General features: G+C 43.9%; 1 protein-coding gene across 3 annotated transcripts; it reads right to left on the bottom strand.

Annotated features, from left to right (window-relative positions):
- Window positions 1-3,745: 3,745 nt before the first annotated feature.
- Window positions 3,746-36,185, bottom strand: LOC147635215 (peptidyl-prolyl cis-trans isomerase ppi1-like). Of its 3 annotated transcripts, none has more exons than XM_086802429.1 (6): window positions 35,844-36,185; window positions 5,111-5,152; window positions 4,920-5,005; window positions 4,469-4,606; window positions 4,211-4,361; window positions 3,746-4,129 (listed from the first exon to the last, which is right to left on the bottom strand). In XM_086802429.1, the coding sequence occupies exons 1-6, from the start codon at window positions 36,093-36,095 to the stop codon at window positions 4,043-4,045; spliced, it is 756 nt and encodes a 251-aa protein (XP_086658555.1). In that variant the 5' UTR covers window positions 36,096-36,185; the 3' UTR covers window positions 3,746-4,042. The 3 variants fall into 3 exon arrangements, with proteins under 3 accessions (XP_086658555.1, XP_086658556.1, XP_086658557.1); XM_086802430.1 differs by having other exon boundaries at window positions 35,870-36,177; XM_086802431.1 differs by lacking the exon at window positions 5,111-5,152 and having other exon boundaries at window positions 35,870-36,178.
- Between the last annotated feature and the right edge of the window lie 19,616 nt (window positions 36,186-55,801).

The following is a 55,801-nucleotide window of genomic DNA, read 5'->3' on the forward strand; positions in this document are numbered from 1 at the left end:
CTAGGCCTCCTCTACATCTCCCATGAAGGAATCTCTGAGAGATATGACCTCCACGAGCTGCTAGAGCTCCTCCACTGCCAAGGGGTTGAGCTCCACAAGTGAAGAGATAAGGAAAATGAGGCAAAAAGTGACCTAATCTACACCACAAGAGTCCTAATCAACCTAGGCTCTAGATACCATGATGAGAAAGCGTGGTGCTCATGCTAGATCAAGTGTGTGGAGGAAAAGAACTCACAAAGTACAAGAACAATATCTTGCTTATTAAGTTGTTTATGCATACAACTAGGCCTTGCTCAATACAAAATGCCTCATAGCTCCACCTTTAAATAGGTGAGCTAGTGGACCTTAAGTCCATTCACACTCACACCCTTCTCTTTCCCTTCTACATAACCTTAGTCCCTTAATAATCATTACTTGCTTGCTGCATCTATATGTCTGTTGCTTTCTTGATCTCCACTCTAACCCATGGGTGATCATTGCCATATAGGTATGGATCACATTAAAATTCTAGCTAAGGTATATCTCTAGGATACCATCATGGATGGATGTCATCAAGATATTTATTTGGTGGACACATACATGGTGTGGTAAAAAGGGTTATGGTAATAAGAACAAAGAATAAAAAATAGTATACTCTATAGGTAGAATTTAAATGGAAACATAAACATATAGCACATATATTTAATCAAAATAAGACCTTTTAGTTAGCAAAACAAGGCATAATCTCATTGTTTTATTTCCTTATTTGTTTGCATGTGCATGTACGTCTGCACGTGCACATGCATGTGTGTGTGTGTGTGTGTGTGTGTGTGCGCGCGCGCGCGCGGTGATATTTACATGGACTCTGTGTGACTTAAATATATTTAGATATGATTTGGCTTTAAACATGTTGTTATGTATGCCTAATATACATGTATGTATACTTGTAAGAAAACATTTCAAGGTTGATATACATGTATGTATACTTGCAAGAAAATAGTTCAATCAATGGTACCAAAGTCATGAGAGAACTCGTGAAAACGGAGTGTATTTATGTTTTACAGCTTTACAAAGATGAGGTTATAGATGGTGATAAGAAACTAATGCATGAGGGCATGACTAAACTCTTGGATGAGTATAAAGAGGTATTTCAAATGCCCAAAAGTTTTCCACCAAAGAGATATGTTGATCATGGTATTAAGCTTGAGGCGATCAACAAACGCCCATATAGGATCTTTAAGGTGGAAAAAGATGAAATTGCAAGAAGGCAAGTCAAAGAACTCTTGGATACAAGATGGATTGAAGCAAGTCAATCACCATTTGTGTCACTTGTACTCCCGGCAGGAAGAACGACGAGACATTCTATATGTGCATTGACTATCCTGATCTCAAACAAGCTCGTCATATAATTATTCCCATGTTCCCTTCATAGAAGCCTTGACCTTCTAGCACCCTTGTTGAGATCCAACGTGGCTGCTAGAGGAATTGGGGTTTGGGGCTACCACTTGACTCGTTGGCTCAGGGGGTTGTTGTGCGGAGAGCAAGTTTTTTGGAACCTAGATAGAAGGGTTTCCCTTGTAGAAGCCTTTAACTTCTAGCATCTTTTTGTATGGGGATCTACCAGGCTCAGTTTGTGGTTACATCTCTTTTTGCTTGAGGCTCCTACTTGACATACTTCTACTCATAGATCAACTTTTGGCTAAACGATTGGTTGTGCATTGTACTTTCTTTTTTGTCTAGCTAGGGTACTCTTGGGTATCTACTCTTTCTTGGTGACCTTCCTAAAGGTTTGTAAATGTTGATATTTGGGGTTGGTCTCCATCTCTATCGATGAGGTTTTGGATCTCCAAACGACACATCGAGACGAGAGAAGTGTTGAGTATTAAGGATTAGCATAGGTGATGGCCTGTAAGACGAGGCTTAAAGTTTTGAAAAGTCTGGGATATCCTCATCCACTAAAGATATGTTAATCATCCCATGGGCAAGCTCGAGTGTCACAGTTCTTCTTCACCTTAGCGACCACAATCCATCCCCTTTCGACGATGCACTCTTTCATTGTACCTATATGAGGGTCACATAAAACTTGCAAGATCTCTCTCTCTCTCTCATGACTTGGAGTTATTAAACATTAAATTGTTCTTGTGGTAAAGAATTCACCTTGTGAGTGTTATACATATGTATCTCATTTCCATAACGAACATTTGGTAGTCATTATCCTAGATATGAAAGTGCTCTCACTCTCGTTTTCTAATGAAGCGACCAACAAGTGTAAGGGTAAACACACTTTTTTGTGAAACTGCACACACACACAAACCCTAGAACCTACATAAACATAAATACTCTTTGCAATACTTTTTTTTATTTGTTTGTTTTGCACTATTCCCATTTCCTTATTACATATCCAAAATAGAAATGATTTGAGTTAGATACACATTCTTACTTGTATATTTTTGTATACATGTGTTTGCATTGTTATATAAGTGAATAAAGATTTAAGCTTGTAAAATTAATTATATTCTTTAAGTAAATTACTTTCAATGTATTAATTTAATAATTAATATAGCTATATTGATAGTATCACACTATACTAAATCACATCAAATACAGGTAACATGTCACATAATTATTATAATGGAGCTTTTTATACTGTGTATTATGAAGTATAAGATATGATCATTTAGTAATTATAACATATATTATGAATTTTAAAGTAAAAGCTATTAAATTTGCAATAAATATGGAAAAAATTCTCTACTTTGAAGATAAAACTAACCACTTCACAAACACGCACAATGCACAGTGAGAAGATGCCCTTTGGTATGTTGTAATACCTTACTAGTTAATGTTTTTTTACTTTGTGAGCTTGCCAAATGTGAAAGTATTTATGCTATGGAGGATTCAATTAATCAACTTGATCAATCTCTACAGCTGACTTCTAATTTGATGCTTTTTTACTTATATAAAACAAGTTGATGTTATTCTTGTGTCATGATAACCTTTATTTAACATCAAAAATGGGTTTTTATTGAAGTACTTGCTACTTAAAATGTTTTGCTTTATACACACACACATATATCTACATAACCAACCATTCTTTGTAGGTCACAATTGTTTAACCTAGACGTCGTTCAAAGCAAATAATAATAATAGGCATGCATACTATTCTCTTATGTCGACACAAGCAACCTCTTCCCATTTTTTATCCTTGACCTCCTCAGCTCCCTTTGAATCAAATGAGAATCCATTGGTTTTATGTAGAAATATTCAAAGAGAATATTGTAGAAACACTGCTCTACATGAGCTTTGTGGTGGATAGAGATGATTTATGTACACTCCAATATAACGTATAAAGCGGTGGTGTGGGAGTGTCACAGTGGTACTTCTTGTGGGAGCCCTTGCTTGAAGTTCCACCTCCACTAAAATAAAGTTTCTCTGGGGAAGCCTTCATGTATGAGCACAAGAAGAGAAGGCGAAAGAGCATGAATCCACCTCACATTCCAATTGTGAGCATGAATCCACCTTACATTCCAATTGTGAGTGAAATTGTTATCAATAAGCTACTCCTTATCGTCATGATCACAATAGTTATGCTTTGTATTATCTCTTGACAATTTGAATTGATGAATCCCACCCGACATCGCACGGGCCGGGATCTATCTGTACCCAGCCTAACGACCTCTTTCAACTAAGAAGTCCATATGTTCATTCACGTTCTTGTCCCTTTCACTAATCAAATTCCAATGTGAACTTCATGTTTTTAAAAAAATGCTTCACAATTCAAATCATTCAAAAATTGCAAATCCTTTAATTACAAAACCATTTTGCACACATTACCTATCTCATCATCAAGCCGTGCACGATGTACCTGAAGAATGAGAGACAAGGAACTTTGCACCCTCAATCACTTGCTCCCCACCAATTCACCCCCCTCACACGAGGTGCAAAGTAAAGCCTTGAAAGTCTCAAACTGAACGGATACCCTTACAATGCTTCAAATGGTTAGCTATTGATATAAATGGGCACCATTTTATGAAACGTCTATCTGCCTGGCCACCTTTAAGGTTCAAAGCTCATCGACAATGGACACACTCTTAATGATAACTGGAGATTTTGGCTTGTCCATGGCATCAGTCTCCACACTCTCGATTTCCTTCACAAGAAATGTTGAAACATTAATAAAGTCCATACATTGTAAAACTCAAAAGGAAAGAGAGTATAGTGAAACATGTACCTTGACGACATTGTGTCCTTCGACCACACGCCCAAAAACCGTATGTTTATTGTCGAGGTGAGGAGTAGCTACAGTGGTGATGAAAAATTGGGCACCGTTTGTGTTGGGACCTCGGTTGGCCATTGAAAGTGAGAAAGGCTCATGTTTCAAGCTGTGCAGTGTACATGAATGGTTAACAACATAGCATTTGAAAAAACGTTGATATAGCTATATGCCTTGTTTTGAGCAAACAACCAACATATCATATTCACTATATACCTTGGGTCAAACTCATCTTCAAATGTGCCACCCCAAATGGACTCTCCACCTGTTCCATCACCTAGAGGATCACCACCTTGAATCATGAAATTCTTTATTACACGGTGAAAGACCACCCCATTGTAGTAACCAGTCTTGCTGCAGACAAAATTTATCGAAAGATTGAAAAGGACTGCATATATCTGTCTGCATGTGCATGTGCATGTGTACATATATGTATGTACATATGCATGCATGCATGTGGGCATGTGTGTATGTATGAATAATGTATGTATGTATGCATCAGATGTAGATAATTATATTTATATCTATATTTACATATTTGAGATGTGTGAAATGTCTATCAATTTTTTCCTGTGGTTGTGTTGTGTGTTATGTATGAACACACGCACAGATGGATGTATCTATATTTATATTTATATATTTTAGACAGGTTGAAAAGCTTCCTGACCTGTGGGTCACAAAATTTTCCACCGTCTTAGGAGTCTTATCACTAAACAGCTCCAAACGTATCAGCCCCCTTGTTGTATTGAGTACCTGGAAGAGCACCCACTCATCAATACATGCCCACTATGGAGGAGTAATTATCATAACCTTGAGCCACTATCAATCAAGTTATAAACTAATAACAGAGCTTATTACAGCAGACTGTGAGGACCCCCTCAAATTGAAGTGGTTTGATTCCTGCACAAACACAAAAATTGCATTTGTAAGTGGAATGTGAAGAACAGCCAATTTATTTTAAAAAAAAACACACAATCTAAGATATCTAACTCTTGATAATCTCTGATATACATTTTTTTTTGTGAGACCTATATTAAATACTTAGTTACAAACGTTCAGTGGGTGTAGGTTGGCCGTATTCCAACCTGGGTTCCTGCCAGGGGAGTCCAATCCCTCTACCAGCACACACACATGGACTAAAATCTATGACATACTCAGACATGCATTACTTTCTTATTTAGTGTATTCGTATTGCTGATGCATTCATAGAGTATAGACATCAACAAAGTTCAAACTTCCAAGAAAAAGAAGCATGGGTCAAAACAATGTTACTTTCACAAATGCCGATGGCGGCTCAGGATATGGCAACTCCTCTCCCTTCTAGGAACTTGGAGGGGTATTTGGCATAGTTGCATAAAACAGCAACAGAAACGGAAACGGTTAATATCTGTTAATAGATATGTCCAAAAACGGGCAGGAAACAACATTATGGAGTATACATGAAAGGTAAAATCATAAAATTAAGTAGGACTGAGGGAAAAGTTAAGAAAAATAGAGGAGATACATGGGGTGCATCATAATTGGAGAAGGTATGAGGAACTTTGAGAAAAAAAAACGAGGGGAAAAAATTGCAGGGAAAATCTTGTGAGGAGTTTAGAAAACAAGAAATGAAAACAGTTACTTGACAAAAACGGCATTTTTGCATTTTTGGCTAGGAAACAACAGTTTCCCAATGCTATGGTGATTGGCATGCCAATAGAACTAAACGAATTTGTGTCAATATGTCCGTTGCCACGAAAGTCCCCTCAATAATAAGCCCTTCCATACGTGTGTTAGACATCATCTCCTTGTTGCTGGCTTCCTGTTTGGTGTCCTTTTTAGCCTTTAGGGCTGACCATGTTAGCTAGAGGGGCTGGTCACCCTCACACCATTTACCCATATTTATTCCCCATTTTATGGAGTCTTGGGCACTTTTTCCCCTAGTTGTGAGCTGGTCGGCTGCCTACTTCTGGGCATATATATAGCCGGTATACCCTCACTCCTTTTTCATTGCTTAGCATTGTTTGTTGCAGTCCCTCACATACGAGGTCTTCTCCCCTCTTGCTTGGGACATGTATTCTTGGTTGATGATATTGAGAGTAGGTTTACACCTGTGTTTCCTCTCCATCTTTCTCTCACTCTCTCTCTCATTTGTTTCCACTTTCCCTTTTTTTTTGCTATACATTCTATCATGGTATCAAAGCGTCGGTGAAGAACAGTGTTGGATGCTCCCTCCTCTCTCCTGTGTTTCCACTTTCCCTCCTTCTGCTGTGCATTCTACCATGGTATCAAAGCGCCAGTGATTTGCAGCATTGGATGCTCCCTCTCTCCCTCCTGCGTTTTTCCGTTTTCAGCAAGGTGGACAAATCTGCGTTTTTTTTCTCTCAAGTTGCTACTGGTCGCCTGCCTCTTTGAGGCGCTTCTCCATTGCAGCCCATGGTCATCCATAGTCGGTTTGACCTCCTGAGAGTTCCCCCTCACCTATTTTCTGCTATGTTTTCAAGGCTGCAGCATCTAGAGTGTGAGGGCAAAAGGACGGAAGGACCAGATATAGGAGGGATCGGAGTAAAACCACACAGTATGAAATATGTGAGTGAATATATATAAAAGGGTGAGTGCAGATATGTACAAGAGCCTCATATGAGAGGTGACTCTTGAGCAGAAAGAAGACCAGTGCTGAAGCAGAGAAGACGTCGGAGCTAAAGCACGGTTGATGACGAAGCTCGCATCGATGTGAGGCAAAGCACTCCAAGGTGATAGTGGCAGCGGAAAAAGGTAACGTCGATGACGATGATGGTGGTGCAATCTCTGATGACACGGGTGCTGCATACCTGAAGCAGAGAGGGCTAACGTCCCGAGTGGTGCAAGCTCTCGTGACACGGGTGCTGCCGTCCCGAAGTGTAGCAGAGAGGGCTGCTGTCCCAAGGGCTGTGGCAAAACGCACAAGATATGCTGAAGGTAAGCACGGATGTGAGCCCTGATGTATGCGCTGATGTAAGGCTGAGATAAACGCTGATATAAGCCTTGACATAAGCCTGATGTAAGCGCAGATGTGGACTGATGTATAGCACTGATGTATGCTGCAGCAAAACGCAGATGACTGCTGAAGCAAAGCGCTGAGGTCTGCTGAACCAAAATGCAGATGTAAGCTGATGTATAAACGCTGATGTATACTCTGAAGTAGAGCGCTAACATATGTAGAAGTAAAACGCAGATGTGGAACAGAAGAAAGCCTAATGTAAGCGCCAAGAACAGCCTGATGTAAGGCTGATGTAAGCCCTGCAGAAGGCTGTCAGAATATGCAGCGGAGATGAAGACAAGATCTGAAAACACTAGAGCAAGTGCACAGCAGAAAAACGCAGAAATGAAGAGAGAGAGAGAGAGAGAGAGAGAGAGAGAGAGAAGCGTATAACTCTGCTATATACACGAGAAAATCCCGGATACAAGATATGAAGTGTGGGGGGGCAAGGGGCCATTTTATATGGCCCCATATGACTAGTCGGCCTGCTGAAAAACAGCCGACTGCCCTCTGAATGTACTCGACCAGCAGCACTCTAGTCGGCTGCTATAAACCCTGTCGGCCAGCACCAACTGAGTCGGCCAGCTCCTAACAGTCACGTTGGATACCACACAGAGGCAGGCGAGCAGTCGACAGCCCTCCACACAACAGAAAAAAAATGGGAAAAATAGGGAAAAAATATGGAGAGGGGAAACATGAGAAAACACCTAAATCGGGCGGGCACATCCACAACCGAGGCCCTGGTGTAAATATACAAACAAGAGACGACTGCTAACACCCCGTCTCAGCTTTTGGATGTGGAACCAACCCCAGGGAGCTGGAGTGCCGCCGGAGCATAGCCTGAGGTAGAGACTTTGTGAAGGGGTCCGCCGCATTGTCCTCCGTCGAACAATAAAGAAGCAAGATGTCACCAGCCAAGATCTTCTCACGAACAAAGTGATATTGCATCTCTATGTGCTTGGTCTGGGCATGGAAGACCGGGTTCTGAGCAATAGCTATACAGCTCTGGTTATCGCACTGGATGATTGTGGGCTCCTTCTGTGGAAACCCAATCTCGCCAAGTAACCTCCGCAACCACACAACCTCGCAAGCAGCCCGGTACTCTGCCTCTGTCGATGACAAGGCAATAGTTGGCTGCCTCTTACTGCTCTATGAAACCGCTCCTGAGCCGAGGGAAAAACTGTAGCATGATGTGGATCTCCTCGTGTCTGGATCTCCTCCCCAATCTGAGTCACTCCATCCTTGGAGTCTGACTCCATCCATCAATCCCCCTCCTGTGTAAAAGAGTCTAAGATCCTTCGTACCCTGTAGATACCACAAGATCCGCAATGCTGCGTCCCAATGAGACTTCAACGGCGTCTGCATGAATGAGCTCAATAGCCCCACAGAAAAGCTCAAGTCCAATCTGGTGTTTAGCAACCAGATCAATGAACCAACCAGCTTCCGGTACAGAGAGGCATCAACTGGCTCACAAGGATCATTCACTGTCAGCTTCGTGTTCGGGTCCATCGACGACATAATAGGTTTGCATTTCTCCATCCCAAAGGCCTCAAGCAACTCCTGCACATACCGCTACTGAGAGACAAAGAACTCCCTCTGGGTCTGCCAGATCTCCAATCCCAAGAAGAAGTGGAGTAAGCCTAAGTCGGTCATCTCAAACTCCTTTGACAAGGCAACCTTCGTCACTCTAATGTGCTCCACATGACCGCTAGTGAGAATGAGATCATCAACATAAAGGATGATTAACGTGACCATGCCGCCTTCCCGAAAGAGAGATAGATTGGGATCTACAACCGATCTCTGAAATCCAGTCCAGAGAAAGAAGGAATCAATCTTCTGATTCCAAGCCTTGGAAGGAGCCTGTTTAAGACCATACAAGGCCTTCCTTAACTTGTATACCATCCCTTCTGATCCTGGAACCTCAAAGCCTGGAGGCTACTCAACATACACCTCCTCCTGCAGGTCACCATTAAGGAACGCAAATTTGACATCCATCTGATATACGGGCCACCGCTGAGAAGAAGCAAGGGCAAGAACGGTCCAAATCGTAGTCATCCTCGCTGTCGGTGCAAAGGTATCCTCATAGTTGATGCCTGGCCACTGAGCATAACCCTTAGCCACAAGTATGGCTTTGTGTTTGTCCACCAACCCATCTGACCCATACTTGGTCTTAAAGACCGTTGACACCAATGACTGATTGTTTCAACGGCCTCGGTACCAACTCCCAAATGTTGTTCTTCTCAATGGCATCCAGTTCCACCTGCATGGCTTTCCTCCAAGTATCCTGTGCAAGGGCTTCCTTGACGGAAGTGGACTCTTTGTCCCGCATGATACGAGACATCAAAGCATAGTTTACCTGTAAAAGCTCCGCTGAATGACTTTTATCACAAACTCTGTGCGATCTTCGAGGTCCGTCCTCTGGGGTCCATTCGGAGGGAAGCTCCATGACACCCGACTCCCAAAGGGTGTCCACTAACCACCTGGGTACTCGAACAGAACGTGGAGCCTCTTGCTGCTGCGGGGACTCATCTCCAGCTGCGGGCTCAACCTCCTGAACTCACTGAGGGTGTCCAGCTAGAACAATAGACTGGGAATCATCATCAGAATCCTCTGCGTCTCCAAGAAGTGGTGGCTCATCAATAGTGGAAACCCGAACATGCTCATCAAAGACCACATCCCTGCTGACAACAATCTCGTTCCTCTCTGGATCATATAACCTGTATCCCTTGGAAAGAGACTTATATCCCACAAAGACAAGCTTTTGGGACTTTGAGTCGAGCTTCCCCCTCTGCTTCTTCGGAATGTGAACATACGCATCGCTCCCAAACACACGGAAATGGGAGACATCAGGTTTCCTGCCAAAATATGCCTCAAAGGGAGTCATGTTCGGTACTGAAGTCGTCAAAGACCAATTGAGGATATGGACAGCCGTAGCCAAAGCCTCTCCCCAAAGTGGACGAGGAAGATCACGATACTCCAGCATCGTCCTCGCCATCTCCACCATAGTCCTGTTCTTACGTTCAACTACTCCACTCTGACGGCGAACCTGTATTGGAACTCCCTCTTGATGCCATGTTCCGCACAAAATCTCACGAAAGCATTGGAAGAAAATTCTCCTCCTTTGTCAGCCCGAAAAGTCTTCACCTGCAAGCTAGACTCTTTCTCCACCATTACATGCCACTCCTTGAACCGAGCAAAAGCTTGGTCCCTCTGTGAAAGGAAATAAACCCATGTGAATCTAAAACAATCATCAACAAGCAACATGAAGTACAAAGAACCTCCCATGGATGCTGTCTGCATAGGTCCACACAAGTCAATGTGTACCAACTCCAATGGTTTCGAAGCCCGCCTGGAAGCCTGCTTCAAAAAAGATTCCCTATGCTGAATACAACGAATGCAAACTGCAACATCCTTGCCTGCTGCCAACATCAACCACCATCTGGTCCCGGAAAGCTCGCCTCAACTCATCCACATTTAAGTTGCCCAACCCAAAGTGCCACAAGTCACCAACCTGAGAACCTGTCAAAGAGAAGAGTGCGAAGAGTTTGTATATATCATTCTCCATGCCGCCTTCCCAAACAACCTAGTGTCAAATCCCCCTAGGATCTCCTCGTAGAACGCTCCTGGTACAAGACTCGAAACCTGCAAACAAACCAAACAAACATGACGGGGGTGTAGGCTTGACTCACCTCCCAACCTTGACAGCCGTGGGCAAGCCCACAAGTCTTGGCTGTCCCCACTGAGCCACGAGCTAAGCTAACTAGATGGACGTACCGACCAATCTCTACCTCGTGACGTCCCATACCGCCACGAAGCTACCCTCGCGGGCCTCGAGACTGCTGCGGACCTCGGCTGCATGAAGCAGGTGCACGTCTGCACTAGATCCAGGCTCCTGACCATAGAGCTCTCACAAAGACACGCGAGACTCTATATGACTAATGACTAACCTTGGCCACCCTTTTATAGACTCTTGGTCGGTCATCGGGCGTCCACACTTGGACGCCCGCCCATCCATACTTGGGTGCCCGCCCATTAGTCTATCCCTAACTCAGCTCGCCAATCACCCTGCCTAGCTCCAAGCTTCCCCAAACCTCAAAGCTAGTCTTGTGTGCGTGTAGCACACGGTAGATACACACTGTGCACATGACATCATAGTAGCAACGGAACGGGAACGGGAACGGAACGAAAGCACCACCAGGGGAACGGGAACGAGAAAGAGGGGGAACGGGAACGAGGGGGAACGGAAACAGGGAACGACCTAGATAATTCCTAGAAATGACGATAAATCTTAACATACAATGCACATTTATATAACCAAATCAGAGACACACTAAAGTCTAGTGCACCATAATTTGCATGGCTAGATACTAATACTGAACAGATCTCACAAGTCAAAATAAATTAGCCCACATCATACATGACATAAGTGACAAAAAGCACAAAATGTGGCCCACATGGCACAGCCTAGATAAAAGAAACAATCCAAGTCCAAAGTCCAAGCCTCAAGGTGACATGCACATTGCAAATAGTAAGGAGATATCATGCATGGCTACTGCCAGTGATGCCATCAAGGAGACTATCATCTATGTCATCCAAGAAAGCCATATCATCAAGACCAACATCTGCAGCATCCAAATCTTCAATCCCATCCTGACCAGGATCTGCAAGTCCATGTGTCTCCTCATCATCCGAGGACTCCTCATCAAGCAATATAAACTTCTCTGGTTTGGGAGATGCCATATCACCAAGCAAGCGCAAATTAGCACTTACAAAAATCAAGTCATTGACTTGTTTTGTCCCAAATTTGTTCCTCTTCTTGGATGCAACATGGCCGAACACACTCCATAGCTGCTCAATCGGAGAGGAGCTTGCACCTTGAGACAAGATCCTTACTGCCAATGATTGAAGCTGTGTGTACGAGCCCCATAATCCTCCCACCATAAAGCAGCCCCTATCTTAAACCTATCTCTCTGAGCATCAGCCGATCCAAACCTTCCCAACTTGCTGCGATAAAATCCAAGTTGGTCTTTCACCAACCTTCGTTTATCTGCATCACGAACCTGTCTAGAAAGCACTGTCTCCCAACCATCCATCACCTCATCATCGGCCTCTTGTCCACATCCTTGGAACTCGGGATCCAAGACATACGCTGCAGCATGCATAGGAGAATGATAACCATTCCATCGTGCTTCACATAATTCTCGAACCTCTGCATATTTCTCATCAGACAAGCCCATTTCCCCTATTTTCTCGATCATTCGGTCAGCCCCCTCATAAACCTTGCCAATGCATGGCTCCCGTCCATCTGCAATCCGCATCAAGCGCATGATCGGCTTCATCATAGCATTGATAGTATTGACTTCATCCCAAAATGTGAAGTCTTGTATGGTTCTTGCAACCTCTATGCCGGCTCTTGAGCGAGAAAGTGCCCATCCCATCCACTCATTGCATACAACCAACTGCTTCAAAGGCAATTGCACTTTGGATAACCTCTTCATCATGAGAAAGTTATAACCAAAGCGTGTCTCTGAGTACTTCAAGAGATCCTTTTTGGCCGATCTCTTGCGGAATTCATTCAAAATAAACTGATGGTTTTGAATGAAGCTTATTATCTCCTTGCCTTTTTGAATGTGTGGATCAACCCATGGCAAGCTGCCAACATCCTTCAATAAGTTGCTCAAACAATGAGCAAAGCATGGACTGAATGTGATATGCGGATACCTGTCTTCAAGCTTAAGACCAGCTGCTCTATTTGTTGCCTCACCATCAGCTAAGAACTGAATAACATTCTCTGGTCCAACTTTCTCAATACCTTCGGCCCACTCTTCCACAAGCTGATCTGCAGTTTTTCCAGTCCCAGAAGCATCATGTGAGGAAATGAATTGCATTCTTCCTCGAGAATAAGCAACCATGCCATGAATGGACCTTTTTCGAGTGTCACTCCAACCATCTGCAATAAGTGACACACCATTCTTTGCCCAACTTTCATGCACAGACTCTAAAGCACATTCAATTGCAGCTTTCTCCTTTTGCAACAAGGTGGTGCGTATGGTCTCATATGAAGGAGGCTTGTATGTTGGGCCATACCGTGCAATCTCCTCGACCATTTCAATGAAATATGGAGACCTGGCAACATTGAATGCTACATGATCATGATAAAAGAACCTTGCAACAGCTGCATCTACCCTCTCTTTCTTGCAGGGATCCCAAGCTGCTCCCAAGGTTTGCTGCTTGCCGGAACTTGCACCCATAGACTGCGAATCTTGGGAAAATGCAAAGCTCCCAAGTCCTCCATATTGTTGTCCATCTCCCAAGTGTACATCTTCCCCTTGTCTACTGAAGTAAGATGCATCAACTGCCGGTTTCTTTCGTGCACATGCTTTCTCCTCTTCACTTGGGTACTTTGCCAAAAGCTCTCTACGCATTTCAGGTGTTGTCCCTGGGCATTTGTTCACTTGTGCTTTTTCATTGTTCACATGGCATAGATGTGCTCTCACACGGTTTGCTCCTCCTAACTTCTCTTTGTTACATTGCTTGCATTTCCATCGTGTTGCACCTCCCTTAGATGAATACCTTTCTAGCCTTTCAACCTCGTCCCACCAAGTAGCATTCGAAGCTGATCGCTTTGAACCCGAGTAAGCCATGATGTCTGCAAATTCGGGCAAAAAGTTGAATAGGCTTTCAAAGTTAACCATTCCAGAGAAATGAGTCCTTTTTTTTCTTCTGTTTAATGGGGAGAGACTGTGCACTGTGCAGTGTGCAGTCCAGATTGTGATTCACCATAGGTAATTTTTAAAACACCAAAAGTTCAAAGTTCAAACAAAAAAAGAGAGAGAGAAGAAAGAGAAAAGCTTCTTGCTGCCTTGCCTTTTAGATGACTGTAGTCTGCACAGTGCAAGGGCTGGGGGCCTGGCTGCCAGTGGCTGGGGCGACTGTACTATGCAGGCAGCAGTACAGAATGTCAGGACTCAGAACAGCTACTGTACGGGCAGGACAATACGGGCGCTGCTGTACGGGCAGGACAGTACGGGCGCTGGCGGCTGTACTCGTGGAGTCGTGGACAGCAACGACGTGAACTCCGAAAAGCGACGGGCGACGGGCGGCGTACGGACTTGTGCGAATTTGCGAAAAGCGCCTAGCGCAACTTGCAAGGCTTACGGGCTTCATTTTTTTAAAAAAATCCACGTCATCTGCACGTTCCCACATGGGGGAACGGCAGGCTAGCGTTCCCTGGCCCGTTCCACCTAGCGTTCCACCAACGTTCCCTGCCGTTCCTCCTTTTTTCGACCACCTCCACGTTCCACCATGCGTTTCCAGCATTCCACTGATCCACGCGATGGGGGAACGCGTTCCACCGTTCCCAATGGGGGGAAACGGGGTTCCCCTGCTACTATGCATGACATACTCCCCTTCCTCTAAGAGCTGACTCCTGAGCTCACTAAAAAGCCAGGGTAATCTCTCTGAAGAGTAGTCAATGTCTCGTGTATTTCATTAATGATAATGTCCTGTGTACCCAGGGTGTCTAGCAGAAGAGGCATCGTGACACTCCTTAAGGATCTTGGACCTAATGTCCGGAATATGTGGTACACAAATTTTGTCATTACGGAATAGTAAACCATTCTGAATCATCCACTGGCCTCCTGCAGCCTGAATGGTAGGCTACTTAGTCATCGAGTCTTGGTCAATCAATGAGCTCCCGTCCTGGACCTTCTGCCAAAATGGACCAAAATAACTATCAGTCCTGCAAAGCCCTCTCAATGACTGAAATAAGTCAGTAGAAATCTCGGTGAACAACAAAGTATTCATCTCTCTAATTCGACTAAGTGCATCTGCAACACTATTCATGGACCCTTTTCTATAACGAATCTCAAAATCAAAATCTTGCATTAATTCAGCCCATCGAGCTTTCCTTCCTCTCAAATCATCGGCATCACACACATACTTGATTGATTGATGATGATCAGTCAATACCACAGCCATATAAATAATGCTCCAAACCTTGAAGGATTGGCTAACGAGTTTGAGTGTCGTTTAGCTTTTTACTTTCAAAAGCAATAGGTCTACCATCTTGAAATAGAGCCACCCCGATGGCATAGTCACTGGCCTCAATTTCAAGAACATAAGGCCGACTAGGATCAGGTAATGCTAAGATAGGTGCTTCCTTGACTTTATCTTTCAAAAGTCTAAAGGCCATATCCAGATCGTTATTCCAAGTAATAGGTTGATTTGACTTACATCCACGACCTTTCAACAAGTCGATCATCGGTAGTGTGAGCTGAGAGTACTCCCACACAGATTTCCAAAGAAAAACAACAAAACCGAGAAAAGAACGAAGTTGTTTCACTATTCGCGGTATAGGCCAGGCCAGAACCTTCTAAACTCGGTCATAGTCAATGCTCAATCCATCTCTAGTGATCTTGTGTCCCAAGTAAATGATGTCTGTGTAACTTGTAGCAGCGGTGCCCGGGGGACTAGGGCCTTTGACACACTTGTTGATACCATCAATGCATATTAAAACACTTAAACATGGCCACAGCCTTAACACATATCCATCATCACTTTGCATAAAACATAAAGCAGGACAAAACATCCACAAATGCTGAAAATGGAGCTTGCACGTGTGACACCGCATAGAGGCCGGAATGGGCCGACCCCCCCCCCTTGGAGTATTTTATTACCCAAGGAGAATAATATCATGTACAAGCTTTGAGGGCCTTACTCTCCCCACGGGAGATGCCGGATTATCCCTATACAAATGCCATAGCACAGCCCAACACAAGGCTACCAAGCCGGAACATAGGCTGTAGAAATGCCGAGCCATCAATGTAATCCATATACCTCCGTGTGGGTACTGATTCTTCCCCAAAAACCACGGGTCTTCATGCAATAGAGCTAGTACAGCAAGTACAACTCTCCATTCAGCCGGTACAGCAGGTACAATGGCTGGTACAGCAAGTACAATGGCTGGTACAATCGGTACGGTGGCTGGTACAGCCGGTACGATGGCTGGTACAGCAGGTACAACAAGTACAAAAGCTAGTACAACCGGTACAATGGGTGGTACAGCAAGTACAAAAGCTAGTACAGCCAGTACAAGGGCTGGTACAGCAGGTACAGTGGTGGGTACAGTCGGTACGGTGGTTGGTACAGCAAGTACAAAAGTTGGTACAGCCGATACAATGGGTGGTATAGCAAGTACAGAAGCTGGTACAGCCAGTACAAGGGCTGGTACAGCAAGTACAGCAAGTACAAATGCTGGTGCAACAAGTACAATGGCTAGAAATCATAATAAATGATTAAATACCCTTGCCTTTAGTATTTCTTCGCGATGGAAGCCTCCAAAACAGTCCCCAACAGCCGGTATTCTTCATGGGCAGCCTTCAAGAGAGAGAGAAAGAGAGTAGCCATCATTAGAGAAGCCTTCAACGGTGGTAGAGGCTAGTGTGCAGCAAGAGAGCCTCCATTAATGAAGAGAGAGCTCTCCAATTTATAGATTTGGGCCTCCCATGAGCTAAAATGGCAAGAGAAGGCTACAATGACAAGTGGAGAGCCACACAATAGCTGAAGTGACAAGTGTGAGGCCACTTGTCTCACTTTGATCCACTTTATAACAAGTGTCAGGCCACTTGTCTCACTTTGGTCCACTTTCTTGCCACATGTCCCAATCTAAGAGATGGGTCCTTCCATAATCTTTACCTCTAAAAATATCCCAACTGGTAGACATTCTGTCATAGGCACTTTGCCAACTCTTGGTATCTGCTCAATTCCAGATGTAATGACGCAAACAGAATTTCCATCGGAGTCGGGCCAAAAATAGCAACTCTCCTAAATTTTAGGAGTGTGGTCCTTTGTATTCTAGGATAATCCCCCATTCCCAAAGCTTGTACTTTCCAAATATTTAAACATCCTGGAGTCCACCAGACCCCTTTCAGACTGGGAAATGTCCAGGCTGGTGACAGTCTGTCATGAAAAACTCACATTTACTTAATTTAGCATATAGTCGATTCTGTCTTAAAATAGTTAAGACAATCGTGAGGTGTCTAACGTGATCCTCAAGAGTACGACTATATATCAAAATATCATCCAAGAACACAACCACAAATTTTCCCAAATGTTCACAAAAAAGATCGTTCATCATTTGCTGAAAAGTGGTTGGAGCATTGGTTAACCCAAAAGGTAATACGAGAAATTCGTAATGGCCATACCTAGTCCGAAAGGCGGTTCTTTCGACATGCCTTTCATGAATACATATCTAGTGATAGCTAGTACGTAAACCTATCTTCGTGAAATATTTCCCTCTTGCTAACCGGTCAATTAGGTCATCTGATCTAGGAAGAGGATAACCGTTCTTAATTGTCAGCTTGTTCAATCTCTTGTAATCTATACACATTCTCCAGGTGTTGTCCTTCTTTCTCCTAAGCAACACAGGTGCACCCCAAGGTGATTAACTTGGACGGATCTGACCCATCCTCAAATAATCTTCGAGTTGTTTAGCCAACTCATCTTCCTCAACTTGGCTCATCCTGTAAGGTGGAATATTAACAGGGTGAGCACCAGGGATCGGGTCAATACGATGATCGACTGCCCTTTCAGGTGGTAAGCCCGATGGCAGTTCCTTAGGAAATACATCTTGAAACGAATCAAGTATCTTCTGTAATTCTTTGCTTTCAAATATACTTAATTCATTGACATCCATAGAAGGTATGAGAAATAAAGAAAGTGAAATCAATACAGAATGGAAAGCAATATACAAGAAAGAATCCATTATACTACCAAAATCAACTATATTTACAAGAGGTCCCTCAGAGGGATGTATACAATTACCTAAGATACTATCCTGGGTGTTCCTATGTTCAAAAGAAAAAATATGACTAGACCAATCTATCTGGACTTGAAGAGTCTTAAACCACTCAATCCCTAATAACAAGTCTACATGTTCTAGGTGCATAATATAGCATTCCAGAGTATCTTTGTAGTCCTGAATCCGGATCAGTAGCATCTCCACCTTTCGATCCCATACTTGCCGACCCACAGGTAGGCGTATCTCATAGGTATAATCGCTGGGTGTTGTGTCAAGACCCAATTTCTGCACAAGTTTGTAATTAGCAAAGTTGTGTGAGCTGCCAGGATCTAGAAGAATGTGGATTCTATGGCCATTCACTTCTCCATAAACTCGAAGAAGATCATGCAAGCAAAAAACTTTAGAGTTGAACAGACAATCAGAACATGTACTAGGGCGAGAAAGTAAAGTAACTAACGTACCTGTCAAAGACAACTAGTTAGATGCCTTTGGCTTGGGTCCTACATTGGTCTTTGCACCCTTTTGCTTCGGGCACTCGTTACGCATATGTCCTTTTTCTTCGCAGATGAAACGTCGTCCCTCCTTCTTGAGCTTCAAAGCCTTAAGGAGACGTTTCTTCTTCGCTAGTGTCGAAGTTGAATTCTTCGAAGGTTGGTCAAAAGACTTTCCTTCAGTCGTGCTAGCCATTGGTGCAGAGAACTTCCTTTTGTGCTTGTTTCCCTCCTCGGTAACGAGTTGAGACTTAGAGGAGATCATTGTATCATCATAGATACGAGCGGAATGAATGGCTTCGTCCAAAGTTTTGCATTTGTTGTTTTTAACCTGTAAACGGTATGAGTCGGGTAAACCGGCTACGAAGAATCCCAAAAGAGTTGTGGGATCCATCTTCGTAGCTTGCATCTACAAGTCCCTAAATTTCTAGAGATAGACCTCATAAGTGAGGTTCTGCAAGGTCATGGTCAAAGTAGTAAACCGGACAACAACATCATAGTCATCCTCTTTCTTGAGGAATTCTTTCTTGAAGACGTCTTCGAACTGTGCCCAAGTCGTTGGTTTAGGGTTGAGTTTCTTCCACCAACGCAAAGCTTTGCCTGAGAGAAAACCTGCTGCTAATTGGATCTTTTTTCCATCATCATATGGATGGAACTGAAAATGGACTTGCCACTTATGTAACCAAGTGTCCACTATCTCCTTGAAACATAATCGTCGAAAAGATCGGCATCGGTGTCTTCCGTAGCCAACAGGTCTTCATGTTCGATAAGGGACTCCAGCTCGAATTCTTGGGTCGACATCTTGAAGAGGGCAAAAGGAGAGAAAATATTTATCTTGCACAAGGAGAGTGCTAGAGAGCTTGAGAGCTTGAGAACTCGAGAGAGGTGTGGCAAGAAGCCCACTAGAGGGATATTTTATAGACCTTCCGAAAAGCATGTGTGTTTATGCATTGCTTTTGTGTTTATATATATATATATATATATTTTGCTTTTCTTTTTTAAAAAACACTTGGAAAGCAATGAAGTTTTAAAACCCCTCTTTTAAGGTTCAAAACAAGCAAGCATCGTGTCATGACCCTGTGAAAGTGGAACAGCACAAGTGTGGGCATGGTGGTCGGTGAGCAAGATAAATATTTCATGATTCATACTTGGGTGCCCGGACAAATAGTAATATGTGTGGACATCCCTAAGTGTGAAGGGGGACCAAGGGATTTAATATTTATAATGTTTTAACCTTGGGTGACCCCTAGGCATAAGTGGCCCTTAGAAACTTTAATAAACTTTAAAAAGGGGCCTAAGATATTTATGGAGAGAGGGCTACTCAACTTTTGGAGTACACCCCTCCTTTCCATCTCTCTCTCTTTCTCTCTCTCTCACTTGCTTTTTGCAGAGGAGGAATCGGTTGGCTGGCGAGATTGGTACAAGTCGGTTGGCTGCGTAGAGAGAAGACGTACAGTACAGCAGCAGCAAGACGTCTAGTACAGGCTGGTACAGGTTGCAGGTACACACTGGTACGACAGGTACGGGTGCTGCAAGTACAGGCTATTGAAGGTGACTGCAGGGCGAATGCTGTGCAGGCAGCGCATCAAATAGGCAGCTGCAGGTGTTGACCTGTACGGACAGGTGCAGGAGGGTAATGACAGCCCTGTCTAGCAGGTACAGACGGGTACAGTTCAGTCCCGTACAGCTGGTACAGGCGGTGGCGCTTCCGACGCATCAAAAGGACAGCTACAGGCGGCGCATCAAAAGGACAGCTACAGGCGGCGCATCACCAGGGTACAGGCGACGCATCAAAAGGACAGCTACAAGTACAGTTTTGAGGCAGCTGCAAGGAGAAAAGTACAGACAGGTACACGTGTGCTGCAAGTACAAACCTGTATGGACGGGTGCATACTTGTTGCAGAGTTGCTGATACAGGCGGCTGCTAGTACAAACTGGTACGGTCAATCCCCCCGGTGCAGAACTGCGCATAACAGTTGGTAAACTCTGAACATATCTTTCTTTCTTTCCACTAGCTTATGTCTGCTGCAGTGTTGTTTCTTCTGGCCCTTTGTGAGAGGAGGGGTATGGCAGTTTGAAGGGTGGAAACAGAGTTGGATAGTGGATTTGTATTTAGGCCGAGTTTGAAGCCATGAACGTGGAACAGCCAGATGCGTGCTCCGGCCTTGTTGTATTGTCTTGGTTGATTAGAGGAAACCACAGTGTGTTGCTTTTGAGGGACACAGATCTGTATGTGAATCCTCTATGCTAAGAGGTCTTGAGGACTGCCAGATTGGACATGCAGGTTGTTGGGGTAAAGGCACTATGCCCACCCTTATAGTGTGTACAAGCCCATAAGTTATAGTACATAGTACACTTAGTACTTTTAATGTACTAAGTGCACTATGTGTACTAGTGCAATATACATGTGTGATAGGGGAGTCACACACTCATGCCTCATGAGATGACTTATCCCCACAACTCTCTCTCTCTCTCTCTCCCTTGTTGTTTCCCTGTGTATGTCTCCCACACATGAACCTAACCCTAATTCCATCTCTCCCACACACAGGTTTACTTTCCCTGACTGGCTTTGTTGTACTCAGTTAAACTTTCCATTGAATTTGAATAAAGAAATACCGAAAGGGGTGCCAAGCTTTGGGGCCAGCAGGTGTCGTTTTCCTTTTTGTTCTGGAGCATTCTAGCTCCTGTTCATTTGTTATTTGTCTGGACTACATTTGGAAAGGTGACTGCTAGTCTACCGCACTTTGGTTTCTACCAGAGGCCGGTTTCAAGGTTTCGTTGCCAGGACCATTCATCAACTTTCTTAAGTAGGTGAGCTCGTGGTTGTCTCGAGGAAAGTCATTGCTGAAAAATTCAGCAACATGTCTGACACAGAAGATGAATATTTTTATGATGAAGAGGAAGAGCAAGAGGCCTCTCTTGAGAGAAATGAATCTGAGGATATTCTTGCAGGAGAACAGGCTGCAGTAGATGCACAATATGAGGATGTAACACAGCCAGAAGACATGCCTAGTAGAGAGGAAGATGATGCTCAATAAAAATCGTTTGGCAGGTGTGATGGATGTGTTTATGCAGCTCACTCAAAGTGAGAAGTTTGCTGAATTTATGAGATCCTGTTCTGAGCCTGAAAAGAAGAAAGTGCGTTCTAAGCCTCAGGGCAATAGTGGTGCCTTCCCACAGGATCCATCGTTTGGACAGTTTCCGAACATGCAACATACTTTTGGTGCCAACTCACAGAGTTCCTTTTTCGGACAACCATCTATTCCACAGCAGTCTATGCATCCAGGCTATTTTGGTGGTGGCTCTGTGTTCCAATCCATGACTGGGGGTTATACTCAGGGAGGCATGGGTATTCCACGGAATTTTGGAGCTAGTTTTCAGCTTGGTATGCAAGGGAATATGTATAGTGGTATGCAGTCCGGAACGCAAGGAAACATGTTTGGGGGCATGCAGCCCGGAATGCAAGGAAACATGTATGGGGGCATGCAGCCCGGTATGCATAGTGGTATGTTTGGAAACATGGCTAGAATGTATGGAATGCCAGGTGTGGGAACTGGCAATGTTGATCCTATGATGGGCATGAATGCTAGGGGTAGCAATCTTGTGAAGCCACTTCCTTACGATAATCTAACGCCTATGGGTAAGGGGAAGGATTATAAGGAAAGAGGAGCTGCAGTGAAATTTGACACGTTCAGTGGGGCCAAAGATAAGCTAAAGGCACTTACCTTTTTACAGCAGTTTGATGCTACTTTTTGTGGTGGAAATTACACGAAAAGCTGCGACTTTTCTCAAGGGCAATGCATTGCAGTGGTGGTCCACTCTTCTTTTACAGGGCATAGCACCATCTACTTGGATACAGTTTAAGCAGGTGTTCTCTTCCGTATGGCTCACATCTACTTTGAGGTGGATGTAATGACAACATGGCACAAGTTGGATGCATCAAAGTGTGAAAATCTTGAGGATTATAATAAGAAGTTTTGGGAAGCTTTACTCCCAGTTACTTTCTATCGTGCAGTGCCTTTGTCTGAGCAGGTGGAGAAGTATTGTTGTGGGCTGCCCAAGGAAGTGCGTGACTATTGCATAAAGACTGGAGTAACAAATATGTCGCAGATGATAGAGAATGCTATGACAGCAAATGCGTTACTTACTGGGGTCTCATCTGGATTTAAAGGAAGTAAAAGCTCAAGCAAGAAATCTGAAAAGTCAGGGCATGCTTCACGTGATGCAAAAAAGTCTACAGAGAAGCGATATAAGAAGTTAACAATGCCCAAGAGAACTCCTGAGGAGAGACAGGCTTTGATGGACGCTCGGAAATGTTTTTACTGTACAGAGGAGGGACATATGTCTTTTAACTGTCCCAAAAAAACTCTGACACTAAAGGGGAGCCCAAGTCTAAGAAACCAAAACCTTCTGCAGGGTTAGTTCCTGATCTTGTTGGGGAACAGCCACGTGGTGAAGAGACTGAGTTGTGCAGGGCATGGGGCAAAGTGAGAGATCAAAATGCCTTGATTTTCTTTGACACAGGTGCTAGAGCCAACTTTATTTCACCCGATTTGGCTGGCCGATTAGGGATCCGTGCAGAGGAGATGGGGCCTTTGTATGAGGCTAATATGGCTTGTCTTGGGTATGCAGAACCCATTACTCCTATTATTGGGAAGCTCAGGCTTCATGTGCAGGGTTATGTGGACAGTGAGGAGTTCTTCATCATGCCACTTGATGGATGTGATGTTTTGTTGGGTATGCCATGGTGCCATAGAGTACATGCGGTGGTGGATACATACAACAGGAAGATTACTTTGACTCATAGCATATTTTGGATGTAAAGCTTAAAGGGAAATGTGTTCCTATTGTATCAGCTTCGGCAATTTCATCAGTAATGAAAAAGCATCTTTCCGCGTACTTGATTTTTGTAAAGGATGCAAAAGATGATGAGTCTGAATCTAATTTGTCTATATTAGATAAAGACAGGACTGATTTCTTGCGTGAGTTCCAAGATTGTTTTTCCGAGTCATTGCCAGGAGAACTTCCTCCGGAAAGGCCAAAAGATCATGCTATTGATCTAATTCCGGGGAGTATTCCACCAAATAGACCGCCGTACCACGTTAGTGCAGCCCAACAAGAAGAAATTATGAGTCAGATACAAGAGTTGTTGAATAAAGGGTTGATCTAGCCTAGCTCATCACCCTTTTGCTCACCTGTACTCTTAGTGCAAAAGAAAGATGGTTCTTGGCGCATGTGTATAGATTACAGGGCGCTAAACAAGAATACCATCAAGAATCGATTCCCTATTCCGAGGATCGATGACATATTGGACCGCTTACAGGGCTCGACGGTCTTTAGTCGGATAGACTTGAAAAGTGGGTATCATCAGATACGCATTAGACCCGAGGATGTGCATAAGACAACATTTCAGACCACTTTTGGACTATATGAGTTCTTAGTTATGCCCTTTGGTTTGACAAATGCGCCTGCCACATTTAACAGAAAAACAAGTACACACGTGTGCTGCAAGTACAAACCTGTACGGACAAGTGCACACGTGTGTTGCACAGTTGCTGATACAAGCGGCTGCTAGTACAGACTGGTACGGTCAATCCCTCCGGTGCAGAACTGCGCATAACAGTTGGTAAACTCTGAACATATCTTTCTTTCTTTCCACTGGCTTATGTCTGCAGAGTTGTTTCTTCTGGCCCTTTGTGAGAGGAGGGGTATGGCAGTTTGAAGGGTGGAAACAGAGTTGGACAGTGGATTTGTATTTAGGCTGAGTTTGAAGCCATGAACATGGAACAGCCAAATGCGTGCTCAAGGCTGCCCTGTTGTATTGTCTTGGTTGATTAGAGGAAACCACAGTGTGTTGCTTTTGTGGGACACAGATCTGTATGTGAATCCTCTATGCTAAGAGGCCTTGAGGGCTGCCAGATTGGAATGCAGGTTTACTTTCCCTGACTGGCTTTGTTGTACTCAATTAAACTTTCCATTGAATTTGAATAAAGAAATACCGAAAGGGGCGCCAAGCTTTGGGGCCAACAGGTGTCGTTTTCCTTTTTGTTCTGGAGCATTCTAGCTCCTGTTCATTTGTTATTTGTCTGGACTACATTTGGAAAGGTGACTGCTAGTCTACCGCACTTTGGTTTCTACCAGAGGCCGGTTTCATATCGGATGGGGGTTTGTTTTTTCTTTTTTAATAGCAAAAGCTTTAAAAAAACCGCCACCCATCATGTGCTTTCGCCTGCACATCATCATGGGTGCCTGTGCCTGCGCCTGCGCCTACCTGTGCATACAAGTAATCGCCTGTGCCTAGCTGCGCAAAACAGCCCACGTGCCGATGTGCAAGTACTGGTCCGCCTGCCTGCTTGTGTATACCAGCCACCAACGATTGCAGTTCCACCTGCCCTGGCTGCGCATACAAGCTTCAGGGCTACGCTACACACCAGGCATCACTTCTCTCTCTCTTTCTCTCTCTCACAAACAACCGACAGGCTTTGTCTTCTTTTCTCTCTCCAAACTGTTCAAACAATTGCAAACATACAGCCCTTCTTCTTGCTAAGCAAACCAACCCTTTCTCGACCACAATCTCCATCATCACGGGCTCCTACGATGAAAAAGCAACATACTGAATCTGAAAAACACCATTATGCACAAAAAAAACAGCAAGCTTCTCGAACTCATACCTTTTCTTCGACCTCATCTTCTCTACCTACCGACTTGCTCGTTCACGAGGCTTGCTCTGATACCACTATCAAATCCCCCTAGGATCTCCTCGTAGAACGCTCCTGGTACAAGACTCGAAACCTGCAAACAAACCAAACAAACATAACGGGGGTGCACGCCTGACTCACCTCCCAACCTTGACAGCCGTGGGCAAGCCCACAAGTCTTGGCTGTCCACACCGAGCCACGCGCTAAGCTAACTAGATGAACGTACCGATCAATCTCTACCTCGTGATGTCCCATACCGCCACGAAACTACCCTCGCGGGCCTCGAGACTGCTGCCGGCCTCCTGCATGAAGCAGGTGCAGGTCTGCACTAGATCCATGCTCCTGACCATGGAGCTCTCACAAAGACACGCGAGACTCTATATGACTAATGACTAACCTTGGCCACCCTTTTATAGGCTCTTGGCCAGTCATCGGGCGTCCATACTTGGGCGCTCGCCCGTCCATACTTGGGTGCCCGCCCGTTAGTCTATCCCTAACTCAGCTCGCCAATCAGCCTGCCTAGCTCCAAGCTTCCCCAAACCTCAAAGCTAGTGTTGTGTGCGTGTAGCACACAGTAGATACACACTGTGCACATGACACCTAGCCAGTCTCGCGGTCCCGTAGAGCAATAGAATGCTCCTCAAACTCCACCCAAAAGCCAGTCTTGCACACCTCATGCACTGACAACAAATGAAAACCAAGTGCGGGGACGTAAAGAATGTTGGAAGGTTGGCGATTTCGAGCATGTGATCTATGGCTAGAAGGTGCCTCATAAGTGGAGGCATGGGGAATTGAAGAGCCATATATAGGCTAGAGTGGCACCTTGTCATAGTCATCTCCTCCGCCCGGTGTTTTGGAAGGCAGCTCACCGGGAGATGGGAGCCCGGTGGAGGGATGCTGCACTGCCCGTTGGGGGTGTTCGTGGTGCTCGATGGTGATGAGTCTCCTACGTGCGTTAGTCGTCCGCTGCGCATCTGACACGGTATTAGAGCCCGAGCGTGTGTGGTCCTCGGCGGCTCAGGCGTGTGTGGTCCAGGGCAACCCCCTCACGCCTCGGTGGCTTGCGGAGCTCGAATCAAGGGAGGGTGTTGGAAGGTTGGCGATTTCGAGCGTGTAATCTATGGCTAGAAGGTGCCTTGGATTATCCCATAAGTGGAAGCATGGGAAGTTGAAGAGCCATATATAGGCTAGAGTGGCACCTTGTCATAGTCATCTCCTTCGGCCGGCGTTTTGGGAGACAGCTCACCGGGAGATGGGAGCCCGCTGGAGGGATGTTGCAGTGCTCGTTGGGGGTGTTCGTGGTGCTCAATGGTGATGCGTCTCCTACGTGCGTTAGTCTTCCGCTGCGCATTCTAACAAAGAACACGAGAGAAATGCTTACCCCCTCTGCCATCGAGAATGATCTCCATTCGGCCCTCACTGTGTATCGGTATGGTGGAATTGTCGCCAATAAAAATGCAACCTAACTGCCATTTTAGATCCAGAAAGAAGTCACGGGAAGGAGTCATGTGCCTGGAAACACCACTATCAAGAATCCATTCCCGAGTATCCTTTGCAGTGAAGCCAACTTCCTTCTCGCTCGAAGAAGATGAAGCATCCGTGTCCATTATCTCTAAGTGCACAAAGGTTGGAGTCTTTGCAGTTGAAGCTGAAGAATCATGGGACACTTCCTCCAATAGTGGCCTTTCTCGCCACAATCATTATATGTCCTCTCGGCCTTCAGTTTCTCTCGGTCTGAGTCGGGCTTCCTCTCAAAAGACTTCTCCGATGAAGCCTTCCCTTTGCCCTTGTTATTACGGCCTTTCGACCATTGGCCAGTTAAGGCCTCAGAACCTGATCACATGTGGTGTGCAATTGAGGAAGATGAAAGAACGAACTCTGGCATTGACACGATCCCATAACTGTGCCTGTGCCTCCCGTTCCTTCCGAATAAAGGGTAACTCCCCTTCCTCTAACTCCGGCCGTGGAACCCCAACAACAATGAAATCAGCAAGGTCATAAGACTTCAATACAGATTCCATCATTACCTTCAATATGCCATAGTTGTTCCCGTCCAACTGACGGTCCACTGGGAACGTGGGGAGTGTTGGGATCTTCATGTGCTTCTCAGCCATCTCAAGTAAATCTGCCATTGCGGGGGTGTAACTGAAAAGGGAGGGTGGGTGGGAAAAAATGAAGAACTAAATCTGCAAGTGGCTGTCCAGCAACAAGGCCCGCCTTTCGCTTGCTTCTCCTCTTCCCGTATGGCCCAAAACAGTCCTCCAATCAGCAACACAAACAGCCCCCCTCTTGCTCACACAGTTCCTAAGATCTTCCAAGAGCCTAGAGCTCTAATACCATGTCAGAATATGCAACGGAGATGAAGACAAGATCTGAAAACACTAGAGCAAGTGCACAGCAGAAAGACGCAGAAATGAAGAGAGAGAGAGAGAGAGAAGCGTATAACTCTGCTATATACACACGAGAAAATCCCAGATACAAGATATGAAGTGTGAGGGGGCAAGGGGCCATTTTATATGGCCCCAGATGACCAGTCGGCCTGCTGAAAAACAGCCAGACTGCCCTCTGAATGTACACGACCACTAGCACTCCAATCGGCTGCTATAAACCTTGTCGGCCAGCACCAACTGAGTCGGCCAGCTCCTAACAGTCACGTCGGATACCACACAGAGGCAGGCGGGCAGCTGACAGCCCTCCACACAACAAAAAAAAAAAGGGAATAATAGGGAAAAAATATGGAGAGTGGGGAAAAATGAGAAAACACCTAAATCAGGTAAGGACACCCACAACAAAGGCCCTGGTGTAAATATACAGACAAGAGATGACTGCTAACAAAGGCGGCCTGGACCAGCAAAGGAAAACACAGATATGAGTCCTGCTGAAGGTGGCCAGATGGTACCTGATATGCGGATGAAGTGGTACATGTGTGATGAGGTATAGGCAATGCTATATATAGTGAAGGGGGGGTGCTGGTCGGTCACCATAAAGGTGTAGGCCAGCAACCAAGACAAAAACCCCAAAAATATAAAATATAAAATATCCAGAAAGTCCCTTTTTAGGGCTGGAAAAAGTGTTGTTTCTTCACACCCCCTCTCAGGCCAAAAAGGGGACCATGAGAGAAGATGAAAGAAGATGAAGTATGCCAAGGTCCCACACAATCACAATGGCAGAAGGAATGTATCCCCCTCTGGAATCAAAATCTAATGAAGTCAGAGAGGGCGATCGTGATGGCAAAGGTGGTGTGGATGAGGTGATGTTCATGGGTTGATCGTCTCCCAAAGTATGATCTTGAACAGGATTCTCCACTGAGTAAGAAATAACATTCCCTATGTGGTCCAGATCAGAGTTTGGAGAAGCACCTTCTGGTGAGAAAATCGGTCCTCCGGGAGTGCGGGTAGACGATCCATGCTGTGTGCTCTCGAGGTCTTCAATCCCTTTGCTCATGATGGCTCTGTGAGGGCAAAAGGACGGAAGGACCAGATATACGAGAGATCAGAGTAAAACCACACAGCATGAAATATGTGAGTGTATATATAAAAGGGTGAGTGCAGATATGTACAAGAGCACTCATATGAGAGGTTACTCTGAGCATAAAGAGGACCAGTGCTGAAGCAGAGAAGACGTCGCAGCTGAAGCACGGTCGATGACGAAGGCTTGCGTCGATGTGACGAAAAGCACTTCGAGGTGATAGTGGCAGCGAAAAAAGGTAACGTCAATGATGATGATGGTGGTGCAGTCTCTAATGACACGGGTGCTGCATACCTGAAGCAAAGAGGGCTACCATCCCGAGTGGTGCAAGCTCTGGTGACACGGGTGCTGCGTACCTGAAGCAGAGAGGACTGTCATCCCGATGTGTAGCAGAGAGGGCTGCAGTCCCGAGTGTAGCAGAGAGGACTGTTGTAACTTGGTTGAACACAATGCTAATCAATACACTTAAATACACTAAGATTTGATGGACACTTACTCAAATACAAGAAGTAATTTGCTGAATTGACAAGAGACACACAATGAGCCGGAACGGCCAACCCCTCCCTCAAATAAAGTATATTGATCTTGGGAGAATCAAGTACATAGTGTCATGGGCATTTCTGACCAGATTTCCATACCAATGCATATGAATACAGTATTGCAAACAAGTGATTGCCGATGTAAACTTGCAATCCACACTACCCTCTCAAGTGCCCATATTCCCTACCATTTGCTCTCTATTGTTCCACCAACACATGGTAGCAACAATCTGCAAGAGAGTACGTAGGACAAGAGAACACTACATAAGGTATGTGATCTTGTAATCCGGTTCCTCCCTCCTACTACTTGCTTCCATATTTAAGCATAAAAGCTTACCAATTGCAAGTAGAGTTGATGACAACGGAAGTCTTCGCGATGGAAGTCCTTGGAGTGATGAGATCTTCGATTTGTCGCATTTCTTCGCAGCAAAAGTCTTCAAGAGGATGAAGGGAACCTTGGGAAAGCTTCCTATGGTTCAACTTGAGAAAGGAGGGCTGAAATTAGGGTTTTCAGCAAAAAGACCAGAAATTACAGCAAGAAAGAGAGCTGCTTTGCTGAATTTCAGTCATTGGGAGTGTGTACGACAGTGATTAGCATCCGGAAACACTCTTGGAAGCTTGAGAAATACCTTAGCAAGCTTGGAAATGGAGTTGGGTAGGAGAAAGAGTAGAAAATGCAGCCCAACAGCCCTCCTGAAGGAGGCACCAATCTCTAGAGAGAGGAGTGAGGTGGTGAGTTGTGCGGTGTAGGTGGCAGGCAAGTGCTTTGTGGAGCAAGCTAGAGTGGACACATGGCTGGTTACTCCCTTTGTACAAAGGGGATAAGGTCTGGGCAGTGGACATTGGGTTATGTCCACCTCGGGACATCAGTGTGTGTGAACACCGAGCTAGTCATAATTTATAAGTGAGTTTTGGTCACCCAAAACTTAATGAAGTGTGTACACACTCACTTATAAATTAGTGCTAACTCCTAAGGCTAGGTTTATGACCAATGCTTACCACTTGTCACATGCCACATAACCATGTCAGCAGACAATTTCACACGCACGGTTCGCGGGCGGCGTCCCCATACCCAGAACTACACATTGATCAAGCGAGCATGAAAAAAGCATGCAATTTCAATGCACATAAAGATGCTATGCAATGCAGCATTAGTATGGACAATCCCCGTTCATGAGACTATACCAAAATAGACGTGCTCCAGGCAAGTACACGAGGTACCAGACCCAATGGAACACCAAACCAACAAGCATTTCCGGGCATGTACAGACATACATGATGAGAAAGCACAGGTGGACCAATTGGGTGGCCAAATGGTGACATCTCCCCTCGGCTTCTAAACAGTTGTCCGCAACTGAAAAGCATCCAAATATATCATCTACCCATTTAGCATCAATGGGAAGATGGTTCTTAAACTTGACAAGGTAACGCCTCACAACTTTGCCTGCAGCAAGCTTGCGTTTCTTGTGATACACAATCTGCTCTGGCTGCAAGATCCCCTCAAGCTCTTCCACTTCTGGTAGATCCTCAATGACCATTTTACTGGGCTCCGGCCCTACATACTTGCAAAGGAGACTCACGTGAAAGGCATTGTGTATGTGCCAATGACTAGGTAATGCCAATCTGAAAGCCACTTCATTGATCTTCTCGATCACTCGAAAAGGCCCATAGTACCTGATTGCAAGCTTAGGATATGCACCCTCTTTGCCAGGCCTCTTTGCAAGTCTTGCTTTCTCAAATTTCAGCAATACCCAATCATTCTCTTTAACATCCAATTGCCTTCTATGCTTGTCGGCAGCTGACCTTGCAATGGCTGTCCGCACTTGAGCAAAAGCAATATCCAAGTCTCTTACATACTCATCAACTGCAAATATCTCATCCTTTGTGTGAAGGATGGGTGGCAAAACCACCTTACCATAAACAATCTCAAACGGGGCCTTTTCTGTGGATGCATGCACCGTGTTGTTATATGCAAATTCCACAAGCGGTAAGTACTTCTCCCAAGAAGACTTCTAATCCGCCACATAACATTTCAAAAGATCCAACACGGGTGAATTTGCAGCCTCACTTTGCCCATCCGTTTGAGGGTGATAAGCTGATGAGAAGTCCAATTTGGTGCCCATATTATCAAATAAGGCCCGCCAAAAGAGACTTGTAGTCCTGGGATCTCTATCCACACAGTGGATTTCGGCATTCCATGATGCTTGAACACTTGTGCAAGATTTTAACCATATGCTCAGCTTTGATGGTCTTTTTGATCGACAAGAAGTGAGCTTGCTTGCCAAACCTGTCCACAATTGTCTAAATTGCATTATTACCGTGTTGGGTCCGTGGCAAGTCCATAATGAAATCCATTGTATTTTTTCCCCATGGCTGCGTGGGAATAGGCAATGGCTGAAGCAAACTTGGTGCCTTTTGCCTATCAAATTTTACCTTTTGACAGGAGATACATGCACGTACATGTGCCTCTATGTCCTTCTACATACCTGGCCAAAAGAAATACCGCTCAATCATGTGCGTAGTAGGCATTATGCCTCTATGACCAGCATATGGAGGAGCATGGCACTCATCCAAAACCTTTTGCCTCATGTCAGACACCACACATAGGCAATTATCTTTCATGAGATAACCCTCTTTGATCACATATGAGGCATGTGCATGACAAGCCATCAAATCAGCCCAAATAGTGGCAAAATCAGCATCCGTATGATACAAATCACGCATGGCAAACAAGTCCCCATGAGAGGCAACCGAGATAGCTGCTACATACGGCTTTCGTGACAATGCATCAGCCACTACATTCTTCTTTCTTGGGGTGTGCAAAATCTGAAAATGAAACATAGAGAGGAAATTGGCCATCCCCATGTGCTTCTCTGACAGCTTAGTTTGGGTAAGAAAATACCTCAAACTCTGGTGATCTATCTTGACAGTGAAATCAGCCCCAAGAAGGTAATGTTTCCATATAGTAAGTGCATGAATTACAGCCAAGAGCTCTTTCTCATAAATGCCAAGAGATAGCTCTGCATCATGCAATCTACGGCTCTCATAAGCCACGGCATGTCCCTCTTGATTAAGAACAGCTCCTATGCAATTTCCAGATGCATCACATTCCACACTAAAGGGCTTTTGCAAATCCAGAATGATCAACACTGGACCATGAGTAGTTCCATCTTTCAATTTAAGGAATGCATCCCTCTCTACATTAGTCCATTTGAACACGGCCTTCTTCTTTGTCAAATCATGCAAAGTGCCGAATGAACCTGCGGTAGTAAGAGCATAATCCAAGAAAACTACGGATCTCATACACCGAACTCAATTCGGGCCAATTCCGAATTGCATCAATCTTTGCAGGATCCATCCGCACTCCATCTTTGGACACAATATGCCCAAGATAATGTATTTCTGACAAGAAGAACTCACTCTTCTTTGCATTTATGAACAGTTTATGCTTACGGAGTTCTTCAAAAACAATGGCCAAACTCAAGCTCTATGCCCTGTAGACGGGGCATTTGTAAGACCAAAAGGCATAACAAGATACTCATAAAGCCCAAATGTTGTCCTGAAAGCAGTTTTGTGTACATCTTCAGGCACTACACGCACTTGATGATATCCACTCTTGAGATCAATTCGGCTAAAGCATGTCAATCCATCCAACTTGTCAAGAATGTCGTCTATGCGTGGAATCGAAAACCGATTCTTGATGGTAAGCTTATTCAAAGCTCTATAATCCACACACATACGAAAGGATCTGTTACGACCCTGTGTTTTTCCCTCTGGACAACGAGCACGTGGACACAAGCACGGGCACAGGACGCACAGTGTGGACAAGCATCAAGTTTGAATGTGAAAAGGAAACCTATAAGTGTGGCCAGCCCAAGTGTGAAAGGGGACAAAAAGGATTTTTAAAGTCATAAGGTTTTTAAACCTTTGAAGGATAAAAATAATATTTAAAGGCATGCGTTTTTGCTATTGCATTTGGCGTTTTTGAGAAAAACGCATCTTTTTCCTATATAAGGAAAGGTGGCAAAGATTCGAGGGGACAGGGGTGGTGGTGAAGCCATGGGTGATCGCCGTGTGGAAAGGTGGCCGCCAAGTACAATGGTTCACTTATTTGTTGTTGATTCTTGAGATCTAATTCTACTTATGGAAGAGTCTTCCGCTATCAGTGATGCTCTTGAGTACTTTGTTACCACTGCAGTTTATATTCCTGCTTCCCTTCCTCATTATGAGGAGTCTTACCTCTGCCTCTCTTTGTGATGCTCTTGAGGATGCCCCTCCCCCTGCTAGTTTGATGCTGTGTGCAGGTTTGTTGTTTTGGAGGATCGACTTTTGGACCCCGTGGGATGCTTTGGATCTATGGTTGCTAACCGTGCCTAGGGAACAATGGTACTTCCAGAATCTTTTCTACAGAGTCTTTCCAGAGGATGCTTCTTTTCAGCATTTGGCACAACTCTTGTAAGTTGTTACAAAATTTGAGCAGATAGACTCAGAGGGTTCCAATGATGAGGAGCAGCCTGCTTCTCCCAGGATTGATTATCTATAGGATCTGATCTTGGTTGGTTTTGAGGTTTTTCATACCTTCTCCAGGAGAGAGAGTGAGAGAGAAAGATGGAGAGGAAGCACAAGTGTAAACCTGCTCTCAATATCATGAACCAAGAATACATGTCCCGAGCAAGAGGAAAGAAGACCTCGTATGTGAGGGACTGCAGCAAACAATGCTAAGAAATGAAAAAGGAGTGAGGGTATGCTGGCTATATATATGCCCATAAGTGGGCAACCGACCAGCTCACAACTAGGGAAAAAAGTGCCCAAGGCTCCATAAAATGGCTTCCTGTTTGGTGTCCTTTGACCATGTTAGCTAGCGGGGCTGGTCACCCCTCACACCATTTACCCATATTTATTCTCGCACTTTTTTCCCTAGTCGTGAGCTGGTCGGCTGCCTACTTCTAGGCATATAGCCAGCATACCCTCACTCCTTTTTCATTGCTTGGGCTTTAGCATTGTTTGCTCCAGTCCCTCACATACGAGGTCTTCTCCCCTCTTGCTTGGGACATGTATTCTTGGTTGATGATATTGAGAGCAGGTTTACACCCGTGTTTCCTCTCTCTCTCTCTCTCTCTCTCTCTCTCTCTCTCTCTCTCTCTCTCTCTCTCTTGTGTTTCCACTTTCCCTTCTTCCGTTGTACATTCTATCAACGTGTACAACCCAATCAAAGCTTAAACATGTCCATGCTCTCTTATGCATGGTATTAGGCTTTGTACATCCATTTGTTTTGGCCTATCACTCACTCACTTGTTCAGTTCTTTGGCTTGGCACTCTCTCGCCTGTTTGTTGACAGCAGCTCCTCTCAATGTAATCATACTCCTGCTTTAGGTTCAATCATGCTTAGCACCTTGTGCCTTCACAGGTCCCCCGCTCCTAGACTACGACGCCTTAGTTTACTATGTTCTTCCCGCCATTCTCTGCCCCTGTAGCCTCCTACACCGCTAAACAGCCCTATGCCCTGCACCACCAAGAAACAGACCACTCTTCCAAGCTCTGCATGTACCACTAACACACTTTAACCCTAGGCAGCAATGCCTGATCATCATGTGAGTCCACTATGGCTGCTGTTACCTAACTGCAGAGGTCATTGAGGCTAGTTGGGAGGAGAGCTCCACCTAAGCGATGGCTCCTATTGAAAGATTGTGTCCCCCCCTTAAGACAATGCATTTTTTATGGGTAGTATATCCAATGACCATACTTGTAGCCTGAGGCCACATTTCCAGCTTTCGGGGTTAAATTCACCATATGATATGTGTGCATAACTCACAGTCAAAACTACCAATTCATACTAAGAAAAATACCAGTCAAGGAGGCTTCTTGGGTTATGTACACCTACTGTAGAGGATGAAGACTGTAGTAGTCCTTTTTCGGCCTAGAAGGAAAGGGAGAGCCCTCTCATGTTGAGTACACTAATGGCCATTCAAAGGTTTCTTTTGCTAAGGAGTGTTAGCTAGTTAGTTATACAGATCGATCCATTGTGCATTGAACAAACTGGAGGTGAGCTCCCAAATGCCCTCCTTGATGTACTACAAGCAGTTGTTACATAGTCTCACTTACGAGTAGGATAGTGGTGGTCTTTGGGATCTGTAAACAACCCGGGCATCTTACCATGTTGTAAATTTGTCCCAGATATCACAGGTGTGATGCACAAGATCTGCATAGCATAGAGTAGTGGTAGGACATGGAGTGGCGGTAGGACAATCATAAATGGCTTAGCCATCAATGATCTTTCTTCATTCTCACTCTCAGAATTCGAAGCCGTTCCTTGTCAGACAACCATACAGTACCTAATGACCAGTTCGCAGAATACACTACGAGGGTGGAGTGACATGTCCGCTTAAAGATCTGCATAGCATGGAGTGGAGGTAGGACAATCATACATGGCTTAGCCATCATAAGTGGCATGTCCGCCTAAAGATCTGCATGGCATGGAGTGGCGGTAGGACAATCTTATTTTCAGATCTCTACAGCAATGAAATCTCATGTTGTTTTATTCCACTCCAAAAAGAAGAAGAAAAAGGAAGAAAAAAGCGTGGGGAAGGGTTAAATACATCATATTGGAAGGATCGGGGCTCACCGAGAGCTTGGGCCTGTGTTGCCTGAGTCGGAGGGCCAGCATCAGCAGCAGGAAGGCGAAGAGGGCGGTGCCCACGAAAACGAAGGACTTGCTCATGCGGGAGGGACCCTTCTTCTGCTTGCTCTGCATGAGCAGAGCCCTGGGCTTGATCCGCGCCATTGCCAACCCACCAATTCACTCTTACACAATAGGGGTTGAGGCCCTGGAGGGAGGCTCTAGCACGCATGTACGATGAGATCTTGACTGCAGAACCAAATTTGCAACCTAGAGGAATAATTTCGCCCCTTCCATAGAAAAGCTTAATTTTGAAAAGTCTGATTTAGATGTAAAGGGATTTAGAAAATTGGTTAAACTTCAAACAAACAAAAATGGGATTTAGAAAAATCGTTGAAGTTTTACCCTTCAAATGAAAAAATGAGCTATGGCTACTCATGCAAAACCTATGATTTGTGATCTATCAAGGATTACATATTGGCTCATTTTATGTTTATTCTATTAACTAGACTAGCATGGACTGTTAATCCCATTTTGGAATAACAAAGATGCTCCTCTAATTGAAAACATTAATAAATGTCATGTCTTTTTTTTTTAAAGGCACTATAAAAGTTGTATTGAGATACTGGCCACCCAAGGCCTAAATTAGTAAGTTTTGGATGCCCAAGTGTGAATAAGGGCCAGTTGTATAAAAGGCAATTCTCATAATGACATGACACAATCTCCCTTTGTACTATGAGAACTCTTGTGCTTTGTCGAGAGAGAGAGAGAGAGAGAGAGAGAGAGAGAGTGTGTGTGTACTATAGTACATGTGTCTCTTTCATACATGCATGTGTATGAGAGTGAGAGGTCGATTGCCTTGCATTCGTGCTGCGACGAGCGACTCTACGATGGCGGTGATAGCGTGGAGGTGGAATTCGGAGGAGTGGAGCTTCCAAAGCAAGCTTGGGGAGCCTCAAGGGACGTGAGCTCGAAGCATCAGTAAGTACCCAATGATTGTTGTGTCTATTCCTTCTCTTGTTTGTAGTTGTGTGGAGTTCCCTCTTGGGAGGTGCAGTAGCTCATAACATTTTTGGCGACGTTGCCAAGGAAACACATTTGTTTCTTCCACCCTCTTAGAACTTCAGCTCCCACTATGCAAGATTCACCATTGCCTTTGCATTTGGAAGGTGCAATGTAAAGACACTGTGTAGATAAGGTTTGAGTAGTAGAGAAAGAATTGCAGAAAACCGTGTGTTGAAAGTGTGGGTGAGTACTTGGGAGAGCCTAGAGAAAAGCTACACTGGTTTTTTCTTCCAATTTTGATGCTTTCGTCACCAACCTTGCTACCGTGAGCTATAAGGGGTGACACTTTGTTTTTCTATTTTTTCCAAAAATTACAAAAATAAAGAGCCATTGGTTGTGTTTATAACTTGCGTGAATTGCTCTCTACTATTTCATGATGTGAACCATTCTCTGCGGTTTCACGGATATCTACTAGTTCACGGTCAGAAAAGACAGTTCATCAGAGCAGCAAAGCAATTGAAGAAGTTGGAGTAGTGATTTCCCCTGTCGAAATACTCTCATGCACTTGAGATCCAGTAAACTCATTGGAGACAAACTTACTCCCAAAACAACGACAGTGCATCAAACCACCCAAGTTCTTCCTACCAAAGGAATGTTGGTTCAGGTCGCTCGGCGAGCACTCAATTGAGTATTTCAGCTTGGAGAAATCTGACCACCATAGAAACAGGTAGTGAGGAATCCATGAAAGAAGGGCTACGATTCTCTGACCTTGGAGAGGAAGAAAAATCATCTTCCCCTGCTAGATCCAGTGGAATCTCTGATATGCCCAGATGATTTTTTGGTCTCCAACACGGCACAAAAGATGAAGTGCAATCTGCGAGCGGCGGGCACGGGCCCGTCAACCAGCATAGGACAGTCTAAGACTAGAATTACCAACCCAACCTTCTGGCTCCAGGCATCCTACCACAGTGAGGATCAGTGGGATGACCCCCAGGGTTAGAAGGGATAAGGAAAGTGCCGCCAGGACATGTCAAGTCTTCTTTCCCACATCGGAGGAAATAGAAATAGACTTGAAGAGAGTTGAGGTAGAGCGACAATTACGGTTATTAAGTTTAAGAAAACAAGAGCTCGATATTTGAAGAGAACAAGGGTGGAACATAAGGAAATGGAAAATGTAAATCCATTTCGATCACGTGGCAAAGAACCAGAAACATCTAGAAATGCCACTGATAGCATGTGGATGGGCATAACAGAAGGAGCAATACCAACTCTAAAACCTATCAATGAGGAATCAAAGGCGTGGAGAAAGACCTTGAGACGTAGGAAGAGGAGGACAATTTACCTAGGGTATTTGCAAAAGGTGAGGATCGTCTCTATACAAGAGAAGATATATAAGAAATGATCAATGATCCCACATGCATGGAGCTTCTAATCCAACAAAGGCGGGTTGAAGCTGCTAATAATGAGCAAGGCGATGAGGAGTTAGTCGGACCTAGCCATAGAGCCGAATTAAATAGAAGAACCAAAGTAGGAAGAGGAAGAGGAAGAGAAAGAGGTCAAGGTAAGGGGGGAGTAGCTCCTCGAATATCAATTGTGGATCCAAACGCAGATTTGAAGGCAGTCACAAGGGTGGATCTGCTAAATATGGCTGGCAATGGGCCAAGGTATGGTTAGGGAACTAGGCACCGTCCTAGAATCCAAACCATCCCAAATGAAGCCATATATCATTTCCAATCTTGTGCAAAAGTTCTTGGGTGATGGGGACCCAATATAGTATATAGAGGTCTTTGAGTCAACCTGTGAAACCTGTGGGCCAGTGAGTGATGTAACCATGATCCATGCTTTTTCGCTGAACCTAGAAGGAAAGGCTCACCAATGGTATTGAACCTTAAAGCCAGAGGATAAAGTCCACTTCACTAGGCTTAAGAATATATTCATACCAAGCTTTGCTCGAAGTGGTGACATATAGAGTCCTGTGGCTTAGCTCCATAATATCAAGCAGAAAGAAAACAAGTCCATGCGAGATTATGTATCTCGGCTCAAGCACTTGAATTCAAGATGTAAGTTAAGGGAGAGGCTAACAGATGATCAGTTATTGTCTTGCTTCCGCAGAGGAGTACGAGATCATAAAATGCATGATTATCTAGTGTTAGACTGGCTACTCTAGATACGTGTTGTAAGCTAGCAATAGAATACGAGGACAATATGCTTGAGTTGCCTCAACTAGAAGATGCCAAGGTAGCTTTGGTAGCAGCAACATTGCGAGTCTCAAGTCACTAGGACACAAGAACCAAGAGCAAGCAAGCTAGAAATATGATAGTGGAAGAGCTTAGTAATGCCAGACTAGAGAAATTAAAGGTCAGAAATGGAAGAGAAGCATCGGGGAATGCTCATCTCTACCCTCGGAGAGAGCTGATTTGATACTCTATTTGTAGGCAAAATCACACAAGCATCGAATGCCCTCACTTAAGACTAAGGTAGTTACTTTATTGTGCTCATTGTGCGAGATTGGGGAACCATGACACTGCCATGTGCAGATATCCAAGGGTCCAACCCTTAGCACAACTGCCAGCACCTAGAGTGCCGCTACTCTTACCATCACCGCCAGTGCAAACCACTATGGCTGCATGGCACCAAACCTATCCTACTTACCAAGAGGGATGTTCCGAATGCAGGACATGTCACCTTTGTTGCCACATGTTCTACCACCACAAGCTAAAATCAACCAAGTGTTGATCAAGGAGCCCTTGGACGAGGGGGAAGTCATGTGTGAGGTAGAAATCAATAATGATTACTACAAGGAGCCCGCAGAGATCACACCGGAATATTATGTCTTACAAAATAACACACCAGTGCCAGTGTTTCAAACCATGGTACAATGGAAAGGCAAAGACCTAAACTCAACTATGAGAAGGGGACCAATACAATGTTTTGGTTGTAATGGACCTCATTAAATAGTGGAGTGTCCTCATAAAAATGTGGCTAATGCGGGCCAAGCCCAGCCCTTGGTAGCACCGACCAATCTCATGCCAACACTTTCTTGTGTTCAGTGTGGGGTTGATCATTTGATCAAAGATCGTCCATATCGCGCCAGTGGTTCTATGTCCACCTCTGACCATGCCACTGTCAGGACTATAAGTGTGTAGCCTGGGAATACCATGCCACTGAATGTCATGACTCGAGTGCAAACGAAATAAGTGGACAAAGGGAAAAACCCAATAGGTGTTACAACCTCTAAAACTGGGAGAAGGAGAAGAGTGAAGAAAGTGGGCAAAGGTAATACCATGGTTACAATTCAGGATGGATCCGAAGAAGATACCATTGACACCGGATCCACACAATCAAAGAAAGGAGATGACCAAGTCCCAAAACAGGATGGGTACGCCCAAGAAACTACAAAGGAGAGACCAGCAACCCCTAAAGGGATTGGGGAATACCCAAATGCTAATAAATAAATAAGGAAGCTTGAAGAAGCTAAGGCCCTGGTTGAGGAGTGCCAACGAAATCACGTAGCCAACAAGGGCTAGGGATACAGTGTATCCAAGAAATGAGCTGATAAAGGAAAGGAAATTGGACGTGCCTGCTCCAATTCTAGAAGGATCCGAGGAAGGGACTCACAGTGACCTCATGGCAAGAATGTTTGAGGAAGTAAAGTAAGATTTGTCCATCCTTTCATTCCCTAGGGTTGAATATGCGACAAACACATGGAAAGAACCCTAACTTGCAAGGGAGCCTAGAGACATAGGCAGTCTCGTAGCCATATCATCCACCACCGTCAAAATGCCGTTGGGACCATTATTACGCAATACGCCGGCATTATGGGCAGATATCAAGGACTGGATAGAGGGAAGATTAAACCCGATGTCCATTGCAGAGGAGACTCAATCACCTTTAGCAAAGAAACATCTAGTGAATGAGGATGAGGGAACTCCCAGCAGCACTCCCCAAAGAAAACATGAAGCCACTAGTAGATCTTCTATCCGAGATACTACCAGCCCAATCAGCATCTGTGTACCCATGTACACATATCTCTGTCCCAGTTTCATAAAATAGTCCACAATGCAAAGTAGACCTCACATATCTCAGTATGCGTCTCAATGCATCCAAATGTGGCTTCCGAAGGAACCTGCATAAATTGACTCACCAACCAAGAGCATAGCTCAAATCTTGCCTGGTGATCGTCATGTAGATCAAGCTTCCTACTATGCGCCTATACATAGTAGGATCCTCCAAAATCTCTCCTGAATCTGCACTCAACTTGCCATTCTGATCCAATGGCACTGAGATAGGCTCACAGCCTTTCATACCATACTTGGACAACATGTCCAAGCCATACTGTCTCTGCAGTAATCCAATACCATCATGTGGTGACCTAATCACCTCAATGCCCAAGAAATATCTCAGCTCCCTCAGATCCTTCATCTCAAACTTCTGTCTAAGAAAGATCTTTACAACAAAGATCTCTGCATCATGGTCCCCCGTAATGATCAAGTCATCTACATAGATGACAACAAGCACAACCCCTCTATGACTGTGTCTCACATACAGTAAGAAATCTGCATTGGCTACATGAAAGCCAATAGTGACAAGATATTCAGAAATCTTGTTAGACCATGATCTTGGTGCTTGTTTTAAGCCATACAAGACTTTCTTCAACCTGCAAACATGCTCGGGGGTGACTCACATCCTCATAACCAGCAGGTGGCTGCAACATATACACCTCTCCCTGCAAATCCCCATGCAAGAATGCATTCTTTACATCCATCTGATGTAAAGACCATTGCTTTGACGCAGCCACTGCTATCACAACTCTCACTGTTGCACCCATATGTCTGCGCATATTCTTTGGCTACCAATCTAGCCTTGTACCTGCTTATGCTTCCATCACTGTTATGTTTTACTTGTACACCCACTTGCATCCAATGGCTTTCTTGCCTTCACGCAATTTCACTAAATCCCAAGTCTCATTTCCATATAGTGCATCCATCTCCTCATCCACATTTCCAACCGCCTCATCAATGCAATCTGCACAACCTTTGCCATGTATGCATAGTGATGTGCCACATAACCATCATAGGCAAACCTCTGCACAAGGTTCTTCACTCTCCCAGACCTTTGTAGCTTTTCATTCATGGCTTCCATTGTCTTCTTTACACCAGGTGTTCTCATAGCTGGGATCCCAAGCTCCTCATCAAGGCTCATCTCTGAGCCACTAGACTCTCCATCAACATGAGAATGCCTTGCAGAAATGTCAGGCATACTAAGGGGCTCAACCACTTTCTCTTTTCCTTTACATGATGTACTAAGGGGCTCAACCACTTTCTCTTTTCCTTTACATGATGTACTAATCACATTTGCAAGACTGGTATTATGACGCAGCCTGCCACTCCATGGTCTATCAACTGAACCAGTAGATGAGGACTCTCTTGGTCCACTCAAAGATTGTGATTGCTGACTTGCATTCTGTGCAACCACATTTCCACTCACATCAGCCCCAACAGCAACAGCATACCAACTACTCATCTCATCAAAAACAACATCCCTGCTTACCCTCAACTCACGTGTAGCAGGGTTATAATACCTGTATCCCTTTTGCTCAAGGGGATATCCAATAAACACACATTTTTCAGCTTTTGGATCCCATCTACTATCATTCCCAAAGAGATGAAACAGGGACAAGCGGTCTTAAAAGAAACTAAGGAGCTACTACAAAATCTGAAGAAGGGTAAGAGAAACAAGGACAAAAAGATGAGGAGTAGGTTGAAGCAGCTGAATCCCAATGCTTAGACGCAGAAGTGTCATAGGAGATAGCTTCATTGAAGCAAGCGCTAGAGCAGTAAGAGGCACAAGGAATTGTGAAGATAAGCATACCAGAAAGCGTAGCTCCTGAGGTGCCACTTCCAACACAACCCTCAAGCCCTTCCCAGATGGTATTCCCAAACCTCTCACCACTCCGCGACCCTGTCATCTTAGATCAGCCACCTTTGGTGGAGATTGGTGTAGAACAGGCCACCAAACAGATGTAAGTACAAGGTATGAAGAAGCTACATCAGCACAACCAGAGGCCATAGAGAAAGGCCATGAAGCTGAAAAGAGAAAGAGAGCAGAAAAGCCTATAAGCCCCTAGCAAGAAGAGGCAAATAGAGGATAAGGGCACAATAAGATAAGGTTCCTTCTTGCACAACTTAGAGGCTGATCGATTCTTACAGAAAACCATAAAAGGCCCCAACAACATGTTGCAACTGCAAGTCTGCAAACCAGAGGACTCGGCCTCTACAAGTGCCAATATGTGGGAACAAGAGCAATGTCAATTATTTACTACTCACATGCTCCATGACAGGAATTCCACCCTATGGAAACAATTACAGGAAGCAAATGATCAAGTGCAAGCGCTTAAGGAGCAAATGGCTACAGCAGATGCAACACAAAAAGAGGTAATACTTAAAAGCTTAAAAGCAGCAGAAGAGCATGAAAAAAAATTCTAAACATTAGAGGAGCACAACAAACTGCTCAGCAAGACAGTGGTTTAGAGGATTAAAGAAAACACAGAGCTCAAAGCATAAGTAGATCAGCCAAGGAGCAGCTTCAAAAGGATGTGGTACATGTGAGAGAAAAGGAAGACCAACATAGACAGCAACTTAAGGATGCCCATGACATGTTCAAAGCCAAGGAAGAATGGTTTAAGGGGCATATCACTGAGCTAAATAAAGCCATTGATGTAGCCAAACAAAGAGTGGTCAGCCTTCAAACCGAAAGGGTGCAGATAAACAAAGCCCATGCTGACAAACTCAGAGACTTAAATGAGGCGATCCAAGCAAAAACTATGGAGATTGATGGGATGTTGGCTAGCCACCAACAAGTGCTTGAACATGTACATTAGCATCAGCTAAGCAACGACTAAAGCTTGGCAGCGAAAAGGCTAAAGTAAATTGAAGATGCTAACGCACATGCCACCATTGCAAGAAGGGCATAAGAAGAGGCTACAAGAAGATATGATAAGCTGGTCGTTGCTAGAGCGGTGCAAGAGGCTGCCATTTCCGACCTCCTTTCCGCCAACGACTCAAGGACATAGGAACTAGAATGCCAGCTTGCCATGCAACAACGGACTCAGAGGGTGGAAACAACTGATGAATTCATCGAACGACCCTCGAAGATAGGTTCGTTTGTCGGTAACTTCTCGGGCCCCTCCTCAAACACTAACATTGTTTTTATCCACTTTTAAAGCTAAAACTCATGTTCAAGGTGTTGATGCAAATCATACCATTTGAACCTACCCAAAGGATCATGCCCGATGCTTATGCCACAATGGAATCACGAAGGAAGCCTTATGTGCCTTACCCTCTTTGCACACCAATGATAGATTTAGAGAAGCTGTTATTACCAATCGGGGGAGAAGGAACATTAAGGGAGAACGTGGCTAAGGGAGAACGTGGCTAAGCACACAAAGCTGGCAAACCCCCACTCAACACGACGTGCTAGAAATCCAGATTGTCATCTTCATGATTGGCTACTGTTTTCGTAGGTGGCGCAAGGCACACCTAGTTCGTACAAGGGGAGGCTACATAGCCATAACCACACATGATACCAATCTCCACATTGAGCATTTTGGTATACAATCGGATTGGCAAAAGGAATATTTGATGATCCCCGAATATAGTCATCAGTACCCCAGTGCTCCCCGCCAACCCAAAGAGTGGATCCACTCTACATGCCCACCATCAAGCAAAGGCTCACCCCACTTCAATTCCATTAAGCAAAGCAAGGAGATTCTCATGTCTGCTACAATTTTTCGCAATTCTCACCGTCTACCTTCCTAGATATTACAAAGCCAATGACAACAAATGCTCACATGGATAGGAGCTTGGTGCCGAATTCCTGATCCAGACATCGTGGGTGTTGTCAAATTCTTGAAGTTAATTGTAGTCCTTCTTAATCAACCAAGGGAAGGTATGATGGATTTGAGGTTGAACAACTTTGCTTTGACATGAACGCAGGCCCCAATGAAAGGCATGATGATGTATTATCATCGCCTATGGTGTCTTCCCGGCTATGTACATGTCACATTTGAAGACATGGTGGACACCAGGTTCTGGACTTCACACTCAGCATTTAGAAGAACCTTGAAAAAGCTTTAATCATGCCAAAACTCCTACAGACATGAGTTCGGTGACTATGTCTTTCGACCTCGATAAAAGGTTATATGGACAAAACCTACATTAGGTAGGGGGATGTTAATCCCATTTTGGATTAACAAAGATGCTCCTCCAATGAAGGATATTAATAAGTGTCATCTAAAGGAACTATAAAAGCTATATTGAGATACTAGCCACCCAAGGCCTTAGTAAGTTTTGGGTGGCCAAGTGTGAATAAGGGCCAGTTGTATAAAAGGCAATTCTCGTAATGAAATGACACAATCCCCCTTTGTGTATGAGAACTCTTGTGCTTTGTCTAGAGAGAGAGAGAGAGAGAGAGAGAGAGAGAGAGCTTTAGTACATGTGCTTCTTTCATGCGTGCATGTGAGAGAGTAAGAGGTCGATTGCCTTCCATTCGTGGTGCGAGCAACTACGCGGTGAGACAGCGTGGAGGTGGAATTCGAAGGAGTGGAGATTCCAAAGCAAGCTTGGGGAGCTTCAAGGGACATGAGCTCGAAGCGTTGGTAAGTACCCAATGATTGTTGTGTCTATTGCTTCTCCCATTTGCGGTTGTGTGGAGTTCCCGCTTGGGAGGTGCGATAGCCCATAACATGGACCCTAGGTCATAGTCACTTAATAGATCCACACCCTCACACAAAAAAGGTGAGAGTATTGGGAATTAGAACTCAAGGGGAGACACATGCCATTCCCACTTCATAGAATTGATGTAGATAAGGCTAAGGAAAGATCCCTAGGCTGGGATGGGCTCTCTATGGAATTTTTTATCTCCTTCTTCTGGCCTTCCCTTAAGGATTTAGTTTGGAACATTTGTAGAATTACGCTCCAGCTAGACTTGGAAAAGGATTATTCTAGGATCCACTGGTCCTTTGTGGCAAGAGTAATGGAGAGATTGGGGTTTGGCTTTAGGATAGCTTCATGTGTTTTCACCCTCTCTCTTGGGGGATTCTCTAGATTGATCCTAAATGGTAGGCTAGTAAGTGGATTTGAAATCAGGAGGTTAGTAAGACAGGGTCGTCCACTAGCCCCTTTGCTTTGTGTTATTGACTCACACCCCCTTATTGTGGCCCTTAAAGATGCTAGTGAAAAAGGGAAGATTGTTGGAGTAAAGCTGAGGGGTGGGGAATAGTTGGTAATCCAATGTTTTGCTGATGACTCACTGTTGTTCCTAAGGGCATAGAATGACAATGTGAGACATGCTTTATCCAGAGTACAGGAATTTGCTGATGCTTCTAGGTCCAAAAAGTAACATTTAGAAATCTAAAATAATTAGTTTGATTGACCCTTTTGGGTTGAGGTTAATAATAAGTAGATATCTGATTGGGCCCTATAAATATTTATCTAGGAATTGAAGAAATGGGAAGGGAGAGATAACCCCTTGCTGGTAGAACAATGTTCTGATAAAGTTCTCAGTGAAGCTAGAAAGGAGGTTGTTCTGGCTCAGAGTAGTCAGAAGGATTGTGAGGAAGTGGAAATGGCTATGGAAACTCCATTATGATGATGAATCTTAAAGAGTTCAAAGGATGTACTTGTTGGAATGTGAAAGGGATCAAAGACAAAAAGAAATGTAACTTTTTTTGGGATTTAGTGAAGTCTTGGGACTTATTTATTTTAGATGTTCAGGAACATAACCTTTTTTGGTAGTATTTCGAGGATGAATTGCTGTAGGGAATGGGATATATTTTACAGTGGCATTAAGTTAGTCTTTAGTGGTGTTATGACTATAGTTAAGAGGGATCTCAGCCCTAGCATTATAGCTAATCATCCAGAGGGAAGGATTTTGATAGTAGAAGTTATTGTTAATGGTGAGAGAATATGGATCATTAATGTCTATGGGGCTCACAAAATCACAAGGTTAGGAGCTGCATGTGGGATTGGATTGCTGGGGTGAATGTTCAAGTGCCTTGTGTTCTCTTATGAGACTTTAATATGGTAGAAAGAGTGGTGGACAGATGTGGTGGTAGCACTGTATTACTAGGGAAAGAAAAAGGGAAGTGGGAAGATCTTAGAAGGGGTTTGGGACTTAAGGATAGTTGGTACATTGGGGACTGGAGAGATAAGCCAGGGCATACATATTTTAGTCTTCAATATCTTTCCTCCTCATCAAGAATTGATAGAGTTTTCTTTAGTCAACAGGCTTCTTGGGTGCCTCATACTTTGAGGGTGACTGTGGACTATAGCTCTACTTTATTTGACCATCTCCCTTTGAAGTGGGGTTGGTATCACTGTGATGGGTTTGATATGTACCTATCTCATTATCCCACTAGGAAATTGAGAGTCAATAATCTACTTTTGAAATATCCTCTCTTTGTGGAATATACTGAAGCAGCCCCCATCAATAACTTAAAAAGGAGAAAGGGAGCTAAGGGTTCTTGGAAACAGTTTGCCAATGAGATGCAAGGTGTCATTAGGGCTGTGGGTAAACAGAGAGCTACGAAAAGGAGAGCTGAGAAAAAAAAACGGTCTACTCTTCTAGAGGAGTTGCTGTTGAAAAGACAAACTGTTGAGTTGGATTCTAGTGACACTGAGCTTTATTTTAAGTGTCAAGCTAATATCAAAATGGAGGAAGATAAATGCTTTAGAGAATATGAGTATTGCACTTTAGCAATAAAAAGAAACCTGACAATAAGTTTTTTAAACTATCCAAGAACAAAGGTGATAGAGTGATGGGGGGTGTATTCTAGATGAGGATGGCACTCCTATACATGACTCCAAAAATGGGTAAATTTTTTGGGATCTACATTGAGTCTAAAAAAAGATTCTTCATTGAGGAGGTTCCAAGCTGAAAACAGGTTGCTTGGTCTTCTTAATCAAAAATGGATTATGATAAAGCTAAATGGTTAGAAAGAGATATTGAGATGGATGAGTGTTGGTGTGCTTTACTAAAGTTAGGTAGGGAAAAGGCTCTTGGGTGGGATGGTCTATCAAATGAGTTTTTTATAACCTTTTGGCCCTCATTAAAAGAAATGGTGACTGACATTTGTAAGAAAGCTTTCAAATTGGGTCACTGTAACAAGGCCTTTAACGAAGGATTGGTGAAACTCATTCCTAAACAGACTGCTTGCAAACAGGTTTGGGCATTGGAGGCCTATCACTTTACTGACTGTGATGTATAAAATTTTAGCTAAGGTGCTTGCTATCAAAATTACCCCTGTGTTGCAAGAGATCATCTCAAAAAAACAACATGGTTTTATTAAAGGCAGGTCCATCTATGACAACATGGTTTTATTAAAGATAGGTCCATCTATGACAACATCTTTGCTACTTTACTGGGTAGAGATGTGGCCATTAAAACTCAGCAGAAATGCATCATGATGCAATTAGATCTTAAGAAAGCATATGCTAGGATATAGTGGTCATTTATTGCAAGAGTGATGGAAAGAATGGGGTTTGGTACCAAAATGGCTATTTGTATCTATTCTTGTTCCTTGGGTGGTTACTGTAAAGTACTTCTTAATGGAAGAATAGTAGGGGGCTTTGAACTCAACAGGTAATAAACCATATAATTTTGTTATAAAATAACATCTATCTTGTTAAAGACATTGTGTCCATACATGTTCAATCACCAATGGTGGCACTAATGGTCAAACCCATGTCTAATAGACAACCAAAGGATGAAAATTCTACTACAAGGAAGAATCCTTGATCGACATCATCGACAAAAGAAAAGACTCACACCATGGGATCCTCATCATCAATAGCCCCTCTATTACCAACTCTATAACCCTTAACCATAACAACCAAGGTTATCGGGGACAAAGTGTGCTAACTTTGCAACATACCCAAGGAGTCTTAGCTTTAAGTGTACACATAGAAGAAAAAAATGTGTTTGTGGATAGTGAAGAAGAGGATCCTTTGTCTACCTTCTCAGAGGAAGGCACATCAACTAGTGATGGTAATGGTATAGATCATGAGGAACCATAACTATGCCATGAGTTGTATGTCTAGAAAACAACTCCTTTTACGGTTGTATAATTTTTTTTTCTGGATTGAAGATGGCAATGATAAATAGTATCTCTATTTTGGCATGTTTTTGAAAACTTATTGTTAGATTTTCAATTATAATCTCAAAAAGTAAGCAAAACCAAGTCTTTAAAGATGCTAAATATTTCTCATTTTTAGGAAATATTACCTATTTTGTCCACAATAGTGTTATTAAAGATTAGTTATCAGATTATCATGAAATGAATCTCTAAAAAACTAGGAATCTTATATTATTTTCCAAAGAAAAATATAGAGACAATCTTGGATCCTTAGACAGAGAACCCTCATTCCTTTTGATAATTGCACCAAAAACCCAACTCCACATTGCATCAAAAACCAACTCCACATTGCCCACATAGTCCTCCTCGAAGTAGGACTATGATATTTGCACTAAAAACCCAACTTCACATTGCACCAAAAACCCAACTCCACATTGCTCACATAGTCCTCCTAGAATCAGGACCAAGAAACTGCTTTTAGTAAAGGGACGGGCCTTAATAATGTGTGTAATGAACAATGAGAAATGCTCAAAAAGTGTGCCTAAGGAAGTAGGTGAATCTAGTCATAAACTCTCATCTATAACTTCTAGGGTGGTCATTGTCTATTTATACGCAATTTCTTGAAGAAAGTCAATTCTTTCGTCTCTAGCTCACTCCCTACGTTCTCTTCTCTTTCTTAGCTTGATGGCTTACCTCTCCCCCGGACACTTGCAACCATGTCATCTTCTTCAACTATTGGAGGATTAACCTTGCACTTGGCACCCACGTCTAATCTCACTCATGCTATCCCCTTTTCCACCACGAGTGACCATCACTACAACAAACATGATATCACACAAGTGCACCATATCATCCTTTTAACTGTTTGTTTAATTCCCATGCTGCTACTTCATGTATCTATGTTTGGTTAATCTCTGCATTTGGCAATTGATGTGCGGTCAAGAGCCCACAATATAATATTTGTAGTTTTTCTACTATGTACTTGTATTTGCATATCAGAGAAGGTTGAGATTCTTAACTAGATTGAGAGGTGGAATGAGATTGAAATCTTGCCGTTTCTCAAGCCATTGGAGAAGAGTTGGCAACCATAAGATTTCTTGCGAGAGCCTTCAAGCATCTTCACCACCCTCGTCACTTTTAACATCCTCGTCTTCCTGCATAAGAAGAAAAGACAATCTAAACACGTTAGCCACAAGTTTGGTGATAATTAAAAATCAAGTTTGGAGTCTCACCAAGTTGCCTTGTCGAGCTCATTAGATATCTGTTTTAGTGAGACCACTCACTGGTGTTTGAGCCACTCCCAAGTGTCTGCTTCGTTGTGGTGTTTGTGGACCTATTCTCCCCCCAGATGTTGGGGGGCAACTTGTTACCCTTTCCTATATGCCATTTCAACATGCATGAGATATGAAAAGGGTAACGACGATGACATATGAAGTAAAGTTAGCAAAAAATGGCAAAGATAAAGCTTACAAATTGTGCGAGTTAGCCTGCCTTTCCTCCACATCCATACTTCGTCGTACCATACTTTGGCAGTTGACTCGCACACGCCGCCTTTTGTTGAGGGTGTTGAGTACCCTCCCTGGCTTCCTTCTTCTAGTTCCTTAATGGTGTAGTTGGCAGGAATTTGCTTTCCCTCTTTTGCACACCTCCTTGCGTGAGACCTCCTATTATCGAGGATCTTAATAATGTGATTCCTCGCTCACTCATCAAAAAAATGTGTGTGTGGTGGGGTTGGAAATCACTCATGCATGCACTCTACTACATACACGAAGTCCTTATCTTTATGTTCCCCCCATGGTTTGAAGGCGTCCTTACAGGTTTGGTTGACCAAATGACTGAAGGTATAATAAACCCTCTGTCCCATGTCATCCATATAAGGCCCGCCCTCCTACGGAATAGTAAATCATCCCACCCTCCCCGAGCTCATCTCGCTTGTTGCCCATAGGTGATCATGCACCTCCCCCAAATCATTCTTTGTTGCACCTTCTTCCCCCACTACTCGATTGCCGATAGCTCTAAGAAGCCCTCGAACTATCACCACAACTGAGTGGTGTCGTGATGCTGCATGCTGAAGAGATGACACAGTGGATGGGATAGAAGTGCACTGAGCACTAGGAGGAGATGAAGGGCGAGGAGTAGGGAAAGCAGAAGTGAGGGGGGTAGGGAAGGTGGTGGGAAGCATGGATGCTAGCGATGACTATGGAATAGCTAGCGTGGCACGTAATAGCTAGGGGATATGCCCAAGTGACACAATTGGTCCTCCTCATACCTACAGTTCAAGCGGTTCCAAGCCATCTGTACCTCTAAAACATGCTACAAATTTGGGTCATCTATGGGTATGGGTGTGGCACTAGAGGATACCCCTCTATATATCCGATGGTGATAAACTCCATGATGACCACATCTATATGCATAAAAACATTACATAGATTACATAGAGCATACATTACATAAAAACATTACATAAGCTTAAAGCCTACGCAAATGCTTGGAGAATAAGCTTAAAGCCTATGCAAAGACTTATGCATAAGCTTAAAGCCTATGCAAATGCTTATGTATAAGCTTAAAGCCTATGAAAAGGCTTATGCATAAGCTTAAAGACTATGCAAATGTTTATGCATAAGCTTAAAGCCTATGCATATTACATAAGGATTTATGCATTAAGGCTTAAGCCTTGTGTAATAAAAAAATACTCACAAGCACCCGGGGTGCACCATAAACAAGTAAAGAAATGTACTATGAAAGTCAATTACTCTTACCTTGAGAAGAAGATAAGTAGGCAATGCATTGCGGAGTTGAGCTTATGTTGCAATAAGGACAATCTACAAGCATAAGAAAATATATATGTTAATAAGCTTTACAAAGCAAGCTTTATTTATATAGGCATTAAGCCTTATACATAGAGGCGTAATGCTTAAGCCTCAAAGCTTTATGCATAGAGGCTTTATGTATAAATCCTCTAATGATGCATAAGGTCTTTATGTATAAGGCTTAAGCCTTATACATAAGGCCTTCATCCATGAAGCCTTATGTAATAATCCTCTATGTATAGGCTTATGTATAAGACACCATGAAATAAGCCCTTATGCATAAAGGCTTCATGCATCAAGCCATAATGCATGTTGCATAAGGTTTCATGCACCAAGCCCTTATTCATAAGGTATGAAGCCCTTATGCATAAAGCCCTATGCTCAAGTCTGTATGCATAAGGCTTAAACATTATGATTAAGCCTCAAAGCTTTATGTGCATAGGCTTAATGCAATAAGGCTTAAACATTATGCTAAAGCCTTATGCATAGAGGCTTAATTCTTTAGCCTCAAAGCTTTATGCATAAGGCATCATGCAAAAAGCCTCGTGCATAAAGGCTTCATCCATGAAGCTATAATTTATGTTACATTAGGCTTCATGCATTAAGGCCTTATGCATAAGGCTTAAGCCTCAAAGCTTAAATCCCTTATGCGCTTAAGCCTCTATACATAAGGTTTAAGTATAAAGGCTTCATACATAGAGTCATAATGCATAAAGGCTTCATGCATGAAGCCATAATGCATAAATCCTTCATGCATAAAGGCTTCATAAGCTTTATGCAAAGAGACTTTATATGCATAAACTTAAAAAATGATTACCCATAAACAAGTAAAGAAAGGGTTTGTGAAAGACAAACCCTTTCAAGTAAACAAGTAAAGAAAGTGTTTGTGAAAGACAAGTTCTCTTACCTTAATTTAGAGGAGTCGAGTGTTTGTTGAGAAGTAGAGTTTTTACATGATGATAAGTTCCAATCTACAAGTAGAAGCACAAAAATAAACAAATTAGAGCTATAAATAAACAAAAAAGTGAGAAAAAGAAGAAGACAAGAATCAAGACCTAAGTATGCACATACAAACTGAAACTAAGGGGAGAGAATAGAGAATATAAGCCCCTTTCTTCACCTTCACCCCCATGAAACTATGAAAGCACATAAATGAATAAGGAGAGCATGAGTTTCATGCTTGAGGTCCTTGAGGTGCTTGAGGTATGAAACATGAAGGGAGAAGAGGAAACATGTTCAGCTCAGGTTTTTGGGAGATCAAAGAAAGGACGCGTGCCAGGCAAGAGAATTGATTTTTTTCTAATACGTGGCTATAGCCGCGCACAGGAACAAAATCCTTATGCATGTAGCCATGATTCTCTCACTACTTTCTCTCAATACGTCGCACAACTATACCATCATCCCCTTGTAGTGTATGTGTGTAACATACCCATCTTCACTAACAAAGAAATGTCCATGTAATATATAAATTTATGAGTTTTTATGGTATAAAAATCAATGATTTTATTATTTGAGTCATTTCTACTTAGAATCTTCAAATTATGAGCCCAATTTTAGAATTTGCGTGCGATTTTACCCTATTATAGGATTTTACAGCATCCAAAACGGACACCGGATCAAGCTTATACATAAATTTCAGTCTTATTCTTTTCCTTTATACTGTCAATAATCGAGAATTCGGCCTTCCAGCCTCTACATGCTGGGTAAAACCCTACGGGACCATACACCTCATCGTCGGGCCGCCGTTGGCCAGGACTCAAGCCGGCATGTCGCCCTCTCAGGCTCCATCGCTCGATCCTCCCACCCCTCACGAGGGATGTCTGCACACTAGGGTGGGCTTATTCACCGCACTAGCCTGGGCCCTCAAAACTAGGCAGCATCATAATCTCTCACCTCAATCCACGAACCTTATTCTCCCAATGGTATGAGGGATAACTTGGGCCATTCCCGGGCTTGCTAATGATGCCGCCCAGCTACACAAGCACGGAACGGAGTTAGCGTTGAAGCCAGGAAAAACTTGCACTCTTTAAAGATAACAATTTCAATGCAATTTATTGAATACAGCATCACACAATTCGTAACTTCATACAATTTTATGTCATTATTTTAAAAGGAAAAGATACACATTTACTAACACTAATATAAAAAAAACTCTTCTTTAAAAGATAACCAAGCTAACCTGGCTACCATTTCCTTTAGGAGTTTGTAAAGGGAGGGTTGGAGCCGCATCGGGAGCATCTTCCCTAATCTCGTTGCGTGCTCCTCCCGAGGCAATATTTTGACGTTTTCGAGAAGGAGCCATCTTGGATGTCGTCTTGTAGGGCTCGCTGTCACGGTCACGGTCGAAACGCTTCAGTCGGATCTCAATTCTGAGATCGTTTGCTCACCGTATGAGCAAAAGACCACAGCGCACGAACCCTCTCTTTGGCTAAAACCTCTTACTAAAGTCCACGCAAATGGGGGGGGAGGGAGAAGAGTTAAGGATACTGCCTCCTAGCAAGAGGGGGATAGAGGGAAATTGCCTTATCTGAAAAGGGGCAAATGAGGGGGTGTGAGAGGGGTGGCTGCAAGGTGCGGTTGTACTACAGCAAGTACACTGCACCAACAGGGACGGACGGCGGCACAGTAGAGCATAGGCTACGCAGAAATGCGTGTTACCCATGGAGCACCCCCGGGGTTTATATAACTATGGGGTATGGGTACGGGCGCTGTGCAAAGCAAGGACGGTGTACCAGCAAAGGCTGTAGATCAGTGGCCTGCATGGGTCTAGGGGAAAGGTACGGTGTCGGTTAACAGGGACAGGAGTGGTACGCATGTACCTTATCTCGTCAGGGGCAGCATGGTCAAGGGCAGCATGGGTGTCCACGTAGCGGTACGTGTGGACCACACAACAGTGGGCGGCCATCCTTTGGTTCTTGTGCGGCCATCGTACGGGCAACCTGGTAAGTGTGTACAGTCCAAATTTTGGAGCAGGGTTCCCAAATTTGGGGCACCGGCCTCAATTTGCGTGCCGGACTGCCGCCGCGGGGATAATTTTTTTTTGGTCCGGGAGTTTCTCCTAGTCGTTGGGATTCAGACCGTTCGTCAATCGGACGCCCGGGCGTGCATTTATTAAGGTTAAAGGTCGTCGTTGCTTTTTAACTCTGAAATTTACGTATAAGCTTGATCCGGTGTCCGTTTTGGATGCTGTAAAATCCTATACTAGGGTAAAATCGTGCGCAGATTCCAAATTTGGGCTCATAATTTAAAGATTCTAAGCAGAAATGACTCAAGTAATAAAATCATTGATTTTTATACCATAAAAACTCATAAATTTATATATTACATGGACATTTCTTTATTAGTGAAGATGGGTATGTTACATTAGGGATACCTTGGGCCATTCCCAGGCTTTGCTAACGATGCCGCCCAGCTATACAAGCACGGAATGGAGTTAGCGTCGAAGCCAGGAAAAACTTGCACTCTTTAAAGATAACAATTTCAATGCAATTTATTGAATACATCATCACACAATTCGTAACTTCATATATAATTTTATGTCGTTATTTTAAAAGGAAAAGATACACATTTATTAACACTAATATTATAAAAAACTCTTCTTTAAAAGATAACCAAGCTAACCTAGCCACCATTTCCTTGAGGAGTTTGTAAAGGGAGGGTTGGAGCCGCATCGGAGCATCTTTCCTAATCTCATTGTTGCGCGCTCCTCCTCCCGAGGCAATATTCGGACATTTTCGAGAAGGGGCCATCTTGGATGTCGTCTTGTAGGGCTCGCTGTCGCGGTCAAAACGCTTCAGTTGGATCTCAATTCTGAGATCGTTTGCTCACCGTATGAGCAAAAGACCATAGCGCACGAACCCTCTCTTAAGGCTAAAACCCACTTACTAAAGTCCACGCAAATGGGGAGGAAGAAGAGTTAAGGACACTGCCTCCTAGCAAGAGGGGGATATAGAGGAAAATTGCCTTATCTGAAAAGGGGCAAATGAGGGG

This window comes from Cibotium barometz, chromosome 9 (genome assembly GCF_041138505.1).
Source record: "Cibotium barometz isolate CiBa-2024 chromosome 9, ASM4113850v1, whole genome shotgun sequence".
Taxonomy (NCBI): domain Eukaryota; kingdom Viridiplantae; phylum Streptophyta; class Polypodiopsida; order Cyatheales; family Cibotiaceae; genus Cibotium; species Cibotium barometz.

Coding starts and splice junctions, on each gene's coding strand:
- LOC147635215 (XM_086802429.1), bottom strand. CDS start 36,095: ATGCGTGCTAGAGCCTCCCTCCAGGGCCTCAACCCCTATTGTGTAAGA. Junction 5,006..5,110: donor GGGGGTCCTCACAGTCTGCT/GTAATAAGCTCT, acceptor GTGCTCTTCCAG/GTACTCAATACAACAAGGGG. Junction 4,362..4,468: donor GAAGATGAGTTTGACCCAAG/GTATATAGTGAA, acceptor TACACTGCACAG/CTTGAAACATGAGCCTTTCT.